The following is a 68,516-nucleotide window of genomic DNA, read 5'->3' as shown; positions in this document are numbered from 1 at the left end:
CAAAGAGCCTCTGGCAGAGTTTAGATGATTCCCTGGGAATGGTTGAACGGCTGGAACGAAGGCAGGGAACAGTGGCGTCACATGTTGCTGCCATCAACAGAACATTTCATGTTTTGAGCCTAAAGGGGGGTAATATTTGCATCATGTGATGCAGGTGCACATATCAACGACTTCTGGGTGGTCCGTTTGTTTTCCTGCTGAAAATAAATAAAATTGCAAAATGCTACTGTACAAGAGAAAAAACTGCTTCAACCCCTAAAACTACCTAACATCTACGAATTTGGAAAAAAAAAGACTTGAGAGTTTGACCAAGGCTTATTACAAAGTGGGTCTATGGCTGAAGAGCCCAGCTCTGCTCAAGCCTTCGATATGTTCTTCGATATGTTCCTCATTCTCAGGACATCTCGTGCAGCTACGCATGAACACAGGAAAGGGTGCAAGGAAATAAATGATTTAGACTTCCACTTCAAAGAGCTGGCAAGCCATTGGAGCCCGGATTTGGGGGGGCTGAAGAAATTCAAAGTTGGGGAAGTTTAGGGGAGGAGCTGCCAGTCACGAGGCAACGTCGGGGTCACCTGCCCCCACGTGCCTGAATCAGCCTTAGCTGTAAAATGTACATTAAAATATCCAACGCCAAACTATAGAACTGGGATAACAGAGAACTGGGATAACTGGTAGAACTATAGAACTGGGATAACAGAGAACTGGGATAACTGGTAGAACTATAGAACTGGGATAACAGAGAACTGGGATAACTGATAGAACTATAGAACTGGGATAACTGATAGAACTATAGAACTGGGATAACTGATAGAACTATAGAACTGGGATAACTGATAGAACTGGGATAACTGATAGAACTATAGAACTGGGATAACTGATAGAACTGGGATAACTGATAGAACTATAGAACTGGGATGACTGATAGAACTGGATAACTGATAGAACTATAGAACTGGGATAACTGATAGAACTGGGATAACTGATAGAACTATAGAACTGGGATAACTGATAGAACTGGGATAACTGATAGAACTATAGAACTGGGATAACTGATAGAACTGGGATAACTGATAGAACTATGGAACTGGGATAACTGATAGAACTGGGATAACTGATAGAACTATAGAACTGGGATAACTGATAGAACTGGGATAACTGATAGAACTATAGAACTGGGATAACTGATAGAACTATAGAACTGGGATAACTGATAGAACTATAGAACTGGGATAACTGATAGAACTATAGAACTGGGATAACTGATAGAACTGGGATAACTGATAGAACTATAGAACTGGGATAACTGATAGAACTATAGAACTGGGATAACTGATAGAACTATAGAACTGGGATAACTGATAGAACTATAGAACTGGGATAACTGATAGAACTACAGAACTGGGATAACTGATAGAACTGGGATAACTGATAGAACTATAGAACTGGGATAACTGATAGAACTATAGAACTGGGATAACTGATAGAACTGGGATAACTGATAGAACTATGGAACTGGGATAACTGATAGAACTGGGATAACTGATAGAACTATAGAACTGGGATAACTGATAGAACTGGGATAACTGATAGAACTGGGATAACTGAGAGAACTGGGATAACTGATAGAACTATGGAACTGGGATAACTGAGAGAACTGGGATAACTGATAGAACTATGGAACTGGGATAACTGATAGAACTATGGAACTGGGATAACTGATAGAACTATAGAACTGGGATAACTGACAACTGGGATAACTGACAGAACTATAGAACTGGGATAACTGATAGAACTATGGAACTGGGATAACTGATAGAACTATGGAACTGGGATAACTGATAGAACTATGGAACTGGGATAACTGACAACTGGGATAACTGACAGAACTATAGAACTGGGATAACTGATAGAACTATGGAACTGGGATAACTGATAGAACTATGGAACTGGGGATAACTGATAGAACTATGGAACTGGGATAACTGATAGAACTATGGAACTGGGATAACTGATAGAACTATGGAACTGGGATAACTGATAGAACTATAGAACTGGGATAACTGACAACTGGGATAACTGACAGAACTATAGAACTGGGATAACTGATAGAACTATGGAACTGGGATAACTGATAGAACTATGGAACTGGGATAACTGATAGAACTATGGAACTGGGATAACTGATAGAACTATAGAACTGGGATAACAGAGAACTGGGATAACTGGTAGAACTATAGAACTGGGATAACAGAGAACTGGGATAACTGGTAGAACTATAGAACTGGGATAACAGAGAACTGGGATAACTGATAGAACTATAGAACTGGGATAACTGATAGAACTGGGATAACTGATAGAACTATAGAACTGGGATAACTGATAGAACTGGGATAACTGATAGAACTATAGAACTGGGATAACTGATAGAACTGGGATAACTGATAGAACTATAGAACTGGGATAACTGATAGAACTGGGATAACTGATAGAACTATAGAACTGGGATAACTGATAGAACTGGGATAACTGATAGAACTGGGATAACTGATAGAACTGGGATAACTGATAGAACTATAGAACTGGGATAACTGATAGAACTGGGATAACTGATAGAACTATGGAACTGGGATAACTGATAGAACTGGGATAACTGATAGAACTATAGAACTGGGATAACTGATAGAACTGGGATAACTGATAGAACTATAGAACTGGGATAACTGATAGAACTATGGAACTGGGATAACTGATAGAACTATGGAACTGGGATAACTGATAGAACTATAGAACTGGGATAACTGACAACTGGGATAACTGACAGAACTATAGAACTGGGATAACTGATAGAACTATGGAACTGGGATAACTGATAGAACTATGGAACTGGGATAACTGATAGAACTATGGAACTGGGATAACTGATAGAACTACAGAACTGGGATAACTGATAGAACTGGGATAACTGATAGAACTATAGAACTGGGATAACTGATAGAACTATAGAACTGGGATAACTGATAGAACTGGGATAACTGATAGAACTATGGAACTGGGATAACTGATAGAACTGGGATAACTGATAGAACTATAGAACTGGGATAACTGATAGAACTGGGATAACTGAGAGAACTGGGATAACTGATAGAACTATGGAACTGGGATAACTGAGAGAACTGGGATAACTGATAGAACTATGGAACTGGGATAACTGATAGAACTATGGAACTGGGATAACTGATAGAACTATGGAACTGGGATAACTGATAGAACTATAGAACTGGGATAACTGACAACTGGGATAACTGACAGAACTATAGAACTGGGATAACTGATAGAACTATGGAACTGGGATAACTGATAGAACTATGGAACTGGGATAACTGATAGAACTATGGAACTGGGATAACTGACAACTGGGATAACTGACAGAACTATAGAACTGGGATAACTGATAGAACTATGGAACTGGGATAACTGATAGAACTATGGAACTGGGATAACTGATAGAACTATGGAACTGGGATAACTGATAGAACTATGGAACTGGGATAACTGATAGAACTATAGAACTGGGATAACTGACAACTGGGATAACTGACAGAACTATAGAACTGGGATAACTGATAGAACTATGGAACTGGGATAACTGATAGAACTATGGAACTGGGATAACTGATAGAACTATGGAACTGGGATAACTGATAGAACTATGGAACTGGGATAACTGATAGAACTATGGAACTGGGATAACTGATAGAACTATGGAACTGGGATAACTGATAGAACTATGGAACTGGGATAACTGATAGAACTATGGAACTGGGATAACTGATAGAACTATAGAACTGGGATAACTGATAGAACTATAGAACTGGGATAACTGAGAGAACTGGGATAACTGATAGAACTATGGAACTGGGATAACTGAGAGAACTGGGATAACTGATAGAACTATGGAACTGGGATAACTGATAGAACTATGGAACTGGGATAACTGATAGAACTATGGAACTGGGATAACTGATAGAACTATAGAACTGGGATAACTGACAACTGGGATAACTGACAGAACTATAGAACTGGGATAACTGATAGAACTATGGAACTGGGATAACTGATAGAACTATGGAACTGGGATAACTGATAGAACTATGGAACTGGGATAACTGACAACTGGGATAACTGACAGAACTATAGAACTGGGATAACTGATAGAACTATGGAACTGGGATAACTGATAGAACTATGGAACTGGGATAACTGATAGAACTATGGAACTGGGATAACTGATAGAACTATGGAACTGGGATAACTGATAGAACTATGGAACTGGGATAACTGATAGAACTATAGAACTGGGATAACTGACAACTGGGATAACTGACAGAACTATAGAACTGGGATAACTGATAGAACTATGGAACTGGGATAACTGATAGAACTATGGAACTGGGATAACTGATAGAACTATGGAACTGGGATAACTGATAGAACTATAGAACTGGGATAACTGATAGAACTGGGATAACTGATAGAACTATAGAACTGGGATAACTGATAGAACTGGGATAACTGATAGAACTATAGAACTGGGATAACAGAGAACTGGGATAACTGATAGAACTATAGAACTGGGATAACTGATAGAACTGGGATAACTGATAGAACTATAGAACTGGGATAACTGATAGAACTGGGATAACTGATAGAACTATAGAACTGGGATAACTGATAGAACTGGGATAACTGATAGAACTATGGAACTGGGATAACTGATAGAACTGGGATAACTGATAGAACTATAGAACTGGGATAACTGATAGAACTGGGATAACTGATAGAACTATGGAACTGGGATAACTGATAGAACTATAGAACTGGGATAACTGATAGAACTATAGAACTGGGATAACTGATAGAACTACAGAACTGGGATAACTGATAGAACTATAGAACTGGGATAACTGATAGAACTATAGAACTGGGATAACTGATAGAACTGGGATAACTGATAGAACTATGGAACTGGGATAACTGATAGAACTGGGATAACTGATAGAACTATAGAACTGGGATAACTGATAGAACTGGGATAACTGATAGAACTGGGATAACTGAGAGAACTGGGATAACTGATAGAACTATGGAACTGGGATAACTGAGAGAACTGGGATAACTGATAGAACTATGGAACTGGGATAACTGAGAGAACTGGGATAACTGATAGAACTATGGAACTGGGATAACTGATAGAACTATGGAACTGGGATAACTGATAGAACTATGGAACTGGGATAACTGATAGAACTATAGAACTGGGATAACTGACAACTGGGATAACTGACAGAACTATAGAACTGGGATAACTGATAGAACTATGGAACTGGGATAACTGATAGAACTATGGAACTGGGATAACTGATAGAACTATGGAACTGGGATAACTGATAGAACTATAGAACTGGGATAACTGACAACTGGGATAACTGATAGAACTATGGAACTGGGATAACTGATAGAACTGGGATAACTGATAGAACTATGGAACTGGGATAACTGAGAGAACTGGGATAACTGATAGAACTATGGAACTGGGATAACTGATAGAACTATGGAACTGGGATAACTGATAGAACTATAGAACTGGGATAACTGACAGAACTGGGATAACTGATAGAACTATAGAACTGGGATAACTGATAGAACTGGGATAACTGATAGAACTATAGAACTGGGATAACTGACAGAACTGGGATAACTGATAGAACTATAGAACTGGGATAACTGATAGAACTGGGATAACTGATAGAACTATAGAACTGGGATAACTGATAGAACTATAGAACTGGGATAACTGATAGAACTATAGAACTGGGATAACTGATAGAACTATAGAACTGGGAGAACTATAGAACTGGGATAACTGACTGGCTCCCTTTGTGGTATCCTGGCGCCCTGCTTGTTCTGGGCTTTATGTTCTGTAGAGTCGAGCCCATCTGACCCGGTTCTCCTCAGGCCCGGGAATGTGACCCCAGGGTTTGTGTCCCAACCTCCTTGATGAGTTTCCGTGGTCTTCAAATTGTTTCTCACCGTAAAAGAGATCCTGACATTTTTCTCCACCTCACAGCTTCTACCAGGACGGAACTGTTGGTTGGTGACGTCATGTTGAGAGTTCAGGAGAGGCTGAAGAAGAGAGCTCAGGGTGGAGCTGGAGAGGCTGAGGAAGAGAGCTTAGGGTGGAGCTGGAGAGGCTGAGGAAGAGAGCTCAGGGTGGAGCTGGAGAGGCTGAAGAAGAGAGCTCAGGGTGGAGCTGGAGAGGCTGAAGAAGAGAGCTCAGGGTGGAGCTGGAGAGGCTGAAGAAGAGAGCTCAGGGTGGAGCTGGAGAGGCTGAAGAAGAGAGCTCAGGGTGGAGCTGGAGAGGCTGAAGAAGAGAGCTCAGGGTGGAGCTGGAGAGGCTGAAGAAGAGAGCTCAGGGTGGAGCTGGAGAGGCTGAAGAAGAGAGCTCAGGGTGGAGCTGGAGAGGCTGAGGAAGAGAGTTCAGGGTGGAGCTGGAGAGGCTGAAGAAGAGAGCTCAGGGTGGAGCTGGAGAGGCTGAAGAAGAGAGCTCAGGGTGGAGCTGGAGAGGCTGAAGAAGAGAGCTCAGGGTGGAGCTGGAGAGGCTGAAGAAGAGAGCTCAGGGTGGAGCTGGAGAGGCTGAAGAAGAGAGCTCAGGGTGGAGCTGGAGAGGCTGAAGAAGAGAGCTCAGGGTGGAGCTGGAGAGGCTGAAGAAGAGAGCTCAGGGTGGAGCTGGAGAGGCTGAAGAAGAGAGTTCAGGGTGGAGCTGGAGAGGCTGAAGAAGAGAGCTCAGGGTGGAGCTGGAGAGGCTGAAGAAGAGAGCTCAGGGTGGAGCTGGAGAGGCTGAAGAAGAGAGCTCAGGGTGGAGCTGGAGAGGCTGAAGAAGAGAGCTCAGGGTGGAGCTGGAGAGGCTGAAGAAGAGAGCTCAGGGTGGAGCTGGAGAGGCTGAGGAAGAGAGCTCAGGGTGGAGCTGGAGAGGCTGAGGAAGAGAGCTCAGGGTGGAGCTGGAGAGGCTGAGGAAGAGAGCTCAGGGTGGAGCTGGAGAGGCTGAAGAAGAGAGCTCAGGGTGGAGCTGGAGAGGCTGAGGAAGAGAGCTCAGGGTGGAGCTGGAGAGGCTGAGGAAGAGAGCTCAGGGTGGAGCTGGAGAGGCTGAGGAAGAGAGCTCAGGGTGGAGCTGGAGAGGCTGAAGAAGAGAGCTCAGGGTGGAGCTGGAGAGGCTGAAGAAGAGAGCTCAGGGTGGAGCTGGAGAGGCTGAAGAAGAGAGCTCAGGGTGGAGCTGGAGAGGCTGAGGAAGAGAGTTCAGGGTGGAGCTGGAGAGGCTTCAGTCCGCCCGTCTGGCCTCTGTGGCAGGTCCGTACGAGGACAACGTTGCCCTTCACTGTTGGTAGCTCCTTAGCCATTAAAAACCTCTTCCTTTCATTTAGCCGGCAGAAGGTGCTTGCTGTGTGGCATGCAATTATGGGATGCATGCAGGACGGCGTCCTGACCCTGTGCTAGTTGCCAGATCAGCTCATCAGATTTGCAGCAACCATGCGAGCTGCAAACGTTAGCTAGCGTTAACGTTAGCTAGCGTTAGCTGTGCCAAACCGATGCTGTGAAGCCACGATAGCAGATGTTCGAGGCTGCCTTTTGGACTCAACGCTGGTCTTTAACCCATTTTACTGAAACCAGCCCAGTCAAGGTTGATTCCACCGTTGAGCAAAACACTGTTTCTGCTTTGGAATGACAACATTGTGCTCAACCCCCCCAAAATCACCACTCTCAACGATTCCTTTCTTGTTAATGTGACAAAGTAAATATGGTGATGCCCCTTCGGATGGGACCCCAATCAAGAGGTTTCACACCCTCGTGGCCCAAAACTGTGCCAGCGACTTTAGAGAATCACTGTTTTACCTCAGCGGGACGTTTTTGTTCACCTGCTGAAGCCCATTTCTCCAGCCGCCCACTGGAGAAACAGCAGCACCATCTTGTCCAGTGGAACTCGTTAAGGCCTTGATTAATGCGCACTTTAACGCTGCTCTCTCCTCCCGACCGCACGTCTAAACTCAAACGCTGGAGACCAACCAGTCTAAAGTATACTGCCTTTTTCCCCCCACATAGAATGTCACAAAGAAAATGTTGCATTTGTTTAAAGCAGGAGTTTTTGACTATATTCTTACAAGACATAAATATATGTTTTGATACATTTCTACAAAAGGCTTGAAAGAAACCAGGATTTTAACATCAAGCTGAGGTTAGCTTTAGCGCTTAGCAGGCGCCCCACCGCCCGGGGGAAGAACCGTACAATGAATAAAAAAAAAACAGGTCACACTTCTATCCAGGTCATCTTTATTGATCCTCCATACCCCTCCTCACAAAGAACCACCGCCCAAAAATTATCTACAAAAAAAGGCAGGGGACAATCTAAATAACCAATAAATAACAATCTGCGCGATTAAGGCGGTTCTGCACCTCTGATAGAACACAACAGCGCGGACACAACAGCTTCTTACAGTACAAGCAGGTCTGAGAACGTCACATTTAGGAAGAAAGCTCTTAAAAAAGTGACCTGAGGTTGAATGAAAACATGGGACAGGACAGAGAAAGAAAAGAGGCTCCTTTTGGTGACGTTCAGATTCAGTCTCGAAACCAAAAAAACAACAGTGAACTTTCATTTTCTGCCCCGACTCTTGGAAACAAATCAAATCTGATCGTAAATGGATCCAGTGATCTCCAGTTGATCTGACGTCCCAGGCAGGAATAAATAAACTGGTGGTTCTGGTGACTCCAGGCGACGCTGCTACAGTGTTGATGGTTGCAGATTCTCAGTGTTTCTTCATTACATTCATGTCCAGGTTGTTCCATCCAGCATCTGGCCACAAGTGCGTCCGTACCTCAAGCACCGTGTGACATCACCCTGGAGATATCCAGAGTTCTCCTCACTGTAGCAACTTGGCTTTCTTGTACAAGGACGTGCTCACAAATCTAAAAAAAAAAAAAAAAAAATGCACCGTCTTTCACCCTGGAAAATCTGGACTCCAAATCCTCACTTTGGCCTTTGGAAAACCAGGTCCCAGATCAGCAAGTAACAGTGCTGGGCTGCTGTTTGCTGACAAAGTCTGAGATAAAGTCAAACTCATTCTGTCCCAGAAAGAGTTCTGGCAGCTCTTGGACCCGGTCTAAGCCGAGCTCCATGACCAAAGAGGTCAAGACGTCCTCGTCAATCATGTCAGCGTCCATTCCATTCAGGGCCAGCGTTGGCCCAGCCATGTGCTGCATGCTAACCAAATGGGTCGGGTTCATGCGGTACTGGGCTGTGGCCCCCATGTGGTTGGCGGCCATAGGCCCCAGTGGGTGTCCGTGGTACTGCGTGTTCAGCTTCTGGAGCTGCATGCTGGCCATGAGCTGCTGAGACGTGAGTCCCCCGTTCATGAACTGTTGCTGCTGGTGCTGTTGCTGGTGCTGCTGTTGCTGGTGCTGCTGGTGCTGCTGTTGCTGGTGCTGCTGTGCGTGCACGTGATGCTGCTGCTGCTGCTGCTGCTGAGGATGATGATGATGATGATGATGCTGCTGCTGCTGCTGCTGCTGCTGCGGCTGCTGCTGCTGCTGCCCGGTGTAAATCATGTTACTGGATGTCATATGGTGGTGGCCCACCTGGGCCCCACTCATGGGTCCACCCACCAGGCCCTGCCGTTGCCTCATAGTGGTTTCAATGGTGGCCTGGGCACTGCCATAGTGCATCATCTGACCACCGGGCAATGTCCTCACGCCCTGCTGGGCGGCGTGCTGCTGGTGACCTGCCTGCATGCCACCGTTCATGCCCATCCTGTAACCGTGGAGACTGGCACCAGCCGAGTTGTGATTGATGGGCATCATCATATGGTCTGCCATCGCTCCTGAGCAGAGTAAACACGCGATTAGAAGTGGCGAACAGACAAACAGCACGAGCACGAGCACGAACAATCGCAGCTCCAGTTCACGCCTCAACTCACGTGATTAATCCACATCGAGCTGGAAATTTCAGATTAGCACCAAGGTCCCTAGCCTACACCTGGCTCTCGGCTCTCTCGAGCCACCGAACAAACGCCCCGGGTGGGTTTCCAGACTCGGAGACATTGTTTTGTGTGCGTGATTTACGCACGAAGCATCGCTGAAATTAAAAACGCACACGCGGCTCTTCCGTCTGTCATGCACGACAGTGCGAGTGGGATTTCAATGAAAGCAACATTTGACGCACGCCAGCGCGTAACAAAGAAGCCTGACATCATGCGACATCTCTCCAGCAGCTGAATCACCACATTTGGAACCAGGCTCGGACACGCGCGGCTTTCGCTCTTTTGTCTCTTTATTGGACCCTTTTCATCCCATAATCTCCAACTGTGGCATCATGTTGGACACCAGAGAGATTTTCAAGACAGGAGAGCGCGAACAATGGAGCAGGAGCAGCCGCTCGGAACACGAGCCCCAACCAGAAAAACGCCAAATTTCACAGTCAGAAATGGAGGATACAAATCACTCACCCTGCTCCTTTTTCACAAAGTTACGCGACTTTGCGTCTATCGACGCACTTCCGTGCACAGCGAAGCTCCTCTGGATCTGCTCGGGATACTCCTTAAAGCTTCATGCTCACGCGGGGACGGCGCACAAAGACTGCCGCATCAGACCTGCTCACGACTGCCTGGTTTCTGGGTCAACTCGGAGATTATGAACATCTAAAAGCTGCGAGGTGGAGCCTCGTCCTGCGCGTCTTTGTTCCGATTGGCCCCGTTTCACACAATTGTGCAGGGGCGTAGAGAGAAGGGCTGTGACGCACGAGCCAATTTAACCCCCCCCCCCCCCCTTTTATTTTGGCATCTTGTTCGTCTAAAATAGTCGCAGAAGTTTGAAAACAGCCATAATTTCACCATTCATCGAACCTGGTGTAATATTGAATCCAGATATTGTTCAGTGTTTCTATAGTCCGGATATCGACGCAGAGCCGGGTTTCATGTTCTGTTTGGTCCACTGGCCTGAGTGTGAGTATGTGGACTAGTCCTCCTGTGGTGGACTAGTCCTCCTGTGGTGGACTAGTCCTCCTGTGGGGGACGAGTCGTCCTGTGGTGGACGAGTCGTCCTGTGGTGGACTAGTCCTCCTGTGGGGGACGAGTCGTCCTGTGGTGGACGAGTCGTCCTGTGGTGGACTAGTCCTCCTGTGGGGGACGAGTCGTCCAGTGGTGTATCATTGAGTCAAGTCCGATTGTCCGTTCTGGGCTGCTGTAGAAACGTGGAGCACCACACACACACACACACACACACACAAATCTGTCTAGTTTTCAAACTTGATCTCAAAGAGTGAGTCATTCACTTAATGGATGATGGGGGATGGATGGATGGAGGGATGATGGGGGGATGGATGATGGATGGATGGATGGATGATGGATGGATGGGTGGATGATGGATGGATGGATGGATGATGGGTGGATGGATGGATGGATGATGGATGATGGGTGGATGGATGATGGGTGGATGGATGGATGGATGGATGGATGGATGATGGGTGGATGGATGATGGATGATGGGTGGATGGATGGATGATGGGTGGATGGATGGATGGATGGGTGGATGGGTGGATGGATGATGGATGATGGGTGGATGGATGATGGGTGGATGGATGGATGGATGGATGGATGATGGGTGGATGGATGGATGGATGATGGATGGATGATGGATGATGGATGATGGATGATGGATGGATGGATGGATGGATGATGGATGATGGATGATGGATGATGGATGATGATGATGGATGATGGATGATGGATGGATGATGGATGATGATGGATGGATGATGGATGATGGATGATGGATGGATGGATGGATGATGGATGATGGATGGATGGATGGATGATGGATGATGGATGATGGGGGGTTATGGGGGGGCAGAGGAACGGGGCTTTTTCTGTCCCTCTTGGCTGCAGCAGCACTATAACGACTGTGATGGACGCTTGACCACCTGCTTTTGTGAACACTGGATTGTTGCACGCGTCCCTGTCCATGCGTCCCTGCCCATGCGTCCCTGTCCATGCGTCCCTGCCCATGCGCCCATGTCCATGCGCCCCTGCCCATGCGTCCCTGCCCATGCGCCCATGTCCATGCGTCCCTGCCCATGCGCCTTTGTCCATGCGTCCCTGTCCATGCGCCCCTGTCCATGCGTCCCTGTCCGTGTGCCCATGGGTCCCCGCCCATGCGTCCCTGTCCATGCACCCCTGTCCATGCCTTCCTGCCCATGCGCCTTTGTCCATGCGTCCCTGTCCATGCGCCCCTGTCCATGCGTCCCTGTCCGTGTGCCCATGTCCATGCGCCCATGCGTCCCTGCCCATGCGCCCCTGCCCATGCGCCCCTGCCCATGCGCCCCTGCCCATGCGCCCCTGTCCATGCGCCCCTGTCCATGCGCCCCTGCCCATGCGCCCCTGCCCCCCTGTCCATGCGCCCCTGCCCATGCGCCCCTGCCCATGCGCCCCTGTCCATGCGCCCCTGTCCATGCGCCCCTGCCCATGCGGCCCTGTCCATGGGTCCCTGCCCATGCGGCCCTGTCCATGCGGCCCTGTCCATGCGGCCCTGTCCATGGGTCCCTGCCCATGCGGCCCTGTCCATGCGCCCCTGCCCATGCGGCCCTGTCCATGGGTCCCTGCCCATGCGGCCCTGTCCATGCGGCCCTGTCCATGCGCCCCTGCCCATGCGTCCCTGCCCATGCGTCCCTGTCCATGCGCCCCTGTCCATGCGTCCTTGCCCATGCGTCCCTGCCCATGCGTCCCTGCCCATGCGTCCCTGCCCATGGGTCCCTGCCCATGCGGCCCTGCCCATGCGCCCCTGCCCATGCGCCCCTGCCCATGCGCCCCTGCCCATGCGTCCCTGTCCATGCGCCCCTGCCCATGCGCCCCTGCCCATGCGTCCCTGTCCATGCGCCCCTGTCCATGCGCCCCTGTCCATGGTATGATGGACTATCTGAACAATATGTCTGCAGCCTGATACGACCAACGAGGATTTTAAATTGAAGTCAGGGACAGAAGCTCCTCATGGCAGCGTCTCTATTGGCGAGGACATCAATGTTCCCACTGATGTCCACACGTTTGGGATTTGGGGGGAAGATGTGCATTTAGGGGTTTTCTAAAGGGGACTAGACTTTAGGGTATACTTCAGTTGTGCACGTGTACTTTTATGTGCATTTAGCCCTTTATTGATTTGGACGCTGTGTTTAAGTGTACATGTGAATTTTATTGCACCAAGAAAGAGGGGACCCTCTTCACCGTTGTAAAACATCCCATAAACTGCTGAAATTGCAGGATGCGTTCATTTCAAACAGGAGCGTATCGGCCTTTGCAGTTTTTACTCCTTAAATTACCTTATCGAAATAAACTTTTCAAAATAATAAATGTAACATTTGAATGACATATCCTAGGTTCCATAAATGGAATATTGTGAATGAAAATGATTCCAGTGGAATTCATCCATTCTTTTTGGCATTTGTGGTGGCGGATGGGCTCGGACTTCTGTCCCGTTTCTCCAACACTTTTGGGGAGATCCTTCGATGCTCTTGGGCCCACTGCCACACAGATCCAGCATGTCCTTGCTCTTTCCAGAGGCCTTCTCTTGGTGGGATGTGCACAGAAAACCTGTCTAGGGAGACCTCCAGGAGACATTCTAACCAGATGATGGAACCTCCTGATGTGGCAGGGCCACATCTCAACGGTGAGCCCCCAGATGAGCAAGCTTCTCTCGAAGGGAGCAGAAGAAACAGACCTTGTTATGACCTTGTTCTTTCAGTCATTGCCCACAACTTGTGACTTTTGGTGGGTAAATCAAGCGGCTTGCCTTTCAGTTTGCCTTCTTTACCGTGACGGACCAGGGCAAAGGCCACATCACTGCTGATGCCTCACCCATCCACCTGGGGATCCTAGGGATCCAGGGGATCTAGGTGGATGGGTCAATCACTCGTGAACAAGACCAGAAGAATTCTTACTCTTGGGGCAGAAAACCCCGACTCTGCTCTTCTCTGACTGAGGACCCTGGTCTAGGATGTGGGGGCGTGGACCCCATCCCCTCTTCTCCACATTAGACAGCGAACTGCTCCTTTGGCCTGAAGAAGCAACACAAAAAAATGGCCCAAATGTTGTTATTAACAAAATAATGGAAGAGTGGTCCGTCCAGACCCTAACTAGTAACCCAGTGAGGCTTGAATTTGGAATGATACTGAAAATTGAATGAAATCACGCGCTGATTCAGCTTCAGGAGTGTGTTTGTCCTCCACATGCCAGCCAGCACTGCCTACAGTATCTAGCAATGCTCTCGGTGGGACTAACCCTAACCCTAACCTAACCCTAACCCTAACCTAACCCTAACCCTCTAACCCTAACCCTAACCCTAACCCTAACCTAACCCTAACCTAACCCTAACCCTAACCTAACCCTGACCCTAACCCTAACCTAACCCTGACCCTGACCCTAACCCTGACCCTAACCCTAACCCTAACCCTAACCTAACCCTGACCCTGACCCTAACCCTAACCTAACCCTAACCTAACCCTGACCCTGACCCTGACCCTAACCTAACCCTAACCTAACCCTGACCCTGACCCTAACCTAACCCTAACCCTAACCCAACCTAACCCTGACCCTGACCCTGACCCTAACCCTAACCTAACCCTGACCCTGACCCTGACCCTAACCTAACCCTAACCCTAACCCTAACCCTAACCTAACCTAACCCTGACCCTGACCCTGACCCTAACCCTCTAACCCTAACCCTAACCCTAACCTAACCCTGACCCTGACCCTAACCTAACCCTAACCCTAACCCTAACCTAACCTAACCCTGACCCTGACCCTGACCCTGACCCTAACCCTCTAACCCTGACCCTAACCCTAACCCTAACCCTAACCCTAACCCTAACCTAACGCTCCTGTGGATCCACTCCCAGTCCTCGATTGAAGCATCCAGGATGGACGAGTCAGTGAGAAAAGATGCCAGTGACCCACTACACACTCCAACCTGTGGCTCACCACGCCATGTCAGGAACATTAATTCCTCATGCTAGTGTCATGTAGCATGTATCTGCACACACCTGGCCTGCCAGAGGTCACGCTGAGGTGCGGCAGCAGCAGAAGCAGCCATTTTTACAGCATGAGTTCCTGGAGGAGCGGCACAATCTGAATGTGGATGGGCAGCAGATGTTGGCCCAGGCTTTGACTGGGGGCTCTGTTAGAAATCAAACACTAAGAAAAATCCAAAAAAGATGAGGGAGATAAATAGTGTGGACACTTTCTGCAAAGTTAATGCTGATGGGCCCCCCCTTAAACTTAACCTGCTGTTGAAATGTTTCCTTCCATCATCGATCTCTATTTGTTCTGTTCTTTCCTAATTATCACAATCGATCACGATAGAAGTTTTTAAATTAAAGTTCATCCAGTTTGACTGAATAACTGTCTGCACTATAATCAACACCCAAATGACTTCTAGTATTGATCCCAACCAGCTAACCCTAACCAGCTAACAGGTGCTAACACATCTCAGTCTGACCCAACACTGCCAGTAGTGACTGAGATGTGGGTTTATAGCACTAAAACAATATTACTGCACACTTAGCAAATGTTAAAATGTTTGTTGTCTTTCCTACTAGAATAAAGCAAAATAAAATTAACTGAAATTTTACCCATGCTAATGTAGTTAAGTGCTTGCTACTGTATGACTGCTACATTAGCAGTTTGGCTAAAGTTTGTTCCATTATGATTAGCCATGTTCAGCATTGTTCATCCTTTGATCATTCTACTTTCATGTTGATACTCTGCACACGCAAATTTGTAGATGCTTATAGGAACCCTTGCATGGAGATGTGAAACCAAAAGTCCGTTTGCTTGTGTCTGTTTCTCCATGTGGGGGAGGGTTGTTATTGTTCTGGTAAATGAGCGAGTCTCTATAAATACTCCCAAGGCTTCCGTCTCTGTCTCAACCTCCAATCAAACGTCAGCTGGGCAACGCAGAGAGCAATGAGCCCGAGTCAAGGCTAATGGGGGCCAGAGTGGGGGGGGGGGTAGAGTGGGGGAGGGTCACGAAGTGGGGGAGGCACTTTTGAAGGAAGGTAACTGAAGGAAAGTAACTGCCACTCGCAAACTTGTTGCCGTAAGTGATGCTTGACCGACGGTGGTGATTTAATGGATTAAGTAAGGTGGTTAAAATACACATTATGTATTCGGCCACTGTGATGATCAATGAACATTTCCCATTTGGAACAAAGAGTATCTTTACATCCTTGATAGAGCTGCATGCAAAAGAAAGAGCCACGTTAGCCTAACGCTAACCTTGTTATAATATCTAACAGCCAATAGGACAGTGTTGAATTTAAGCTTCAGAACGTACTGTTTTAGAGAAACCATGAGCAAAAACCACATGACTATAGTGAAAACTTTCATCTAACCCACGATAATGACAGATTTCTGCTATCATTGATCAAAAGAGACAAAATCTGTATTATGGCAACTAAAAAAAAATCTGTGGGTCAAACCAAATATTTATGATCAGTTGCTGCTTTTATCTTAGCAAGTGCTATAGTTAGCAGCACAAGGATTTGTGTTTAGCCATTCATTAGCTGTTAGTACTCACAGGTACATACATTTAAAACCCTTTATGGTCTGTCCTACATGGTGTCGGATCCTGTCTGCTGCATCTGCATTTAGTTTTGCACTGTAGCTTCAGTAGCTGCTACAATATTTGTTGTGTCATACAGTCACTTTTACTAATATGCTCGAACAATAGAAATGATTGCAGATTAGTGATTAGCTAGTATAACTCATCAATGCCACTGGTGGAATGCTTCAGTTCATCATGTTAAAACCACACTTCAAAATATGAATCATATATTACATATTTGGACATATTTGGATAGATTTTATGCTGTGTTTGCTCTCCTCCACCAACATGCTACCCCCTCACTGCTAGCTAACTTGTTTTATAGTAGGTGTTTATGTGACATCATTGGTTAACTGGTAGGAAGAAAGTAATGCTAACCGACAGACTACAGTCGCTCAGCACTGGCTAACCCTCCTGAGCATCTCCAGCTAGCTGCCCTCCGTATCCTCTACTGTTGTCAGGAATTTAAGCCACATTATTTGCTAAACTAAATTTGTTGTCAAAAAAAATCTTTAGATAAATTCCATGTTGTCCATTGTTTACATCACCTAAATAAATACAATGTAAATAAGCACTGATTTTATCATTCTAATTAAACTTTATACATTGCAAATGAAGCCAATTTGAGCAGCAATATGGAAGTCTGCAAAGCTAATTTATTATTTTTAACAGTGAATCATGGAGGAAGAAGCGATAAATTGATCATTTTATATGATTAACAGTGTTACAACACTGCCTGCAGAAATGTTCAACATTGATGTCACAGAACTAAAAGCTTTTCTCAGCTTTTGTCTTTAGTCCAGTCCAGCGAAATCATTTCCTTTCACTCTGAGCTGGAGCGTTGCTTCCTGCACTGCTGGGATGAGTGTCGACACACATTACTACTGTTCCCTCACAGCCTCTGAGGACGTTTCAGTTCACCTCCGGGTACGTGCACATATCACGAGCAGCACGGGAGAGACGAAGACTTAACAAACCAAACCTGCACAACAAGTCAAACAAGTCGCAAAATGATTAGAGAGTTGGACACCGAATTACCACGACAATGTGAAGAACAAAGTACTAATCATTCATTAACGGCGGCACTGTTAACGAGGCGATGACTCCTAAATAATTATCAGTGTGACTGAAGCCCACTTCCATAACCCTTGTCCAAGAACCGAGCCCACCGCGTCCTGATGGGGGCTCAGAGAGGCACGGACAGATCCACATCCAGAAGTGAGGGGAGATCAGGACGTGGTCCACAACAATGAGCCAGCGAACAAGTAAGACTTTAAAACTGTCTATGAGCCGTGGGCGTTGGAGATGTTGGCCTGCAGCCTCCATCATAGGTGTGTCTGGCCGGGGCCTTGGGCCTTTCAACACAAAAGTCAACAGGGAAGGAGAAGCCCAGCCTGCCGTCGGCCCATTCATCTCACACAAAACACACAAAAGAGCAGAGCATGAGCCACATTCTTGACATCCAACCTCATCACCCCCATCGTCCACCGACCCCCTCTCCCCGACTCACACCCCTCCCCCATTTCTGCCTTAAACCAGCCGTGGCAGGCGGGAGCTGCTCTCGCTACGTTACCTCACTGGCTCGCTGGTCGGGCGGAGGAAGGAATGTATGTCGGGGAAGGTGGGTGTGGAGGAGAGGGGGCAGGGATGTTTTCTCTTCACTCCACTAATTGACACACTGATGTCAGCAGTTGGGTTTGTTGTGGTGTTGAAGCTCTCAGGGTCACTTTCCCCTCCCAGAAACAACCAAAGAAACCAGCCAGCCTGCAGGAAGCTGTGGAATCGGCTGCTTTTCTCATCCATGCGTCTTCATTAAACATCCAATATGGTGTCAGGAGATTCAGTTGATCAGTTCTCCAGGGATAAAGTTGGGGTTAGGGTTAGATTGATTGTTGTAATTTTAGCTAAGTTATCTATTTGACAGGTGAGCAGCTGACAAGCTAAAGCAGCTTATTATGTTATTAAATGTTATAGGGTTAGTGTGTTATTAAAGCAGCTATTGTGCTTTAATAACAATTTTAAGGTTGTAATAAGCAAAACCAACCAAAGTTATCACAGATTTCAAAGTGAGGATCAACAACACGCCATGATTGCTCAATATCTCTGACACATTCTCTTAGAACTCCGATGTTGTCCCTCAATATCTCAACCATAGTGTGTGTGTGTGTGTGTGTGTGTGTGTGTGCGCGTGTGTGTGAGAGTGTGTGTGTGTGTGCGTGTGCGTGTGGCTGTGTGTGTGTGTGTGTGTGGCTGTGTGTGTGTGGCTGTGTGTGTGCGCGTGTGTGTGTGTGTGTGGCTGCTTGTGTGTGGCTGTGTGTGTGTGTGTGTGTGTGTGTGTGGCTGCTTGTGTGTGTGAGAGTGTGTGTGTGTGTGTGTGGCTGTGTGTGTGTGGCTGTGTGTGTGGCTGTGTGCGTGTGGCTGTGTGTGTGCGTGGCTGCGTGTGTGTGGCTGTGTGTGTGTGTGCGTGTGTGGCTGTGTGTGTGTGTGCGTGTATGTGCGTGTGGCTGTGTGTGTGCGTGTGTGTGTCAGAGAGATCATGTTCACTTGTCTGCATTCTATTTAGACTGCTGAACAGCTGAGTCCACATTAGAAGTCAGCAGTGCTCTTTGCTGTTTTTGGGTTAGGGTTGGTTAGGGTTAGTTATGGTTTGGGTTAGGGTTAGTTATGGTTCGGGTTAGGGTTAGTTAGGGTGCAGCAGAACTCTCAGTTGCATCATCGACAGGAGCAAAATAATCAGGAAAATATGACGATTGTCCAGGTTAGTAGGTTAGGGTTAGGGTTAGTAGCAGTGACTAAAGGATAGGGTTAGGGTTAGTAGCAGTGACTAAAGGATAGGGTTAGGGTTAGTAGCAGTGACTAAAGGATAAATATCTTTGAGCATGTTCAGTAACAACATTGTTCAGTAACAATTGATTGAGCTGCACATATTCTGAATATTTATGGATCAATAAAAATGTGATCTTCGGGGCCGTCTCATGGTGATGTCCGTTATTGCTTGAGCCGTCTCTTATGACAGTGACGCTTCCAGGAAACAGCTTCTTCTCTTTCCTGACCAGGGCGTCCGTGTGGAACCACCAGGAACATTCATTAATATCCCTGCAAGGACACATCTGAGCCGTTCAACACGTATGCTGCACACAACACAACTGCACACACACAACACACACGGCCCCCCTCCACTGGCTATAGTCCTGTCTCTGCCTGTCCTCTTCCTGTTTTTCCACTCACTCACATTTTTGTCACCCTGGCCAGGAAGCTGTGGGAGAGATACACATGACAAAGTCTCTTTATTAAATTGGCTGAGTCTCTGTCGTCTTTGCATGTGTGTGTTTAAAGGAGGAGAGACATAGACACTGGATAGATGGGGGTGGGGACCTAGCCCAAGGGCTGGCAGCGTAGCCACTCTGGGCTCATCGTTGGATATTGCTTAAACCCAAAAATCAACAACAGGGGATAGAGCAGAATAAGACAGCGTCATGTTTTCATAACGGCGTCAATCTCCTACGAAAATGTCAAAAAAAAATCACATGCTAGTGTAAAATGCATAAATCGCTCTCAAATGCAAATATCAATCTGTGAATGTAACAAACATGTTGCCGCTAAAAAGAGGGTTACTGTTTATCTAGAAAACATAATGGACAAAGTCTCTTTAGCTCCAGCAAATGCTTTGCTATCATCAATGCTTTTGCTTTCAGTGGCAAACTAAACTCAATACAAGGGACCTAATAAGACACCCTATCCCTACCCCCTAACCCCTAACCCTATCCCTACCCCCTAACCCCTAAACCTAACCCTATCCCTACCCCCTACCCCCTAAAACTAACCCTACCCCCTAAACCTAACCCTAACCCTATCCCTACCCCCTAACCCCTAAACCTAACCCTATCCCTACCCCCTACCCCCTAAAACTAACCCTACCCCCTAAACCTAACCCTAACCCTACCCCCTAAACCTAACCCTACCCCCTAACCCCTAACCCTAACCACTATTCCTAACCCTAAACCCTAACCCCTATTCCTAACCCTAAACCCTAACCCCTATTCCTAACCCTAAACCCTAACCCCTATTCCTAACCCTAAACCCTAACCCTTATTCCTAACCCTAAACCCTAACCTTAACCCCTAACCCCTATTCCTAACCCTAAACCCTAACCCTTATTCCTAACCCTAAACCCTAACCTTAACCCCTAACCCCTATTCCTAACCCTAAACCCTAATCCTAACCCTAAACCCTAACCCTAACCCTAAACCCTAACCCTAACCCCTATTCCTAACCCTAAACCCTAACCCTAAACCCTAACCCCTAACCCTAACCCCTATTCCTAACCCTAAACCCTAATCCAAACCCCTAACCACTATTCCTAACCCTAAACCCTAACCCTAAACCCTAACCCCTAACCCCTATTCCTAACCCTAAACCCTAACCCCTATTCCTAACCCTAAACCCTAACCCCTATTCCTAACCCTAACCCCTAACCCTAACCCCTAACCCTTTCACAGGCAAACTAAACTCAATACAAGGCACCTAATAAGACAGCAGCATTGGCCTTTAAAAGAATCCAAAGTAGAACAGGGAAAAGATTGGCCCAGTTTTCATTCTGGAGCATAAAATCCTCTGCCGGGTTGCCTATCACATATGGATGGAACTAAAATAGTTAATCAAATGCTAGGTCTTATTCCTGACACCCTAACTACAAAAGAACTACACGGTTTCATATTTAAAGAAGGACATGCTGGCTGGTTGGTTATGCTATCCAAACTTAGCTGTTACACAGATTGGGTAGAACTGCTATTGTCTTGACCTGCCAAATCTGTACAATTGTTGTAGTTCTCAAATGGACGGAAGGCCCATGTTACTGCTTCTTGAATGTCAATCTAATTTTCAAGGGTTCAACGAGTTAAAAGAAAAGAAAAGCAGAGTGTTTGTTGTTCGTGTTAGCATTGTGCAACACAACAGGAACAGAAAATAACTGATGAAAAATGAAAGAGGTCTGTGCCTGTTACTTTTTAATTTGCACATATTGTTTAAATATCGGAACATAATTTCAACAGCTGCCAGATGCAGAACTCATAACTTCATTTGCGAGGATGTTCATTTCTTCCAGACAAACAGAACTTATGCTCCATAAGTCAAAGGCACAATAGGTTATAGAAGACACGAGCAGTTGTGCACAGTCTGCACATCCACGTGCAGGAAGTGATCACAGAGAGCACAAGACGTTGTGCTTCGTGGCTAAGGAGCACATTCTCCTCTCCCTCCCTAGACCTCCCCCCCCCTCCCTCGATGTTGACCTTCACGCTATGGTGTGGTATTTAGAAAAGAGGAGTAAACAAGATTGGTTGGAATGTTTATGAGTTAAATCCAAAGCACCTGTCTTCCAAAAAAGAATTCACAATGATTTTAAATGATTTATGGACACAACTCCAGGGAATCAAGGTTATACGAGATGAACTTTATTGGGACACACAGGAAGACGTTTGAGATGCTAACAGCATGTTAACATATTAGGGTAAAGAATGGGTGGATTGGGTGGATTGTTCACCTTGAGTGATGCTTGGACTATGTTCAGCCCCCAAGGAGGACCTGGACACCATGCCTGCAGAGTTGGTTTTCAGGCAGCCCCTCAGGTTCTGGTGCCATTTTTGCCAAAAGGTTCTGGTTCCTTTTACTTTCCCGTTATGTCAAAATCTGCTTTTACTCCTCCTTCACTCCTAATTTGTGCTGGCAGCTCATGACAGCTTGTTTTGTTTTTGAGCAGCATGACCTGCACCATTCGCCTCTACAACCCGTGCGATGGCCCATTTAGTGTGTGGGAGACAGGCTCCAAGAGGTCCATGTTAGAAGTTGGGGATGTAACTTTGGATAGGCTTAAGCCGGCACATTTGGTAGCAGGCAATGTTCTGTTATCAGCCCACGTCCCCCTTCAGGGCCGTCCTGCTTACAAGGCTCCTACTGTGTCTTCTCGTGTCGTGTGTCCTGATTTGCACAGTTTTGTGACTTGTGTTTCTCCCGTTTGTCACCAGCCTGCAGTTTTGGACGAGGGGCGGCACAGTCGTTACGGCAGGCTGATCAAGGCTCCGGTGAGGGACTGACATTTGCCCCTGGTTATGAAGCTGGCCCCACTCAGCTGAACTAGGCAGCCTGGCAACAGCATGACATTGAGAATTGTTTAACTGCTTCTAAAAAACATCCCTTTGACCACCACAGAAGAATAAAACTAGTATAATCGGTATTAACCATGTTTAGACATTCAAAATATAAGTGCAAATGCAGTTACCAAAATACAGTCCTGACCGGGGAAATGGCACAATCGCAACTACCCCAATTTCACTATCCTTTCACATAGTCATAAAAGCATAAAATCGATTCAAGCTAAGGTTGAATGCATCAGATTCTAAGTGTGGGTCAATTTTCAGATGGCCCGAGTCATTTCAAAATACAAACATGTTTGGACGTGACCAAAATAAGCAGCTTAAAAAAAGCTTAATAGACATGTGAGTATTTCGTTTGTCACTCACACTTTCACTTTGGCTTCAGTGATTGTGTGATGGATGTAAACGGTTCGTGACACCAGTGACCAGCCATACAGAACATACAGAAGGGCCTTTTCCAGACCCCAGGAGCTTTGTGTGAGAATGCTCATAAATAACATTTTGATTTTGGCTTTCCCTTGTGTTGAGTCAAGAAGCTGATCAGCCCTTGTGCGAATCGTCCAAAATAGTGCACGTGTCGTGTATTATGGGCCAAATCATTCAGTATCCTCCAGCCAATGAGACCATCGGACCTGCCTCTCTCCCGAGCTTATCATGCCCAGACGTTCCTTCTTGTGAAGAGCAGCATTCAACAGAAAGACATCTGCTCCATGAGAGAATGTCCTAATTATTCATGATCATTTCACCATTCAGGATTTAGTCTGAGGCATATGTGGCCTTTCACATCGGTGTCAGACTATTATAATGCCTATTATAATGATTCTTTTAGCCATTAGTTGGTTATTATAGGCAAAGACAAAAATATGTAGTTTATATCATAAGGCACCACATAAATAAACCTTTTGTATTTTCATTGTCTTTTTCCTCATTTTTGGTTTCATTTCCTGAAAAAAGGGGGCTTTCAGAATTTATGCAGCCATTTTTATTTTTCCTTTGGCCGCTTCAACATCATAAGCAATTTTTCTTTTCATCCATTTTTCCTCCTCCCAGTAAAATCTCATCACCACAGAAGCCAGAGCTTCATGAATCAGCGCGGCCAGCTTCATCTGTTCCCAGATGTTTACCTCTAACCAGACAAAGGAGGCGGCCTTTTGGGGTCTCTGGGTGGAGCGTCGCAGCGGCTGAGGGCTGGTGTTCAACAGTGCACGCCACTATTCAACAGTGCACGCCACGATCAGCCCCCAACTCTGAAAAGGCCAATTCACCACAGGGAATCGATGGAATGGAGGAAAGGATGGAAGATGTCGACCTGTGGGTCGTTGGATAGTTGGAAATTACAATCAGCCTCTCTTTTGCAAAGAAACGGGGACAAACTGGGCACAAAGGAAGCAGAAATGAGCAGAAATAACTGACCATCTTCTGTCTTCGTCTCAGGTGGAGCTGGAAATCTGTTCTCCAGGGACAAGGAGTTTCAGTCTGCATTTTCAGAGAAAGCTTAAGGGAGCTTCAGTAGGAGCTCTGAGGCCTCGTTTGCATCTGCAAATGAGACAGAACCCGGCTGGTCCTCGTCACCTTGGCAACAGGCCACCAGCACCTCCCTCACTGCTATTTTAGCAGCCATGCTTGTCAGTCTGCACCCTGCCTCCCTTCATCTCCCTGCTGCTGGTCTCACCAGCTGCCAGACCCATAGGATGAAGCTTCTCCTACAGCAGACGACCCTGGAAGCTTCTGTGGGCGTCCAAGTGAGTCAGACTCAACAATTAGGAGCAGTAACAAGCTCTCGTCAGGAAATTTACTTGGCGAGTCGTTGCCGAGTGACGACAAGCTCGCAGTTCGCTTCAGTTTGTGTGAAATGGAAGCTGGTAATCAGATCACATGTTGCATGATCCCGTCCAGGGGCTTGAACCAACAGTGGAAACTGAGGAGCAGCAAAGCTTGAGATGACCCCTGCTGGTTGAACTCCTCCAAGGACACGAATGTTCCCGAGTCTCCCAAAACCTTTGGGACAGAAAGGCTTCATTTTCATGGCATTAAAACTCCAGACTGTATTGATTTATATTCCCATGTTGCCATAAAGGAACTAAGTGATCAGAGCATAAAGTCACAGCCCCCTAATTACTTCATCATCATGTTTGCTTCATTTCTCTTCGAGTTTACGCCCCCCCCACCTAGTCACACATATTTCCTCATCACTCCTTAAAGCAGGTGGAAGAGATCTGCAACACAAATGATATTATCAATAAGGGTTAGGGTTAGATTTAGGGGTTAGGGTTACCCTAGGGTTAACCCTAACCAACACAAATGATATTATCAATAAGGGTTAGGGTTAGATTTAGGGGTTAGGGTTACTCTAGGGTTACCCTAGGGTTAACCCTAACCAACACAAATGATATTATCAATAAGGGTTAGGGTTAGATTTAGGGGTTAGGGTTACCCTAGGGTTAACCCTAACCAACACAAATGATATTATCAATAAGGGTTTGGGTTAGATTTAGGGGTCAGGGTTAGGGTTACCCTAGGGTAACCCTAGGGTTAACCCTAACCAACACAAATGATATTATCAATAAGGGTTAGATTAAGGGGTTAGTTAACCTAGGGTTAACCCTAACCCTAGGAGGGTAACCCTAACCCCTAAATCTAACCCTAGGGTTACCCCTAACCAACACAAATGATATTATCAATAATCAAACTAACCCTAACCGTATAAATCTGTCTTGTTAGGGTTAGGTTATAACTAGTTAGGGTTAGGTTATAACTAGTTATAACTGCCAAATTGAAAAGATACTACTACTAGAGAGGCAGGTAATGGGGGGGGGGGGGGGGGGGGGGGTAATAGAGGGGGGGGGGGGGTAATAGAGAGGGCAGGTAATAGAGAGGGGGGGGGGGGGGTAATAGAGAGGGCAGGTAATAGACGGGGCGGGTAGAGGCCTGTTTTCACTGCGGTTGAACCCAACTATAAACCCCCTTCTGTCGGACTCGTATCAGAAATCTTTCCAGTTCCATCAATTCGTCACTGAACAAAAGGCTGAGCTGAGCTGAGCGGCACGGTGATGCTAAAACAAAGCTTCCTGTGCACGCTCAGAAACGCCACTTAAGGGGCAGCAGGAGCTCAGTGTGCATGTAAAGACGATGAGGAATGATCAAAAGCAGCCGACACTTTCTTTCAAAGAAAGGGTTCCTGTTTCATGAGGAAGTCAATGTGGCGAATCAGAGTTATTATGGGAAAAAACAGCCGTATCAATTGGTTTCTGGATAAATGGATACCTGAATTCTCCTTGAACGTTTGCGTTGAGCCAGGATGACAATGCTGAAGTAATCTGTGGAGCAGGAGCAGCCAAAGTGAAGATCTGAAGGTTCGTCCTGGTTGTGCTGGGAGCTCCCAGAGCACCGAGGATTCTGCTGACATCCACCATCTTTGTTCTACATAATTGGCTCAAAGACCAAGCAACTATGTTTCCCTGAAGAACCTTAATTACAGACCAAATGAAAGAAAGATGGATCATCACATTGCTGCTACCGTTTGCTCACTTGTTCGAGGGCAGACGATATTCCTGAAGCATTGAGACGACTCAGACTCCTCTGATCATCTCAATACATCAGAAATCAGACTGAAGTCTGGTTAAACTCCAGCTGATGACAAAAATCTAAATTTTACAAGTCAGAAGTACACATGATAATGAGATTAATAAGAAGATTTTAGGCTTCTATGTTCAGTGATGAAACAAAAAGGCAGCAGTTATAACCGTATGTTATAACCGTATATACATGTGGAAAAGTGTTGCTTTCACCGACAAACTTTTGTGAGTTCTTTTAATGAATTTGCTCAAACCTTTTTACCCTATTGGCTGCAGCAATTACACCGGGGTCTTTGCAAATATTGGCTGCTGTGAGAAGGTCAGGTTAAGTTATTTTTAAAAATTAGATAAGAAAAAAGGTTGGACATCAGTTTTAACAGTCATTAAATAAAGGATATTTTTCATAGGGCTGCAAAACTGCCTGCTAAAGCTGAATAACTGGGATAAAAACTAACAGCCCAATGGTTCTACTTTCACTTCCCGTGTCCTCCAGTGTGTCCACGTACCCCCCACGGTGGTCACGTGGCTCACATCTCCACTCCCGTCACAGAGGAATGCGTTGAGGTTTGCAACAGTGCTGCAACACAAATATGAGGAGCAAGAATCGATCAATGAATCAATATTGCATCCATGAGGTTCACTAATGAATGTATAAAACTTGTGTCTTTGGGTAGATTTTAAGATCTTCTTGAAGACTAATAACCATCATATATATGGTCAAATGTCTCAGTGAGGACACAGCTTTTCCTGTTGTCAACAGCTTATAACACGTTTGTGACAAAAACAACATTTTTTTACAGACGGCGTTGTAAGAACCTTCACGCAGTTACAACATGTTGTGGGGATATTTACGCTGAAGGGATGCCGGCTGGAGATCTTGTTCACCACTTCCTGTTATTGTCAGTCGCAGGAAGTGAACGGCCACGACATGGCAAAAGCTGATGGGAGAATTTTCATTTCTTCCTTTGTGTGTGTGTGTGTGTGTGTGCGCGCATCATCTGTTTTACTGAGCTATCCAGCTTCATCCTAATGAAACAGGACCTAAAGCTTTCCAACTGATCCAAGTCAGATCATTTCACTTTAGTATTTGCAGCAGTGCGACTTAAAGAGGGCGGTGCTTCTTTAAAGTTTTATAAGTCTAAATGAGCGCCGACTTTTCTCTCTGTTGCCCTGCTGTCATCCTGCTAATACACATTAGCAGGTAGAACTAAAAAGGTTGAAGCATGAATGATAACCTTTCCATATGTTTGAGCAATTGCATTATGCAAATGGACAATTTTAGTAGCAATTGAGCAATTTTACATTTCTTTCTTGACATTTAATAAGCTCCTCGGAGCTTAACAGTCATCTCCGATATGTATCCATACTGCATTTATTTCATATGATTCAGAGTAGTGCATGATGGGAAGGAGACAAAACCGCAGGATGAGTGAGTGAGGGAAGGAAATCAGTGGTGACGGAACAGTTTAGGCAGTTGGCTGATGTCGTTGGGTTAGCATGAAATGTAGCAGCACCAGGGTTAGAGTGTGTTCATATGTGTGCACGTCTGCTCTTGTATGACTTTGAACAGGTGTGTGTGTGTGTGTGTGTGAGAGACACATGTCTTGACATTTTCAGTGAATGACTTGGAATAAGCGCAGAGAAGCAGCACAAAGATCCCCAGAGGCAGCGTTTAAGAAAATGTTCCTCAGGAACAGTCAGTGTGGTATTTATAGATACAAGTGCCTCTTGAGTCAGCTCGGCATTTCTCCAGACTGAAACTGGGTTGTGAATCGTAAATGCCAAGTCAGCAATGCAACACAATCATTCAGAAGTGATGAATACATATGGATATATGTTTTATTTTAAGCTTGTTAGGGGGACACTATAGCTACCCCTTTAGCACCACTTACACATCGATAATGTAGGATCAATCTATGTCGAGGACGTGAAACTCTTACTGCTCTCAGCTGCCTGTGAGCGTGGTTGCTGTTGGCAACACAAGCCAAAACTTCTGCCAGCTAAACTTACAGGAACTTCATTTATTGCACCAGAGCAAATTATTATGAAACACATAAGAAAAAGAGGCCTAATCCCTGTGAAACCAATAGGAATCGAGCATATTCAACATCAAAAACTAACCCTAACCCAACACTTCACGAGGACCTATAGCATGACTGCTTTCAAGTCACAAGTTCACAAGACAGGACTGAGGAATAGCGGCAGTCGCTCACTAGGGACAGACTGTTTTAAGAAACCAGACAGACATTTTTATGGTATTTGGGGTGTGATTATGTGCAGTGGTGAAAACTAAATCATGTCCAGATAGATGCACATGGAGAAATAAACCTCTCCAAGCAAAAAATGGTTTGTCTGCCATTAGTAGAAACACTCCCTGGCTAGTGCACTTAAAAGCAACCTCAAGAGAGCTAGGGGACTGAATGAGTCCTTTGGAGACCTGGCCGATGAGGGGCAGGTCCATTGTTCGAGACAGCTGCTTCTCTTGTTTCTCTCTGAAAGCAATGGGTGCCCGATATGAGATGGGGTCTCTACACACTTCCTGCCCCCCCCCCAGCATCTGGAACAAGTTTTAGACAGTTTCTTGTCTCAAATGAAAAGATGAAAAGATGAATGTTGCTCTTGCACTTGTGTCAAGGCAGGAGAACCAAACACAGGTAGGAAATAAAAGCCCAAAGCTGTAGAGATGTATAAAATAGGAAAGTAAGACGGAGAGCATTAGATTTACAGTGGCATGACGAGTATGAGGAAAGTATGACCTCAGAGTTCCAGTCAGTAACCTGTCGACCTCCAAAACTGTGGCTTGGAAATGTATCGTGAGCATGGCGCATTAAGATGACCCAACGAGAACTAAACATTCGTGTGTGTGTGTGTGTGTGTGTGTGTGTGTGTGTGTGTGTGTGTGAGTGAGAGTGAGAGTGAACAGAGGCACTGTGGGTCAGTGGAGCAGCTGGTGACTGTGGGGAAGAACTTTACTGAGGCTCTTTTGTGGATCAGCTGTCTCTGGACATGCTTTGTCATTCCAAATTGGGTCCCTTACACCCAGAGCCTGGGGAGGGCTTTTTTGACATGTAAATGGGGCCGGAGAGGCCTGCCATTACTCACTAAAAGGCTATCAGGGCTACAAACGGGCCCAAAGATGGCACTGCTGAAGAGGGGAGGTGGGGGGGTGTAGACTGAAGTGTGCCTCATGGTCAGACAGAAGGCAGAGGGTCTGTCTGGAAACCAAATAGTCTTCATTGTGATGCGGGACAATAACTGGGCACTTCTGTGAAGAATGTGAACACCTCAACAAAAGAAATGGTGCAGACATTTTGAGTTTAAATAAATACGGCATTCCTTTGAAGTGGAGCCTCTCAATACGATGTGTTCATTTGTGTATTTTGGAGACACAGCTTGAATCGATAGAGAATGTGTTTCCATATATACCAGATTCATGTACATTTCATTCCACTCACATTTGTTTCTGACTTAAATACATAACCTTTGTCGCACCCCAGAAATGGCAACACAGCGGTGTTTTACGGCACATGAAATAGGTAAATATAAAAAGCGAGGTGAGCCAAAATGTGGGCTAAAATAGCCATCATTTCAGGCAAGATATAATAAAAACCTTGATGGGTGCAGCCCAGAACCAAACTCTTCCACTGGTCCAGAGACGGTAGGAAATTGAAGAAGGCATTTAGGTACACCTGCCCCACTGGTGAGCCCATCCATGGACCCGCTGCAGTTAGGGTTAGGGGTCGGGTTCCAGCCCGGTATCGGTGTGGAGGACGCCATCTTCTACTTCCTCCACTCGGTTCTGGCTCATCTGGAGCTGCCTCGGAGCACTGTGAGGATCATATTTTGACTTCTCCAGTGTCTTCAACACCATCAAGCCTCTCTTATGGGGGAATGCTGTAGTGAACAGAACCGGACCACCGCCTCACGTCATGGCTCGCAGACCCCCCGCCCCACAGACACGGTGTTGGGGGGCACAGAACTGCTGAAATCTGATTACAGCTATGTGGTTGTGAGGGACAGTGGCGTTTCTGCCACCGTCATTTCCTTCTCCTCTGGTAACCTTGGAAACCCCATTCAGCATATATCTGAAGCCAAACATCAGGTGATGACTTGGAAAACAGCAAACTCCTAAATAAACCAAACGTTGCTTGGGAAAACTAAAGCCAACCACATGCACTTGGTTCACACTGAGGACAGCTGAAAGAAAAAAAAAAGAGTAAAACCTCCATCCATCCATTCTCTACCGCTTATCCGGGGTCGGGTCGCGGGGGTAGCAGCCTAAGGAGAGAAGCCCAGACTTCCCTCTCCCCAGCCACCTCCTCCAGCTCATCCGGAGGGATCCCCAGGCGTTCCCAGGCCAGTCGAGAGACATAGTCTCTCCAACGTGTCCTGGGTCTCCCCGGGGGTCTCCTACCGGAGGGACATGCCCTGAACACCTCACCAGGGAGGCGTCCAGGGGGCATCCTGACTAGATGCCCAAGCCACCCCATCTGGCTCCTCTCAACGCGGAGGAGCAGCGACTCTACTCCGAGCTCCTCCCGGATGGCAGAGCTTCTCACCCTATCTCTAAGGGAGAGCCCAGCCACCCTACGGAGGAAGCTCATTTCAGCCGCTTGTACCCGTGATCTTGTTCTTTCGGTCATGACCCAAAGCTCATGACCATAGGTGAGGGTAGGAACGAAGATCGACCGGTAAATCGAGAGCTTCGCCTTTCGGCTCAGCTCTCTCTTCACCACAACGGACCGGTGCAGAGTCCGCATTAATGTGGACGCCACACCGATCCGCCTGTCGATCTCCCGCTCCATTCTTCCCTCACTCGTGAACAAGACCCCGAGGTACTTAAACTCCTCCACTTGGGGCAGGATCTCCTCCTTGACCCGGAGAAGGCACTCCACCTTTTTCCGGTCGAGAACCATGGCCTCGGATTTGGAGGTGCTGATTCTCATCCCAGCCGCTTCACATGCGGCGGCGAACCGATCCAGTGATCGTTGGAGGTCACGGGCCGATGACGCCAACAGGACCACATCATCTGCAAAAAGCAGAGACCCGATCCTATAGAATAAAACATGTAAAAGGCAAAGAGTTAGAAAGAAATAAAAATAAAGTCAGGGAAAATGTAAAGACCAAAAATCAGTGAGGGGAAAAAAAATTAACCCGTTATTGCTCATTTAGCCAAAGAAATGAAGGAGGCCCTCAAAACACACACACACACACACACACTTTAAACCTGCTTTTTGTCACCGGCTCCATTTTTTTCCTCAGTTCTAGCAAAGTTTCTATTCTGAAACAAAGGCTTTCATTTTTTCCTCCTGGGCTTCAGGTGACTCTCACCGTGTTCCTGTCCTTTTAGGTTAACAACTATATAGATCCTAGATTCAGTGTAGCATATGTATAGTACACAATACTGTATAGTGTCCACCATATGATCGCTGATATATCAGCATAGAGAGACTCTGATGGAAACCATCACTTCACTGATGGGTGAGCACCAAAAAGGTATCACTTCTTTTACCTCCTGAGAAGAGTAGCCTTAAGACGACACCTAATGGTGGGCTGTAATATAAAATGTCCTTTTGGAACCTCAAAGTCCAAAACTGCACTCGTTTAGGGAGTCTTTAATACTCACACTGTTAGCTAAACACAAGAGAACTCCCACACCTGTGCGGCCTCAAAGCTAAAACTGAAGCCAGGCATCGTCTGGCATCTCCTGCATGTTTGCAAGTGTGAAGTCCAAGAACAGGCAGCTGCATTATTAAATGTCCTATTTTAGTTCCTGTTCCGTTTTCCCCACGGAAAGGGTAACTTGGTGTCCAAACTATAAGGATATTACTCTAGTCAATTTTTTTTCCCACTTTTGTTATTTTTATTTCCAAAGTGCAGTGAGCAGGTAATAAACCTGAAAATCAAGGTTTCACTCATGCGCATTATAAGCACAACTTTCCAGCACTTACATACACATTGCAATATTAAACAGCATTACACCAGATGTTTTAAAATACGACTAATTCATTTTGTATCCTGATAGGGCGTAAAAGTTCAATAGCATGATGTCAGTGAACAAATGCATTTTAAATACTTCACACATCTTATGCATCATATTCAAATATCAAACATCAAAAATCAGCAGCAAATGAAATCTTGAACCACATTAATAACATTCAAAGTAGCAAATCCCAAGAATTTATGTATGTCTGAAAGGCAAATATGATATAGCCCAGCAGCCCCAATAGCCTCTGTCTCTCCAGAGGAAACACAGCTGGACTACAGCTCCCAGAAACCACTGGGCAAACCAGGAAGTGGACATCCTTGCTACAAGCTGGCCAAACAATCAAACATTCCAAAGCAAGGGAAAAAGCAACCTGAACAAACATTTAAAGCTTCAGAAAGACGGTCAAACACCAAATCCATCTCCATTAACAGCATCACAATATCAATATTTAAGTTTAGGAGCATGGAGACAATGACAGTTCCACAAGTATACCAAACAAACCCAAGACTTATCCAGAACTTATCATTAGCTTTACCAAGTAGACCCAACAGCACAGCAGGAGCCACCATGACAGCAGATGACAAAGCCAGCAGAAAGTTAGAAACCCAATAAACTCACCCAGCAGCCGACACCAGGTACGAATGTGGACAGGTAGCAACTGAAATCTCCCGCTTCCTTTAACCAGTCAGAAGGGTCACATGGGCACAAAGATGCTACTTAAAGAGACAGCGCTCATTAAACTAGCCTAGCTACCAGGTAGGTCTTGGCTTTTTAGTCAATGAAACCATTTTATCCCTTAGAGAGAAATAATTAGAGAGAAAAGAGAATAATTAAAGAAATAATTAAGGAAAATTAAAGATGAAATAGGAGAATTCCACAAAACACAACAGTTCCTTATCAACAGATGATTTGTTGGAGTCTTGGGTCTATGTGGGAGTGAGTCTTCATCATGGCTCAGACAACAAAGACATTTAGTCTGGATCACGCGAGTGCAGGAACATACGTAGTTTGTTGCTTGTGAGTTGGGGAAGCAACAATCCTCCACACGACGCCTTTCATGGGTCAGTGCACCCAAAGCAACTCGTTGTCCATAATGTGTTATTTCTCTGTCTGTCCTGTTTAGAGCACAACCGCTTCCCTTTAACCTCTCAGACACTGTTAAAATGTTAAAATAGCCACATTAGCAACAGTACACAATAGCCGGGTAACGTGCTCAGGATAATTTAGTGCTTGTGGAGTCGAGCTGACATCCAGTTGGTGTCTCGTGCTACTTTTGCCTGTATGGCATAATATAAAAAAGTCACACAATACTTGAATTAATTCAAAAATGATCAATAATTATACCTTTTGTTTTGCAGAGCAGAGGACTTCAAAATGGTTGTCTCTCGTTGTTCCTTTTGCTTCTTACTACAGTTGTTTCTTTAGGGTTCTGAGCAGTGGGACTGGACCCCAGTGTGGTGTCGGACCGCCTTCTATCATGTCTAAGAGTAGGACAAGCATTTTAGGGTTAGGGTTAGTGGAGTTAGGGTTAGGTTAGGTTAGGGTTAGTGGAGTTAGGGTTAGTGGAGTTAGGGTTAGGGTTAGTGGAGTTAGGGTTAGGGTTAGGGTTAGGGTTAGTGGAGTTAGGGTTAGGGTTAGTGGAGTTAGGGTTAGTGGAGTTAGGGTTAGGGTTAGTGGAGTTAGGGTTAGGTTAGGTTAGGGTTAGGGTTAGTGGAGTTAGGGTTAGGGTTAGTGGAGTTAGGGTTAGGGTTAGGGTTAGTGGAGTTAGGGTTAGGGTTAGTGGAGTTAGGGTTAGTGGAGTTAGGGTTAGGGTTAGTGGAGTTAGGGTTAGTGGAGTTAAGGTTAGGGTTAGGGTTAGGTTAGGGTTAGGTTAGGGTTAGTGGAGTTAGGGTTAGGGTTGGAGTTGGAGTTAGGGTTAGTGGAGTTAGGGTTAGGGTTAGGGTTAGTGGAGTTAGGGTTAGGGTTAGTGGAGTTAGGGTTAGTGGAGTTAGGGTTAGGGTTAGTGGAGTTAGGGTTAGTGGAGTTAAGGTTAGGGTTAGGGTTAGTGGAGTTAGGGTTAGTGGAGTTAGGGTTAGGTTGGAGTTAGGGTTAGTGGAGTTAGGGTTAGGTTAGGGTTAGGGTTAGTGGAGTTAGGGTTAGGGTTAGGGTTAGGGTTGGAGTTAGGGTTAGGGTTGGAGTTAGGGTTAGTGGAGTTAGGGTTAGTGGAGTTAGGGTTAGGGTTAGGTTAGGGTTAGGTTAGGGTTAGTGGAGTTAGGGTTAGGGTTGGAGTTGGAGTTAGGGTTAGTGGAGTTAGGGTTAGGGTTAGGGTTAGTGGAGTTAGGGTTAGGGTTAGGTTAGGGTTAGTGGAGTTAGGGTTAGTGGAGTTAGGTTAGGTTAGGGTTAGGGTTAGTGGAGTTAGGGTTAGGGTTAGTGGAGTTAGGGTTAGGTTAGGGTTAGTGGAGTTAGGGTTAGGGTTAGTGGAGTTAGGGTTAGGGTTAGGGTTAGTGGAGTTAGGGTTAGTGGAGTTAGGGTTAGGGTTAGGGTTAGGTTAGGGTTAGGGTTAGGGTTAGGGTTAGGGTTAGGGTTAGGTTAGGGTTAGGGTTAGTGGAGTTAGTGATGATTGTGGAGTCACTGAAGTGGGAGCAGCCGAGCTTTAAAAGGAGTTCTGATGCTGCTGTGGTGCCGTGCACTGCAGCTCCATCTGGATGTTGCTTAACTATTGTGTAAATCATTTTTTTGTATTTGGTGTTGAAATATTTTGATTCTCTTGATTTTGGACTTCAGAAGATCAGTAAAATACCTTTTCTGTCTCTATACAGACAGATTTAGGGTTAGGGTTCATTTTAATTTTCGTTCTGGGTTAGACTGTGACGCTAACTGAATAAAGACGTCCGTTAAATCTGCAAATAAACAATTATTCAGCTCCCAGCTGATGGCAGTCTGATGGAGCATTAAAGAGAATCATCATGAAAACATATTTTCCTTTGACAAAGGGGAGAAACACCAGCTGAATCGAGGTGAACGACCCTGCCAACGACTCTCAGGTGACCACCCAGATCATTAGCATGCTAATGCTCCACAGGGGCTGTATTTTCAAGCTCGGTCCCCAGCAAGTTCAGAACTGAAGAAGCCTTCAGGAGAGAAGGAGGAACGTCTTCAAAAGAGAACAAAACAGTCCAGTTGACAGAAGACTACCTCGGATAACGATGACCTGGATGATTGAGAACCTCCACGCACATTATTTTTCTCCCGCTTCTCTGTGTCAGTTTTCCGTAATCTTGTGTTGATTTTGGAATGTGCCCATAGCACCCACTGAGAGCACCACCCATGCAGGGTGATGTTGGCTCCCATAAGGGAGGCTGTTCCACACAACGAGAGCAGGGGAGGGACAGGGATGGGGGGGGGGGGTCATTTCACATTCATTGTTTGTGCGTGTGCACGCTTGAGCTCGTGCCCTCAGAAGGTGTCAGTGGAATTTCTAGGAGCTATGCTGACTTTACGAGTGTGTTTCTGTGTGTGTCTGTCTGCAGGAATTTGGATTTAAACTCCTCGTGCTTATTATAGAACGTAGTTTTGTACGTAAATGCATCCGTATTGGTGTGCATATTCCTTTGAAGGGTTATAAATGCTGTGTTGAGAAACTATTTTTATCACAACTTTATTTATTCGCCTTTAGTACCCAGTTGCAGCAAAGCTAGCGGCTAACTCTAATGTCCAAGTGTGCAAATGGTTATTACTATGTTGTTGCTACCAGACCACATATGCAACTGTATCAGGGGTTCAAAACCTCCCTGACATCGGCATTTTGTCTTTCTTTTGTACACCTGGTTACAAAATGACGCAGGCAAGTTTGTTGGGGTTCTTCTTGAACTGTTAATTGCAGTTTGCTCCTTATCACATGACGTGTTCCAAATGGAGAAAACCCTTCCAAATGGTAGCAGGGCCCCCAAGACTACAGTTCCTGTGGAAAAAGGGTCATTTTTGGACCTTTTTGACTCTCAACTCACTTTAATGGTTACTTCAGATCAGGGATCAGAAATGCCCCTCTTTGTGTTCTGTAAAACTCTGGCACATTGATCTTGAGATCAAAAAGGGACCAGCAACTTAAGGTCAAAGGTCAATCCAAATTCTCCTTGTTTGCTTGCACGTGACGGCGTTTCTAAACGCTGTGATCAGCTCTTGTTCTTGCTCAGCAGCCTCTTGACAGGAGCCTCAGCAGAAAAAAGGTGGACTGTCTGCATTTTATACGAATCAATGTTTATTTCTCTCCAGTAATCTGTGGGATGTCAGGAAGTGGGATTATTGTCAGGAGGAATAAAATCTAGAAAGAGTGCAGTGACAGAGAAATAAAAACCCTGTTCAGTTACGATTCTACTCACCAATGTCCCCATTACCTGCAGGCACAGCAGCACTCGATAATATCCAAAGATTGTTGGAATATACTGTAGGTGAAACATCATCGTGTAGATTTTAGACCGAGCAAACACACATTTGCTCTAAAGGTATCGGAAAAGAAAAGGGAAACACACACATTATTTGAGATTTATGTCAATCCAGTTTTATTAGGCTTGAAATATGGAGAAATAAGCTGATGTTGGTTCAAGGGTTGGGGTTAGGTTAGGGTTAGTCAGGGTTAGGGTTAGGGTTAGTCAGGGTTAGGGTGAGGGTTAGTCAGGGTTAGGGTTAGGTTAGGGTTAGAGGGTTTAGGGTTAGGGTTTAGGGTTGGGTTAGGGTTAGGGTTAGGGTTAGGGTTAGGGTTAGGGTTGGGTTAGGGTTGGGTTAGGGTTGGGTTAGGGTTAGGGTTAGGTTAAGGTTAAGGTTTAGGGTTAGGTTAAGGGTTAGGTTAAGGTTTAGGGTTAGATTAAGGTTTAGGGTTAGGTTAAGGTTTAGGGTCAGGTTTAGGGTTAGGTTAAGGTTCAGGGTTAGGTTAAGGTTCAGGGTTAGGTTAAGGTTTAGGGTCAGGTTTAGGGTTAGGTTAAGGTTCAGGGTTAGGTTAAGGTTCAGGGTTAGGTTAAGGTTCAGGGTTAGGTTAAGGTTTAGGGTTAGGGTTATGCCACAACTGTGCGACTGAAGAAAATGATTGGAGCCAACAATCTCAAAGGTCTGCCCAGTCCAGCATTACTGTTTACTTGAATTGACTGTTAGCATGGATTGGTGTCTGAGATCTTGTCACTGTTGTATAAATGTAAGTGTCCTTGAAATGGCTGCTCGCTGCTTTGGATACAACTCAACAATAGAGTAAGATCCTGCTAAATTCAGGACAATCATCCATTTATGAAAGAAAGTGACAGTCCCAGCAACAATAACATGATTTAGCTTTGGAATTTCTACTCCAGGCTGGTCCTGACAACTTGCTTAAAAATGGGATTGTTGCATAGCCCCAAAGACTTCAACACAACAAATATGATTTAACTGTTTAAAAAGAAAGAAAGACAGGTGAAATAAAGTAAAATGAAATATTAGTCATAATTGTGGCCTAAGAAGGTGTGAGGCTGTTGAGAAAAAACATGAATCAGAGACCATGTGATCCTCTGTTTTTTAAGATTATGTTGAAAGTTTTCACCAAATCTTTGCTGACAGAACACACAACCACATCATGAATGTAATAATCATAGATTCGTTTGAAATTTCACTGAAAATATGGATCAACGTCATGTATAAACTTAATAATACGGTAATAATCCTTCATTAACTTGTGAAGCCTTAGTAAGTTCTCTGGTCAAGTAAAACCTTCTTCCACTACAGCCACATTCCAACGAGCCCAGCAGGCACCAAGTGCAACCATAATCACAGTATTTGCACGAGTGCTGCTTCTCCCCTGAGTGGTTTGTGTTGCTACTCGGGGTCTGTGAGCCACCTGAAGGTTGGCTGCTGTCGGAAGATCTGCAGGCATTGGATTTTCTGGTAAAGACTTGATTCTCCAATAGCCATAATTTCAGTTTCAATATTGCAAATATGTATTACCGTATCTTCACGACCATAAGGCGCTCTGTATCAAAAGGCGCAGTCTCAGTTATGGTGCTATTTCTGTATTTAAAACATACATAAGGCGCACCGTATTATTAGGTGCATGCTGAAACATACAGTAAAAAATGACAACAAAAGTAAAACAGTGAGTTTCGACACATTTATTGAAGAAAATATTCATTCTTCTGCCACAAAACCATCAAAGTTTTCATCTTCTGTATCTGAATTAAACAGCTGCACTATTTCAATGTCCAACATCCCGAATTCCTCTTCTTAATCAACTGAATCGGACTCACCGACCGGTTCCGGTTCAGAGTTGATTTTTTGAAAGCTCTTCCAATACATGAAGACGGTATCACAGCCCCTGCGTCTACAATCCACCCGCATATGGTGGCATAACTTGCCCGCCACTGCCTCATAGTCTTTGTGAAGGAATGTTCGCCTTCCGTCATCCAGCGCTCTGTCCGTTTCCGTGGCAGCCGAGAACCACGGTGAACGACGACTTCTCGTGCCCCGTTGTGCATATTGCCACCGTGCTGGTCCCTTTTTCTCCACTTTGTGGGTCAAAGGGATGTTAGAAGTCAGAGGGATCTCATCCATGTTGGTAATGTGGCTGGGCGCGGTTATCTTGTCACGGTAGTAGGTGCGGAAGATGGCCACCCTCTCCTGGTTAGGGTTAGGGTTAGGGAAGATGGCCGCCCTCTCCTGGTTAGGGTTAGGGTTAGGGAAGATGGCCGCCCTCTCCTGGTTAGGGTTAGGGTTAGGGTTAGAGTGCACAACAGTTGTCCTTGCGCGTATGGAGAGATGCCGCCTCCTCATAAAGCGAAAACACTAAGATTGCTTAATTGCCATTTTCAGCCGCATATTCGATGGCCTGCAGTTTAAAGTAAGCCTCATTCATACACGTCTCGCTTGACCGGCGCCATTTTAAGGGATCCTTACGCGTAGGTGTGCCGCTAATCGATTGGCGGAGCGTTTACCGTAGTGCACCCACCAAAGGCGCACAGCAGATTTTGGAACGCAGTCCACACACAAGGCGCACCATATTATAAGGCGCACCGTCGATTTTTAAGAAAATCTCAGTGGTTTAGGCGCTTTATAGTCGTGAAAATACGGTAGTATGGTATTGTAGTGCTGGGGAGCTCGTACTGAAAAAGGGTGACTGGACAAAGGAGCTACCTTTTGCTCGGTGGAACAAGCAAGCCACTATTTGAGACAGATCTGATCAATCTAATACTGAATGATCAAGCCAGGAAGCAGTGGTGGTGCGAAGCCACAGATCATTTTAAATACCAGGTTTATGTAGTGGAATTTAATGACACTTTAGAGGTAATGCTGGCCCAGGATGCTACAGTGGTGATGGTGGAGGGGTTACTTATCCATATTCTTCACAATGTGTTTCTAAACAGACTGAATAGGTTTTAATGTTGTCTTACAGCTTTGAGACCAGCTGGTGAGACAGTATGTGGGGTGGACTGTTATCACTGCATGTCTCAATTATTTTCCCCATTTTGACACTTTGCTATGATTAAATAAATAAATAATAAATTTATTTGACTCTCGTGACCTTGAAAATGCAGCGATTGCACGTCCCCTAGCGTTAGCATTGCAAACTCCGAGAGCTCGTTGGTTGACTGTGGAAGGCGGAGGAGCAGCGTGTGCCTGACAGTCCGTGCTGAGGGCACCGAGTTCCCAGCACCCTGGATACAGGAAGGAAACTGCAAAGGGTTTTGACTTGATCCGAAAGGCAGTTTTACGCACATGCCCGGGAAAAGTGGAGTATTTGGTTGGTTGGAAGCAGTAGTCTGCGTAAAGTTTTACTGATTAACTATCAGTGCTTATCGGCGCCGACAGTGAACTAACAACAGTTTCTCTTCAAGCCTTCAGGTATGTCTGTGACGTATTTTTAGACATGTGCCACATACTTCAGAGTAACTTTAGAACTCACTCTTTCTTCAACGCTCTTGCTGTTTCTGCAATGTTACGAGAAAATTGACTTTTGGAACTACGAAGTTTTATCTTATTAATTCGCATTTAGAGCTTTTTAGTAAAGGTTTTTATTTGCCACGTGATTGGCGCGTTTATTGCGTCATTGGGACTTGCCGCCATCTGTTCATGATCATGAACTTTTTAATATGAGCATTAATTTTGCATTTTTTGTAATATTATATATAAGTATATAAGTATTTTAAGTCGTATCTGAGTTGGGTTTTTTGAGTAAATGATTCCAGGCGTATTATGTCTTAAAGTGTTTAATCTGTACACAAAAAACACGCTGATTCGCCTCGAGGAGGGTTAGCCTTGATAGCCTTTTATTACTCCCGCCTTATGCTTTATATTGTCGTGCTGGCAATACCTCAAGCTTAATATTATAGAGTTTGGAACAAATACCTTTAAAACATATTGGATCCTTTGTTAATCTGTTCAGAATGGCATCCCAGATCCTGTTATCTGACAAATCAGTGCATTTTGGTCCCTAATTCAGAGATGGTTCTTCAAACATTTGAATCCGTCCCCGTCATGCACTCATAGTGTTTCAGTTTTAGTAAAGCCCAGCTCAGTTGCAAAGTACTACTGAACTCTTCAGCAATTAAGTTAAACATCTGGCAACAAATGCCTTAAACAGGGGCCACAAAGTGATGTTCTGTAAAAATCCCTTTTAGTAAGTTCTGTTCTCCCTCGGGGGAGTTCTCCGTTACTGCCGCTTGGAGCGTTGGGGAATTTCTCAAACATCTTGTGCAGTCGTGAGCTACAGAAAGTGAAGAAATGACGACACCTTGACCATTTTGGAAACAGAATTTTCAGGCCTGTCTGAGTCAATTTTGCAAAAAATGTTTAACTCCAAGCTAGCCTTAGCTTTGTTAAGCCCCTTTTACAGTGCACAAAAATAGTGCGTTGCCCCAGCAGTGATGTATCTTCTCTGGGTCAGGCTGAACAGACCGTCTCCAACAGCTCAGGCCCATGTGGAAATGATATTTAGGCTTTCCCTCACCCAGATCTTTAGGGCAGATCACCATCATGGCAGAAAGCTCTCCAGTCCTAACCCTAACCCTCTAACCCTAACCCCCTGACCCCCTAACCCCTAATCCTAACCCCTAACCCTAACCCTCTAACCCTAACCCTCTAATCCTAACCCTAACCCCCAACCCTAACCCCTAACCCCTAACCCTAAGGCGGCTACGCTCCCGATATCACACCGCACCTGCAGAAGCACCCTGCCACACTAATCTGCCCCTTCCAGTCAGGTTGGGGCTTAATTTTGCAGCAGCCACATTTTTTACCTTAAATGTGGTTAAACTGGTTCAGTTAGATGTTTTCACAAGTGTTTTTGTGGCAGTTAATTAATTAAATGTGTTTTACATTCACATGCAGCTATGAAGTACATCCTGGTTACTGGTGGAGTCATATCTGGGATTGGGAAGGGAATAATTGCCAGCAGCGTGGGAACCATCCTTAAATCCTGCGGCCTTCATGTCACAGCTATAAAAATCGATCCCTACATAAATATTGATGCCGGCACCTTTTCACCCTACGAGCACGGTGAGTTAATGAGTTCCAGGAGCCTTTCATGGATCTTCTGCCGTCAAATTCGATAGCAACATGAGCGTGCCACATGGAGGAGTGACACCTTGTCAGATGAGTGGCCCTGAGAAAAGGTTGAACTTTGATTCACCTGTGTCGTCCTTGTCATGCTTTCAGGGGAAGTCTTTGTTCTTGATGATGGCGGGGAAGTGGATTTGGACCTGGGGAACTATGAGCGCTTCTTGGACATCCGTCTTACCAGAGACAACAACCTCACCACTGGAAAGATCTACCAGTCAGTCATCAGCAAGGAGAGGAAGGGAGACTACCTGGGCAAAACGGTGCAGGGTGAGCCAAGAGGCCGGGTCACATGTTCATGGGAGGGGCTTTGAGATTCGCCATGCTTGTGATTTCCTTCCCAAATCATTTTTGATGATTTGTTATCACTTGAAAAATCTGTGGTCAGTGGTGCCCCACATTACGGATGCCATCCAGGAGTGGGTGATGAAGCAGGCCAGGGTGTCGGTGGACGACGACGGCATAGAACCCGAAGTTTGCATCATTGAGGTAAAATGGAGCTGTTGGCGTCAGAAGTAGAACCAACACCGCAGGTTGTTCCTTTTAAAATGCTTCCAGTTGTTGTGGGCCAGTTTTGGCTCCGGAAGGTCATCAAAAGGTGGTGGTGTCCTGGATGTTTGGGAGGAATGAGCAGCAGACTATTGATCTGCATTTGAACGTCAGCTGTACAGCACTTTCATGAGAGGCTTTGCCCGTCGTCAGCACTCCTTCTCTAGACGTAGGGTCTCGATCACAAAGATCTAGGTCACAGAGCAAACAAAGACATCACTTTTTTCCTACAGTTGCTTTTCTATCCAGTTGTTCTTGTGATCTGAATAAAACCAATTTTTGCGCCGCTAACGTTAGCTCAGCTGCTGAGACATGATGCTAGCGGTTCCTGCTCTCTAACGCGGCGCTGTGTGCCACCAGCTGGGCGGAACGGTCGGAGACATTGAGAGTATGCCCTTTATTGAGGCCTTCAGGCAGTTCCAGTTCAAGGTGAAGAGGGAGAACTTCTGCAACATCCATGTCAGCTTGATCCCACAGGTATGGCCCAGTGATGTTGACACCACTCTGTCATCACTTCTTCTTCTGTTCTGATTTGCATTTGTGTCCTCAGCCACAAACTACTGGGGAGCAGAAAACCAAACCAACCCAGAGCAGCGTTCGAGAGCTGAGAGGTCTCGGCTTGTCTCCAGACCTGGTGAGTCACATGGGCTCCCCCCCCCCCCCCCAGGGTGGCGTGTCCTCCTAGCTGGAACCCCACTGTGAAGCCTTTTGTCCAGCACAGTTGTTGGTGTCATAAAAGCAGCTCTCCCCTTAATTTGCTTCGCCACAGTAACTCCTTTGGGGATTAAAAGATTCTGAGGATATTTGATAGTATCATTTGTAGGATAACTTGCTAGCCCCCCTCCCTGGCTAACCTCATTGTACGGATTGTAACCAGATTATGTGTCGCTGTTCGACGCCCCTGGAAACGGCAGTAAAGGAGAAGATCTCTATGTTTTGCCATGTGGAGCCTTCACAGGTGAAGTATCTCATTGCACTGTAACATAGAATATTCCAGCACATCTTTCTTTGAGCAACTCAAGGAATCTGTTTTGCGTTTGTTTGTAGGTGATCTGTGTCCAGGACGTCTCCTCCATTTACAAAGTACCGCTCTTGTTAGAAGAGCAGGGGGTTGTCAACTACTTCTGCCAGCGTCTGAACATGTCGGTGGAGACGAGTCCCAGGAAAATGCTCTCAAAGTGGAAAGAGATGGCTGACAGGTAGGAAAATGTTCCAGGGTTAGCAGTTAGCTAGCAGGGTCAGGGTTAGCAGCTAGCAGGGTTAGCAGTTAGCAGCTAACCCTAACCCTGCAGCCGAATCCCACATTCTGAAAAGTTCCTCTTTAAGCACAAGACAACATTTTGTCATATTTCAGGTCTGATCGTCTTTTGGAACATGTGACCATCGCCCTCGTTGGAAAATACACCAAACTGGCTGACTCCTACACGTCTGTCATCAAGGCGCTGGAGCACTCGGCTCTGGCCATTAACCATAAATTGGAGGTCAAGGTAAGGATCATTTTTCCAAATAATGTGAAGGTCATGTTGTGGTGTTTATTTATTTATTTATTTATTTATCCTGTTTTCTTCCAGTATGTAGACTCTGAAGATTTGGAGGGCACCACTCTCGAAGAGGAGCCAGTAAAATACCACGAGGCCTGGCAAAAGCTGTGCAGCTCTCAGTGAGTGGGGTTAGGGTGAGGGTGGGGGTGAGGGTGAGGGTGACGGTGGGGGTGAGGGTGACGGTGGGGGACGGGATGGATGGGTGGAAGGGTGCACGAGGCGAGGAGGGCCCCCCTACATGAGCCGGGTCCTGCTCCAGGTTTCTGCCTGTTAAAGGGGAGGTGTTCCTGCCACTGTTCCTGGTTGGGGGTCAGGTCCTGGGGTTCTGGAGAGGGTCTAGAGACAGTTCTGATTGCAACAGATGCTGATAAATAAAGATTGATGGATTTATCTTATGTCTCAAAAAGAGAAGACTAAAGCAGTTTAGTAGCCACTGGGGTCACAGCTGGATCAGCTGCAGCAAATCAGAAGATCCACAGAGATTTTGAGTGTATATGACCAGCTTTCTAAAGTAAAAGGCACGGTGGCTTTGCTCTCCTCAGGTTCTCCTCAGGTTCTTCCCAGGTTCTCCCCATGCTCTCTCCAGGTTCTCCTCAGGTTCACCTCAGGTTCTCCCCAGGTTCTCCCCATGCTCTCTCCAGGTTCTCCTCAGGTTCACCTCAGGTTCTCCCCAGGTTCTCCCCATGCTCTCTCCAGGTTCTCCTCAGGTTCTCCCCAGGTTCTCCCCATGCCTGCGTGGGTTCATGCACTCTCCTAAGCCTTTAAAAGGAAAAGTGCTGTGAGCTTCATGGATGATTGGAATTTTTAAGATGTCTCCCTTTTGCTTTTTCCACAGAGGAGTGTTGGTACCAGGAGGGTTCGGCGTTAGAGGGACGGAGGGAAAGATGCTCGCCATCAACTGGGCCAGGAAACAGAATAAGCCGTATCTGGGTAAGAGAGAAACGATCTTCAGTCCCAGATGTTTCTGTGGAATCCAACCAATCAAATGTTGACATGAAAGAGCTCTGAGAGGGCAGAAGATGAAGTGGTGAAGTGGGTTCAGGAAACCAGAACCTTTTGATGAAACGAGAGCTTTTTCACCTGAAGTTGCAAGACCACTTAAAGAGTTTTCCAGTTCCAGACGTCCATGACACCACGTTCAGGGTTAAAGCAACGTTCTGAAGCAACGTAGAGCTCAAATAAAGACGGGAATGAGAAGGTCAGGAGGTCGTTGCTCACTTTATTACATTTGTTCTGTAATTTGGAGCCAAAGCTGCAGAAGCACCAGATGAGCCGAGGCTGGAAGCTCTGGTAGATCCGGGTTAGGGTTCCGGACACCACGTCTGTTGTCCCAGTTTGCTCTGAAATGGGGCTCATGTGGGAATCCTGTCCATCTTGTCTTCTCCAGGAGTGTGTTTGGGAATGCAGCTGGCAGTGTGCGAGTTCGCCCGGAATGTTCTCGGGTGGGAAGGTGGGTGACTCCGCCGGCGTTTGGGCTTTGGTTCCTGCTGCGTCTGATTCCAGCCATGAAGGAACATCAGAGCCTCCGCTGACCTTTTTCTCTGCTGTCGTTCGCAGACGCCAACTCCACCGAATTCGACCCTCAGTCCGAGCACCCTGTGGTGAGTTCCCCTGTCCTGCTCCGCCGGGTCACTGAGCTGGAATAACCGGAAGGTTGTTGGTTTGCAGGTGATTGAGATGCCGGAGCACAACCCCGGGCAGATGGGCGGAACCATGCGTCTGGGCAAAAGGCGGACTCTCTTCAAGTCCGACACCAGCGTGATGAGTACGTGAGCTCTGGCGCGGACGGTCGCTGCGCTCGTGCACTAACAAGCGTCTTTTACAGGGAAACTTTATGCGAGTGTGGATTTCATCGAGGAAAGACACAGACACAGATTTGAGGTTGGGAATTCTTCTTCACTTTTGCTCCACTCTTCCGGCAGCAGTGGAAGTGAGGACTTGAGAACTCCGTCTTGTCTTCACAGGTCAACCCTGCTCTGAAGGAGCACTTCGTGAAGCACGGCCTTCAGTTTGTGGGTCAGGATGTGCAGGGAGAACGGATGGAGATCATTGAGTTGGAAGGTGGGTCGGCGCTTCCGTGGCGTCCCAGGAAGGCGCCGCCTGGCCTCACGCTCTCCGTCATCCTTCCAGATCACTGTTACTTCGTTGGCGTGCAGTACCACCCCGAGTTCACCTCCAGGCCCATCAAACCTTCTCCGCCATACTTTGGCCTCCTGCTGGCGGCTGCAGGGAAGCTGCAGAGTTACCTGTCCAAAGGCTGCCAGCTGTCCCCTCGGTGAGCCGCCGGCTGCTCGCCACGTCCTGGCAATCGCAGGAAAAAGCTTCTTTTGGAGCGCTGCCGAGCAGCTGTGGTTTGAGCGTCTCTTCCTCTGTTACAGGGACACGTACTGCTACAGCAGCGGCGGCAGCTCCCCCGAACCCGAGATCAGTGAACTGAAGTTTCCTGCTTCCCTCTGAAAACAGCTGTTGCCCTGCTTGTACCCCTTGTTCAGGTAAAAAGGTCTAATTAAAGGTTCAGTAATTAAAGGTTGGGTAATTAAAGGTGCAGTCTGCCCCAGCTGACACCAGAAACTCCCATTTTAGTGCTCAGCAAGCCTGTTCTCTTATCTTCGTAAAGGGATTTCTTACTCATTATCACGGCAATTAAAAACAAGACAAACTTCTACTGAACAGTTTCACATGAGCCAGATTGGAGGATGTTTTATTACAGAAATCATATCAAAAGCTAGAATGTGCACGTGGATATTGCTTTGAATTCGGCACTATGAGCCGCTACTCCCCCCCCCCCCGCTGTGACAGCTGCGGCTCCCAGAACCGTGTCCCATATTTATGGATTCTTTTGGCTTCCTCAATCGCCCCACTGGGATAAATAAAGTTTTCTGAATTTGAATGGATATTTACGAACGAGCGGCCACCAGAGGGCGCAAGAGTAAGACAGGTTTAAGAGGTGTGTGTGTGTGTGTGTGTGTGTGTGTGTGTGTGTGTGTGAGAGAGTGAGTGAGAGAGAGAGAGAGTCATGCGTAACACCCGCAGAAATGCTGACGATGCAGCTTTTAAGTTAAAGGATAACCACCCACCCCTGTTGGCTCGTTAGTTTTGGAGCCTCAGGTCTTTTTACTGCCGTGTTTCCCTAATGAGCCTAATGAAACCTTTAGAAGAACCTTTCTGTGGACCACAAAGCTCTCGTGTCCCAAAGTGGCCTCTATAGGGCAGAAATTACGCTGATTGCATGATGAAAAGTGCTTTAGTGAGTATTTTATTTACGTTCGAGTTACCATTCCACTGAAACTCTTCTGGAATTCTTTGTTTTGTTTGAATAAATGTTGCCATTTGGAAGCAGGTAAATGTAGATATTTCACATCCTGAAACCAGGCGGTAAACATAAGAATCAAGCTTTTAGTTTTATTTGGAGCCGTGTTGGAATCGTTGTTTCCACTGCTTTGTTTTCTACGTTTCTATTGTTCAAATGCATCTATGCAAAGTGGGTTTATTCTGAATAAACGTCTTCACTCCTGGTGTCAGTCTCTTCTGTTCCACTCCAAAGACGAGTTTTCCTTCCTTCTGCCGCCAGCGAGCAGATTTGTTCACTATTCAAAACAAGCGAAAGCTTTAGCGGCTCCGCACGTCTGTCAAAATGCTGCTGGAGCTTTTGTGTTTAAAGAATCAAGACACGTTTAATGAGGAGGAACATTCCCAGAGTCACTCTACGTCCCGGTCCAAATGCACGTTTCAGCACCACGTGTTCCGGACGTCGCCACCTCCGCAGTCCCAGAGAACGCTGTGAGTCCTACTTCCTTGAGTGCGCCGCCACCTCCGGCGCTCCCTCGCTCTCCTGGAGCGTCTCCGCCTTCTGTCAAGTATCAACAGTTTTTTCCTGTCCGGGCGCCTCCCAGCAGCTGCTGCCGACCAGGAAGTTGCAGGAAAACTGCACTGACACTCGCATGTATTTTGTGAGATTGACCACCAAACTCGTGGAATGAGTCTGCCAGCTCCTCTCCTCGCTCCTCTCCACGCTCCTCGCCTCGCTCCTCTCCTCGCTCCTCTCCACGCTCCTCTCCACGCTCCTCGCCTCGCTCCTCTCCTCGCTCCTCTCCTCGCTCCTCGCCTCGCTCCTCTCCACGCTCCTCGCCTCGCTCCTCGCCTCGCTCCTCTCCACGCTCCTCTCCACGCTCCTCTCCTCGCTCCTCGCCTCGCTCCTCTCCTCGCTCCTCTCCTCGCTCCTCTCCACGCTCCTCTCCACGCTCCTCTCCACGCTCCTCTCTCCTCGCCTCGCTCCTCGCCTCGCTCCTCTCCTCGCTCCTCTCCACGCTCCTCTCCTCGCTCCTCGCCTCGCTCCTCTCCTCGCCTCGCTCCTCTCCTCGCTCCTCTCCACGCTCCTCGCCTCGCTCCTCTCCTCGCTCCTCGCTCCTCTCCTCGCTCCTCTCCTCGCTCCTCGCCTCGCTCCTCTCCACACTCCTCTCCTCGCTCCTCTCCACGCTCCTCTCCTCGCTCCTCTCCACGCTCCTCGCCTCGCTCCTCGCCTCGCTCCTCTCCTCGCTCCTCTCCTCGCTCCTCGCCGGGAGTAGTCCAAGATGGCTTTGAATAGCGAAGGAGCTTCAGACCGTGACGCGTGTGAGGGGCGGCTGCTGTGCTTGTCTACGTTTGTTCTTGGAGTTGTTGTGAAGGACTCATCTCTTCATCTCTGTCACCTTCTCAGCAGCACATCTGCAGACTCTGTGGCGGTACCAGTTCAGGATCATCATGCTGGGAGACTCTACGGTCGGCAAATCCTCCTTGGTGAAGCGTTACGCTGAAGGCTTGTTCCAGGACTCCATCAACCAGACAGTGGGTGTAGACTTCTACGTCCACTTTCTGGAGGTGGAGCAGGGAGTCCATGTGAAGCTTCAGTTCTGGGACACGGCCGGCCAGGAGAGGTTTAGGTGAGGAAGTCTTGGGAACATCATTCACGCTGGCTTGGTGCTGAGATCTTTGCATGAGACCGTTAAACAAAGCAGCATCTTCAGCTGGACGGAGGACATGCAAATCTTTTGTGTTGCGTGTTCGTGCCCTTCAGCTGTGACCATCCTGGTCCCAGGATCAGCGCAGGAGGCATTGAGCTTTGAACATGGATCCTTTCTTCTATAGTGAGAGAAGGTTCCATCTCTAAAATTCATCATTTCTATTCTCCGGTTAAATGAACCTGCAACAGCACGTCCTCGTGTCTCCTCGTGTTCTCCTCGCGTTCTCCATGTGTTCTCCTCATGCTCTCCTCGTGTCTCCTCGTGTCTCCTCGTGTCTCCTCATGTTCTCGTGTCTCCTCGTGTCTCCTCATGTTCTCGTGTCTCCTCATGTTCTCCTCGCGTTCTCCTCGTGTTCTCCTCTCCTCGCGTTCTCCTCATGTTCTCCTCGTGCTCTCCTCGTGTTCTCCTCGTGCTCTCCTCGTTTCTCCTCATGTTCTCCTCGTGTCTCCTCGTGTTCTCCTCGTGTCTCCTCGTGTTCTCCTCGTGTCTCCTCGTGTTCTCCTCGTGTTCTCCTCGTTCTCCTCGTGTCTCCTCATGTTCTCCTCGTGTCTCCTCGCGTTCTCCTCGTGTTCTCCTCTCCTCGCGTTCTCCTCGTGTCTCCTCGCGTTCTCATGTTCTCCTCGTGTCTCCTCGTGTTCTCCTCTCCTCGCGTTCTCCTCATGTTCTCCTCGTGTCTCCTCGCGTTCTCCTCGTGTCTCCTCGCGTTCTCCTCGTGTCTCCTCGCGTTCTCCTCTCATCACGCGTTCTCCTCATGTTCTCCTCGTGTCTCCTCGCGTTCTCCTCGTGTCTCCTCGCGTTCTCCTCGTGTCTCCTCGCGTTCTCCTCGTGTCTCCTCGCGTTCTCCTCTCCTTACGTTCTCATGTTCTCCTCGTGCTCTCCTCGTGTTCTCCTCTCCTCGCGTTCTCCTCGTGTCTCATGTTCTCCTCGTGTCTCCTCTCCTCGCGTTCTCCTCATGTTCTCCTCGTGTCTCCTCGCGTTCTCCTCGTGTCTCCTCACGTTCTCCTCGTGTCTCCTCGCGTTCTCCTCGTGTCTCCTTGCGTTCTCCTCGTGTCTCCTCGCGTTCTCCTCATGTTCTCCTCGTGTCTCCTCGTGTCTCCTCATGTTCTCCTCGTGTCTCCTCGCGTTCTCCTCTCCTCGCGTTCTCCTCATGTTCTCCTCATGTCTCCTCATGTTCTCCTCGCGTTCTCCTCGTGTTCTCCTCTCCTCGCGTTCTCCTCATGTTCTCCTCGTGTCTCCTCATGTTCTCCTCATGTTCTCCTCGTGTCTCCTCGTGTTCTCCTCTCCTCGCGTTCTCCTCATGTTCTCCTCGTGTCTCCTCGCGTTCTCCTCGTGTTCTCCTCTCCTTACGTTCTCCTCATGTTCTCCTCGTGTCTCCTCATGTTCTCCTCATGTTCTCCTCGTGTCTCCTCGCGTTCTCCTCGTGTCTCCTCACGTTCTCCTCATGTTCTCCTCGTGCTCTCCTCGTGTTCTCCTCGCGTTCTCCTCGTGTCTCCTCGCGTTCTCCTCGTGTCTCCTCGCGTTCTCCTCGTGTCTCCTCGCGTTCTCCTCATGTTCTCCTCGTGCTCTCCTCGTGTTCTCCTCGCGTTCTCCTCGTGTCTCCTCGCGTTCTCCTCATGTTCTCCTCGTGTCTCCTCATGTTCTCCTCGTGTCTCCTCGTGTTCTCCTCTCCTCGCGTTCTCCTCATGTTCTCCTCATGTTCTCCTCGTGTCTCCTCGTGTTCTCCTCATGTTCTCCTCGTGTCTCCTCGTGTTCTCCTCGCGTTCTCCTCGCGTTCTCCTCCCCAGCTGCAGGCAGGTGGTCCCACGAGCATCAGCTCAGAGCTCAGACGAGGGAGGTTTTTCCTTTTTTGGAGACATAATTATGTAGAGAAAGAACGATTTCTTTTACACAGATGGTCGGACGCTGGGGCCATTTATGCTGCTTTTTTCATACATTTGAGAAGTCCAACTCTTCCATCTCTTCCTAAAGATGATTATCGCCATCTTTCGCTTATCTAAAAAAACACAACGCACCTCAAACGGTGCAGAAAATCAGCTGATTATTTGTATGACGAGAAGAGAAAGAATTGGGTCTGAACGCTGCTCCTCACACGAGTGTTGAAACCCCTGTTGTCCTCAGGTCAGTGACCCGTTCCTACTATCGCAACTCTGCCGGCGGCCTGCTGATGTTTGACATGACCAACCGGGTCTCCTTTGAACACATCAAAGAGTGGCACCGTGAGGTGTGTGATCACGTGCACCCTTACAAGGTTCTGTTCATCCTGGTGGGCAACAAGAGCGACAAAGCTGAAGGACGGCTGGTCGGCCGGGAGGAGGCTGAGGCGCTGGCCCGGGAGCTGGGGATGCCCTACGTGGAGGTGTCCGCCAGGACCGGGCAGAATGTCAGCAATGCCTTTGAGCTCCTCGCCAGATGCATCTATGAGGGTCTGCGGAGCGGAGAGGTGGAGCTGCAGGAAGGCTGGGACGGAGTCAAGAGCCTGGCACCACGGGGGCCGAAGGCCGAGAGCCTGGGCCCGGTCCGCTCCGCTCCAAAGAGCAAGTGCTGCAGTTAAAACCAGGAAGGACATCAAAGCAGCCCTGGAGGCCGGTTGGGACCAGTAACCATCATGCAGAAGGACTGAAGTGCAGACATTCCGTTTTCATAAAAATAAACAAATATCCGGTCACTGCGCAGAGTTGGTGGTGAGATGTTGTCAGACATTATTTTTACACTAAGGACAAACTCCCCATTTCACGAGGAGTTTGTCCTCCGTGTTCTAATGATAATATATTCTATTATCATTACACATATAAAGTGCCCAAATGTAAGTTCCCAATTCATGGAACCTCAGGGCCGCAGAGACTGTTGAGGTTTTTAAAAGAGGCTCAAGACACACCTTTTTAATCAGGCCTTTAATTGATTTTCTGATTATTTTCAATTTATTTTATGTCTTATCCTTATTTTACTTGACACTTTTACTGTTTTACTCCCTCAGTTCTTATTCTCAGTTTTTAGTCTTTACACCTTTTATCCCATTTACTGTTTTAGTCTGTTTTAGTCTTAGTACTGTTTTACTACTTCAGTTCTTAGTTCCTCAGCTTTTAGCTTTTATACCTTTTATCCCATTTACTGTTTCAGTCCTTCAGTTTTTAGCTCCAGTGTCTCCTCATGGTGTTTCCTCATGGGGGCCGGGCTGGGAGATGTTTCCGGTCTACCGCTGGAGGTGCTGTCCCATTGTCGACCCTGGCCTGGGGGGTTAGGGGGCTCTGTGCTTTGGTGTGGAGCCTCCGGTCTGTCCGGGTCGGGCTGGTCTTTGTGGCGGTACCACCTGTGGTCACGGACCGTGACCTCCCTCGGCCTGGTGGGCCTCCAAAGGTGGCGTCTCCTTCGCCTCAGGTCTCGGTGCCCAGCCATGTCTCAGCTTGTCTAAGCTTGTTTATGTGTGTGGGTGTGTGTGTAAGTGTGTTGTATGCATGTGTGTGTGGGTGTGTGTGTAAGTGTGTTGTATGCATGTGTGTGTGGGTGTGTGTGTAAGTGTGTTGTATGCATGTGTGTGTGTCTGTCCTTTTCTTGATTCTCTTGTTCTCTTTACTGTTTTTATCCTTTGTGAGGCACTTTGTGCTACCTAGCGTATGAAAAGTGCCATATAAATAAAGATTGATATTGATATTGATATTGACTTTTTAAATCTTTGCAAATACAACACGGCTTTTAGAGACGCAGATTCCTTTTTTTTGCTTCTGCTTTCCAATGTGTTACTTTTTGTGTTCCCTTGCAATAGTTTTGTGCAGGAATGTAGGGAGCCACACTTCGTACGTCTGCTACGTTTTCAGCTTCAGATTAGTAGAAATTATTTAGCAACGTGACCCTTCCCGGGCTCCGTACTTCTCGCTTTTAGGGATCGTGTTTGGCGGCATCTAGTGGCCACGATGGGTGCTGCTGGACCAAAATTCCACTTTCTCCAATTGGGAAATCCAACCTCGGGATGGAATTCAGACATCAGTGGTGTTAGGGAATTTGTTGTTGTTCTCCAGGAAACATGATCCATGAATACCAAGCTGGACATCCAAGCACCCGTGGGCGCCCGTCTCTCCACAGCTTTGAAATGACCCTGTTGGAGAACAAAGCGGGTGGGATCCGCTTCTGTCATCCACTGCCAGACGCAGCTCTGCAGGACATTTTTGACTCTGAACTGTCTCCAGCCACATCTTCTGCTGCTAGTTTAGCTGGATTAGCACCTCGTCAACTGTGTAAACACCTTTTTCATCGCTTGCTTGCTCTCGCCCTTTAAACAAATAAGGTGTTGCTCTCCAGCCCACTGGTGAACAACAGGCGAACACCCGGCGAACACCCGGTGAACAACAGGCGAACACCTGGCGAACAACAGGCGAACAAACAGGCGAACACCTGGCGAACAACAGGCGAACACCTGGCGAACACCCGGTGAACAACAGGCGAACACCTGGCGAACACCCGGGGAACAACAGGCGAACACCTGGCGAACAACAGGCGAACACCTGGCGAACAACAGGCGAACAACAGGCGAACACCTGGCGAACACCCGGTGAACAACAGGCGAACACCCGGTGAACAACAGGCGAACACCCGGTGAACAACAGGCGAACACCTGGCGAACAACAGGCGAACACCTGGCGAACACCCGGTGAACAACAGGCGAACACCTGGCGAACACCCGGTGAACAACAGGCGAACACCCGGTGAACAACAGGCGAACACCTGGCGAACACCTGGCGAACACCTGGTGAACAATAGCCACAAACTGTCTGGAATCCCGAGCGATGGACACGTGCACGTGTTTTCTGAAGTATCTGGCCTCCGTTGACCTTCTCAAACCTTCAACAGTTGGGATTTGAGTGATAAGAGTGAAGGAAGAACACGACTGCAGGTGAGGCGAGGAGGAACTCGGAACGTTCCTCAGAACGATGCTGAGCAGCCTCGCACGACATCGAGCACAGTGAACCATCCGGATGGATTCACGTGCACGTCGTCCACCCGAGCTCCACGTCTGATAACCCGAGGGGCAACGACAGCAGACGTGTGGGAGACTGAAGCCGAAGCAATGATCAGACACTTGAGGAGTGACAGCGTAACACTATTTATCCACCAACTCCATTAATACACACAAAAGTACACAAAGTGGACGCAGCTTCATCCTCTGCAGTCTTGCTACTTTTTGGTCGTCTTGCGGATCAGCGCCATTCTCTGAAAACAGACCCCCCCCAAAGGTTAGAGCTGCTTGAGGAGGACCTGGAGCTGGACTCTCTGGACTGGCTCTGACCTGTTTGTGGGCCTCTGTGGTACAGGCCTTTTTGAATGGCCGGATTTCATCCGAGCCAAAACCAGGAATCCACATGTTCCACTGGCGCTCTGAGAAAAGCCAAAGACAAGACGGGATTGGATTAGAGAGAAGGGACGCCAGCTGGACCACGCCCCCCCGATGGACGTCGACCTCCAGAAGGACCCCCTGCTCTGCCACAACAGGGGGGGCCATCGAAGCCGGGCCGAGCCACAGCAGCCACCTACCCAGATGTAACTGAACATCTTTCACTTCTAAGGTGTTGGACTTCCGATGGCGCGCCAGCTGACAGGCCGCCGTCACCACACTCTCAATAAAGTCGTCGGCGATCTGAAGAAGCATCTGAGGGGAGACATGAGGACATCAAAGCATCCATTCTGAGCAGTGAACATCAAAGGAAAGGGGCGAAACTCTGACGCCAGTTTTAATGCAGCCAGAGCAAATTCCTGGTTGTGACCACGTTTGGGCTTCAGAGCTACAAGACACAGGAGGCACCTGCCACACAGATTTACAGCAGAACCTGGCGTGAACGGCACAAACGGACCTCCTCTACGTCCTCGTCCAGCTGCTCGTTGGGGTCGATCTCCCTCACCAGGTCTTGCAGTTTCTTCTTGGTGAGAACCTTAAAGAAAAGATGTTTGTGTGTGAAGCTTGAAGAGCAAAGGACCTCCGACTCATTCTGACCTTGCTCAAGGTCGCGGCCTTGATTCTGGCGTCGCTGAACCTATCTAAACACATCTCAGGTAAATTACAAAGGTAACACTTTGGATCGTGTTTCTAAATGGGACAGGATGACCTCATCCTTGATAATTAAACCCATGAAAAATAGCGTGGCGTCACGGCCGCTACGAGCACGTGATCACGACCGATAAGGCGTTTATCAACGCTGAAATCATTAAGATGATTCTCTGCATAACAACACGTGTAACAACACGTGTGTAATAACAAGCGTGTAACAACACGTGTGTAACAACAAGCGTGTAACAACAAGCGTGTAACAACAAGCGTGTAACAACACGCGTGTAACAACACGCGTGTAACAACATGTGTGTAATAACAAGCGTGCGTGTAATAACAAGCGTGTAACAACACGCGTGTAATAACAAGCGTGTAACAACATGCGTGTAACAACATGTGTGTAATAACAAGCGTGTAACAACACGCGTGTAATAACAAGCGTGCAACAACACGCGTGTAATAACAAGCGTGCAACAACACGCGTGTAATAACAAGCGTGCAACAACACGCGTGTAACAACAAGCGTGTAACAACACGCGTGTAACAACAAGCGTGTAACAACAAGCGTGTAACAACATGCGTGTAACAACATGTGTGTAATAACAAGCGTGTAACAACACGTGTGTAATAACAAGCGTGCAACAACACGCGTGTAACAACAAGCGTGTAACAACATGCGTGTAACAACACGTGTGTAATAACAAGCGTGTAACAACACGTGTGTAATAACAAGCGTGTAACAACACGCGTGTAATAACAAGCGTGCAACAACACATGTGTAACACAAAGGAACGGCACAGTGCTACGATCTCGGGAAATATTTGGGAGATTTGGTGTTCTGGATCTCGCCAGAGTCCAGAACAGGAGCCAAACTTTCCCATCTGTTCCTCGGCCTGGGGGGGGGGGGGGGGGGGGGGTGTCCATAGTATAGCGGCAAAAGTGTTCTGGTTGATTTCCTTTATGATCAAAGCCCCTTTGGTCTAATATTTGGAAGACCACAGGTCGGAATCCTTGGCCCATTCTCATACTTTAATTCTATTATATATTTTGTATTTTGCAAAAGCCTCATAAACCGGGCCGAGGCCAAAATGGGCCCGATCTTTGCCACAAAGCCAGAGGTTTGGATTTGTCGACCTCACCTGGGACCCTTCTGGGCTGCTCCTGCCAGCGGCTCCGGGGGTGATCACCTTCATCACGGTGGCGGTGCTGTTAGCCATGCTCAGCGGGGCGAGTTTCACCGAAGCCCGGACGGATGTTCGCCTGTGTCGCTCGACCAAAGGGACGCGTCAGATGAACACAGATGCGATGGGTGAACATTTACAGGGTGCGTGAATCTGGGGAGGACGCAACACGACGCAACACGACACAACACAACACAACACAACTGGTTTTTAAAGTCCCACTAATTCGAATGTATTTAGCGACCCTTTGATTGCACTGTTCTGACCAATACGGCATTAGCTCAAAAACAAAGGGTACAATTCAATACTTAAGGGAAAACGACAGCAATATAAAAAGAAAGGTCAAACTTAAACCAATGTTTATCTTAGAAATGCAGCGAATCTCTAAAACACCGGTCGAACAACGCAACGTGCTAAAAACATTAGCAGCGAACGCGCTTCAAATTAGCAAGAGTAGGCTAACATTAGCCACTAGCCTGGTGGCGAGGCTTTATTCAGACCGAGTCTTATATTTAGGAGCGAAAGCGTAAACTTACCCTCGTTCATAAACACTATCTGTCCATGTTTTGCATTTCCGTGTCGATGATGCAGAAATTAAATTCAGAAAGACTGAAACGTATTCGATGGAAACTGGGGCAAAAAACGACGCGACCAGACCTCCTCACTTCCGCTTTGTTGCGTCGACTTCCGCTGGTAAAATGTTGCTTCCGCCGACAGCCGGGGGACTTTGGAACTACAGCATAATTGTAAAGCATCAATTAATCATGTGTAAATCATTGTGGACGAAATAAGAGCTGTTAAGGACTCTATTGACTTTCTCTTGGTTGAGGTCACTGCAGGCAGTCGAGTGAATAAATGAGTTTATACGTGTGTGTGTGTGTGTGTGTTTGTGTGTGTTTGTGTGTGTGTGTTTGTCCCTCCTGCGGTCAAGTTTCGCTGCGTCATAAAGCTGTTTAGCTGGCGTTATTAAGCACATTTAATCATCTCTGAAAAGCATAAACAAAGTCATTCGACACAGGAAAACGAAGCGTTGTTAGTTGTACATTTCAAGTCAAGTCAGAATATTCCAGAGTCGTTTCTTTCGATTTCGATTCATTGGAAAACGACTTCATCCTCATTCGAACATGTCTTCTGTTCCCCGGAGACAGATGACGCTCACGATGTCAATTTCATCGACTGAGATATTTATTTACACCCCACGCAGATAGTTTTAAATTCAAGCCCGCACAAAAAGAAAGTAAGCACATTTACAGAGACTATTCATTTATTTTCGGTTTTATATGGACATTGATACATCGCCTCTATCAAATGTTGAGTCCATTTCCTTAAACAGAGTAAACCACGCCCACACGCGAACGCTTAAATAGTCCGAGCTAACGTTTTAATTTCACATTCGTACCTTTGCTTCAGTTGCTTCAAATTGTTTTAATTTGGGTAGAACTTGAAATTTTCTACGAAGTTATGAAGCCCGTTTTCGCTGTTGTTGGAGTGCTCCTACTTCATGGCAGTTTGGGTAATATGCTTTGTTTTAGTTTTACCTGTTTTACCTGCCCGCTGAAGCAGGTGTGCGTCTAATTAATATTAATTCATCAAATAATAAATAATATAAGAGTAGTCGGTTAGCAGCTTTCTGTTCGCCTCGTAGACACAGTCATGCTTGTGGGTTACAGTTTGTGTGTGTTATCTGTGTGTATGTGTGTGTTACCTTTGTGTGTTACCTGTGTGTGTGTGTGTGTGTGTGTGTGTGTCCTTCCTCCAGCGTAAACACTGCTTTCTCTACGAGCGTACCGATGTTTTCACCGTAGTGATCTTTGAGGATCATTTTTCACCGGGCTTGGCGTTCCCCCAGGGACCATCCTGAGGACCTCCATCCTTTTCTTCATTAGTGTACTTTTGTGTCGTTATTGCTGGCAGATGAACAAATGGGCTGTGCTGTTCCTGCCTACGTGGTTGATCAGTAAAACCGTCTGTAATTCGTGTCCACATGCAGCCACTTTGCTGATCAAAGGGCCGACCGGGCCGATCCTGGAGGGGGAGCAGATCACACTGGAATGTCTGTACTCGGACGCTGAGTTCAACATCAGCCAGGTCCACATTGAGATGTTCTCCAAGGTGAGAGACAAAGGACGAATGCAATGACTTTTATTGTTGGAACGAGCTTGATAAGTTCCTGTATACTGCTGTGATTGGGGTGAGTGCAGAGGAGTTGATGGCTGCTCCTTTCATGGAGCTGCATTCCCATCTTTAACATTTTCCCCAGTTTTGATGTAAACACGACCTCCGTCATCAGTCCTGCTTGTTCCCTTCAGTACACCAGGCAATGGCGTCCCTTCTCTCAGCGGTTCTGGTGCCGGGGCTACGGGACAGAAGTGCGCATGACTCCAGACCGCTTGCTCATGTCCGTCCCTTATGCGAGCACCTTGTACGACGGCTCCTATCGGTGCGTGTCCGACGGGAAAAACGCAACCACCCCAGACAGCTGCTCCCAGGTGCTGACAATCAAAGTCCACTGTGAGTATCTAAAGATGGACGTTGCCATGGAAACCTTCACTTCTTCCTGTTGGATTGAGAAATGTGGATTTATCTTGCAGAGGTGAATTACACAGAATTCTGAGAGTGAGCAAACGTTTGAGAAGGAACTAATGAACAATTTCCAATGGTGATGTGATTAAAAAAGAAATGCACCATTAGAAATGAGCCAGCGCTGCACAAAGGATGTAACCCACTGCAAAAAATCTGCACTGTAAAAATCTGTCAGTTGGTTCTCTAACAGCTTTTGGTCCATTATCTTTGAAGCTGTCAGGCATTTAGGGTGCACAGTTGCATCAGCTGGCATCGTGTCCATTCAGATTAGGGTGTCCTCCATCTGCTCAGTGGTGATCACATCCACCAGGAAGATCTTTGATAGGTTCCTCAGTCTGGCAGCACTCATTATGAGCAAAGATCAGAATGGACCAGAGGGAACATCAAGGAGAGGCGCTAGCAGCTGAAATGAGCCATTATTCACAGCCCCACTTCCTAACGACTGTTACCCGTTATCATGGTTGTCGATTGTTTGCTGCAGGTTTTGCCACCGTTCACTTGAGTCCGTGCGCTCAGAGACACTCTGCTAGCACACACTCTTTAGAAAGGCTTCAGCCCACGACCTTTCATGCTCAAACCTTCTTTTTTAAGATATGGGGCAGCTGTCAATGACCAGGGAAGGCTACAGCAGATACCTGGGACTATCAGAGGAGCTGAAGGTGCGATCTGGGGATGATGTGGTGCTGAAGTGTTCAACCAGTGCGTCCGAGACGTCCATCTACACCTGGAGCAAGAACGTGAGCGTTTGCACATCTGTCAACATGCACTCCTGCTTGGGCTCGAGCTCTTGTTTTCACCGTAGTCATCTTTCCAGGTTTCTCTCCCTGTTTCTCTCCCCTTCATTTCCTCCAGCCTAACGTCTCCTCTGGCTCATCTCCTGTCCAGAGCCGCTCTGACCAAGTCTTCCATGCTTCCAGGACCGCTTGGCTAACTCTAACCACTCACTGGGTTAGGGTTAGGGTTAGGGTTAGGGTTAGGGTTCCTCATGGTTTTTCCCCTTTGGTTGCCTAGTATTGAAATATTGACCAGCACTTTTAATGACCGAGGAACTCTCCCAGTAGAGACATCCACACAGTGAAATGGTCAGACCCAGTATTTTAGGGGTCTGACCCCCCACGGGTCACTTTGACCTGGATGACGGCCCAGTAGTTGGTTGAACATCTGTAGCTTTAAGGTGCGACAGCATCACTGGAAAGAGCTCTATTTTGTGTGTCTTATTTCCTTTTTTCAGTCTTCTCAGACTGGCTGCTCAAGATGAACTAACCACTAACTCAGTGGGTTTTGTGTTTCACTGTTGGTGTTTGCACGAGTATATGTGTGTATATATGTGTGTATATATGTGTTTATATATGTGTGTATATATGTGTGTATATGTGTATATATGTGTGTATATATGTGTGTATATATGTATATGAGCTCCAGCTCTCAGGAGCCAAACCATCTGCATGCTAATGTGTGTTTCTGTTGGGTTTCCACCTCGTGGAGGCTCGTCTCAGAATATCGCTGCTATTGTGTCATTTATCAGCTCCTGAACCACCTCATTATTCCTGTGTGTGTCACCACTGTTAGTGTGTGTCACCACTGTTGGTGTGTGTTACCACTGTTAGTGTGTGTCACCACTGTTGGTGTGTGTCACCACTGTTGGTGTGTGTCACCACTGTTGGTGTGTGTCACCACTGTTAGTGTGTGTCACCACTGTTGGTGTGTGTCACCACTGTTGGTGTGTGTCACCACTGTTGGTGTGTGTCACCACTGTTAGTGTGTGTCACCACTGTTAGTGTGTGTCACCACTGTTGGTGTGTGTCACCACTGTTGGTGTGTGTCACCACTGTTGGTGTGTGTTCACCACTGTTGGTGTGTGTCACCACTGTTGGTGTGTGTTCACCACTGTTGGTGTGTGTCACCACTGTTGGTGTGTGTCACCACTGTTGGTGTGTGTTCACCACTGTTGGTGTGTGTTCACCACTGTTGGTGTGTGTCACCACTGTTGGTGTGTGTCACCACTGTTACCAGCTTCCTATTAATATGCATATTTGAGAATATGAACATTTATTTGCAGCATGGAAATGATTCTTCAGTGAAAAGGGATTTTAAAGAAATGTTTTCCAGACATTCCAGACTCCTCATAGTCCATGATTAATTCCATGATTAATTCCATGATTAATTCCATGATTATTTCTATGATTATTTCCATGATTATTTCCATGATTAATTCTCTCAGCCTTTATATTTGCCTCACTCTGCTCTGGTTGGGGGTTTCTTTCTTTCAGGGCAGTGATTGGATCCTGCCTTCCTCCCAGCTGGCGCTGATGAAGGTGAGCTCAGCCGATGGAGGCCGGTACACCTGCACGGCCCAACACCCGTCAGTGGAGGCGCTGAGGAAGAGCCGCAGCATCAGCATCAGCGTGCTGCCTGGTGAGACAGCTCTTCTCCAGGTTCTCTTCTCCAGGTTCTGTTCTGCAGGTTCTCTTCTGCAGGTTCTCTTCTGCAGGTTCTCTTCTCCAGGTTCTGTTCTCCAGGTTCTGTTCTGCAGGTTCTCTTCTCCAGGTTCTGTTCTCCAGGTTCTCTTCTCCAGGTTCTCTTCTCCAGGTTCTCTTCTCCAGGTTCTCTTCTCCAGGTTCTCTTCTCCAGGTTCTGTTCTGCAGGTTCTCTTCTCCAGGTTCTCTTCTGCAGGTTCTCTTCTGCAGGTTCTCTTCTGCAGGTTCTCTTCTCCAGGTTCTCTTCTTCAGGTTCTCTTCTCCAGGTTCTGTTCTGCAGGTTCTCTTCTCCAGGTTCTGTTCTGCAGGTTCTGTTCTGCAGGTTCTGTTCTGCAGGTTCTCTTCTCCAGGTTCTGTTCTGCAGGTTCTCTTCTCCAGGTTCTCTTCTCCAGGTTCTGTTCTGCAGGTTCTGTTCTGCAGGTTCTCTTCTCCAGGTTCTGTTCTGCAGGTTCTCTTCTCCAGGTTCTGTTCTGCAGGTTCTGTTCTGCAGGTTCTGTTCTGCAGGTTCTCTTCTCCAGGTTCTGTTCTGCAGGTTCTCTTCTCCAGGTTCTCTTCTTCAGGTTCTGTTCTCCAGGTTCTGTTCTGCAGGTTCTCTTCATCATCATCTTCATCAGTAACCTGTGAGGCGATTGGAGATGGTTAATTGCCCCCCACCAATGCTCTTATATATATATGTATATATATATATATATATATATATATATATATATATATATATATAATTATAGCTATATATTATTAACTGTTGAATATTAGACCGCCGTTAACGATGCAATGAATGGGATAAATCTTGATAAAAGTGGTTTTTCCTGACCATTGGTCACGTTCAGCTGCTTAATGGTTGCTCACGCACGCAGGCTCGTGGTCCAGGTGTTGCAGAGCCCATGTGACGCGTGTCTCCTGATGTGGTCCACAGGAGATGCTCCGTGGTACCACACCAGTAATGGCCAGGTCCTCCTGGTGACCTCTGTGGCCGCGGCCTTCCTCCTGGTCTTCGTGGTCTCGGTCAGCGTGTTCCTGTGCAGCCGGGCCAAAGGCATCAAGACGGCCAAGGGCCCCATGTAAGAACGGACACGCATGAGCCTCGAATATCGAGATCGCGTTATACTTTGATCCTCTTTCTTCTTTCATCTGCACTTTATCCAATTATTATTTTATTTTACATGTGGGCTGAAAAGAATGCCATTTTCAGAATAAAAGTGAAAAAAACTGAAGCAAACTGGATTTGAATGTCCTGGGTCCCAGCATGTCCTGGGTCCCAGCATGTCCTGGGTCTCAGCATGTCCTGGGTCTCAGTATGTCCTGGGTCTCAGCATGTCCTGGGTCCCTGCATGTCCTGGGTCCCAGCATGTCCTGGGTCCCTGCATGTCCTGGGTCTCAGTATGTCCTGGGTCCCTGCATGTCCTGGGTCTCAGTATGTCCTGGGTCTCAGCATGTCCTGGGTCCCAGCATGTCCTGGGTCCCTGCATGTCCTGGGTCCCAGCATGTCCTGGGTCCCATCATGTCCTGGGTCTCAGGATGTCCTGGGTCTCAGCATGTCCGGGGTCCCAGCATGTCCTGGATCCCAGCATGTCCTGGGTCCCTGCATGTCCTGGGTCCCAGCATGTCCTGGGTCTCAGCATGTCCTGGGTCCCTGCATGTCCTGGGTCTCAGCATGTCCTGGGTCCCTGCATGTCCTGGGTCCCAGCATGTCCTGGGTCTCAGCATGTCCTGGGTCCCAGCATGTCCTGGGTCCCAGCATGTCCTGGGTCTCAGCATGTCCGGGGTCTCAGCATGTCCGGGGTCCCAGCATGTCCTGGGTCCCTGCATGTCCTGGGTCTCAGTATGTCCTGGGTCCCAGCATGTCCTGGGTCCCTGCATGTCCTGGGTCTCAGCATGTCCTGGGTCCCTGCATGTCCTGGGTCCCTGCATGTTCTGGGTCCCTGCATGTCCTGGGTCCCAGCATGTCCTGGGTCCCTGCATGTCCTGGGTCCCAGCATGTCCTGGGTCCCTGCATGTCCTGGGTCCCAGCATGTCCTGGGTCCCTGCATGTCCTGGGTCTCAGTATGTCCTGGGTCCCTGCATGTCCTGGGTCCCAGCATGTCCTGGGTCCCATCATGTCCTGGGTCCCAGCATGTCCTGGGTCCCAGCATGTCCTGGGTCTCAGCATGTCCTGGGTCTCAGCATGTCCTGGGTCCCAGCATGTCCTGGGTCCCAGCATGTCCTGGGTCCCTGCATGTCCTGGGTCTCAGTATGTCCTGGGTCCCTGCATGTCCTGGGTCTCAGTATGTCCTGGGTCTCAGCATGTCCTGGGTCCCAGCATGTCCTGGGTCCCTGCATGTCCTGGGTCCCAGCATGTCCTGGGTCCCATCATGTCCTGGGTCTCAGGATGTCCTGGGTCTCAGCATGTCCGGGGTCCCAGCATGTCCGGGGTCCCAGCATGTCCTGGATCCCAGCATGTCCTGGGTCCCTGCATGTCCTGGGTCCCAGCATGTCCTGGGTCTCAGCATGTCCTGGGTCCCTGCATGTCCTGGGTCTCAGCATGTCCTGGGTCCCTGCATGTCCTGGGTCCCAGCATGTCCTGGGTCTCAGCATGTCCTGGGTCCCAGCATGTCCTGGGTCCCAGCATGTCCTGGGTCTCAGCATGTCCGGGGTCTCAGCATGTCCGGGGTCCCAGCATGTCCTGGGTCCCTGCATGTCCTGGGTCTCAGTATGTCCTGGGTCCCAGCATGTCCTGGGTCCCTGCATGTCCTGGGTCTCAGCATGTCCTGGGTCCCAGCATGTCCTGGGTCCCTGCATGTTCTGGGTCCCTGCATGTCCTGGGTCCCAGCATGTCCTGGGTCCCTGCATGTCCTGGGTCCCAGCATGTCCTGGGTCCCTGCATGTCCTGGGTCCCAGCATGTCCTGGGTCCCTGCATGTCCTGGGTCTCAGTATGTCCTGGGTCCCTGCATGTCCTGGGTCCCATCATGTCCTGGGTCCCTGCATGTCCTGGGTCTCAGCATGTCCTGGGTCTCAGCATGTCCTGGGTCCCTGCATGTCCTGGGTCCCAGCATGTCCTGGGTCCCAGCATGTCCTGGGTCCCAGCATGTCCTGGGTCCCTGCATGTCCTGGGTCCCTGCATGTCCTGGGTCCCAGCATGTCCTGGGTCTCAGTATGTCCTGGGTCCCAGCATGTCCTGGGTCCCTGCATGTCCTGGGTCCCTGCATGTCCTGGGTCCCTTTTGAGACACTATTAGAGTCACACCACAGACCAAGACGGCACAGGTGGGTTTATTTTCTTGTTTTATGTTCGAATCATCATGTTCGGGGTCCGAACAGGTCGGCTGTAACATCAGAGCTGCCATCAAAGCTCAGGAACAGTTCAGCTGCTTTGAAGTCACCTTTGGTCTCAAAAATCAAGCGTTTAACCAGTGAAGTGAGGGTGAGACGGGAGGACCAGGGTGTTCCAACACCAGAAATCAGGCAACTGCTGACCAAATTAGGAATTTATACCAAAGATGATGTTTTAAAGGACCCAGCTGGAAACACAAGGAGCTGCCACAGGGGCCTTAAATCAGTGAGGGCCCCTGAGTCAGGACGTGGTCACGTTGTTGCCTCTAATAATCACAGCGTCAGATGAAAAGCTTTTGGATGCTCTCACACAGAAACGATCAAATCTTTAGCAGCGCTAACGGGGACGTCGTTATACGGACAATGATTGTCTCTCTTTCTCTCTGTGCTTCTCCAGTGACGACCATTCCCAGAAGAAACCCATCTACAGAACCAGCGCAGAGTCACTGCTCTCCACTAGTGCAGATAAACAGCCTCTGGTGTGACCCCGGGGGGGGGGGGGGGGGCTGACGCTGACATAAGTGATGCTGAAGGGGGGAGGAGCTCGTCTGGGTTCCGCTTGGCTGTGGACCTGGAAGAGAAGAACATCCGATCAGTCCTGAGGCCGTGTCGTCCCTCAGGTGTCCACACGTTTAGCCTTAAAGGCAACTGGAGCTCGTTTTCCCTCTCTGTTGTGTGTTGTTTAATCATGATAATCATGCTAGTTTGGGTTTGGGTCATCTTTGTTGTTAATTGTCTTCTAGCTAACCAGTCAATGAACTGTACCACCTTATTCTGTATTAAATGGCTTTCTGTGGCCTTTTGATCCTGTGGCCTTTCATGCTAGCATCCTTTCATGCTAGCATCAGTGTGTTTACAATGAAAAGGACTGAGAGGGGGAGGGGGGGGGGGGGTTACATGAGAACAGATGTGATCATTCAAGGTTGAGTAATGCATTTTTCTAACATATTTCTCTTTGATGTTTGGGACATATTAAAGATTAAATGATCGTTCACCTTTTTCCTGGAACTTTAAGATGTTCAATGACTTGAAAAGGGCACCAAGTGTCACCCTGCTGGGTCAGGGCTGCCTCCTCTCTCCTCTCCCCTCCTCTCCTCTCCTCTCCTCTCTCTCCCTCTCCTCTCCTCTCCCTCTCCTCTCCTCTCCTCTCCTCTCCTCTCCTCTCCTCTCCCTCTCCCTCTCCTCTCCTCTCCTCTCCCCTCCTCTCCTCTCTCCTCTCCCTCTCCTCTCCTCTCCCCTCTCCTCCCCCCTCTCCTCTCCTCTCCTCTCCTCTCCCTCTCCCTCTCCTCTCCCCTCTCCTCCCCCCTCTCCCCTCCTCTCCTCTCCCCTCCTCTCCTCTCCCTCTCCTCTCCTCTCCTCTCCTCTCCTCTCCCCTCCTCTCCTCTCCCCTCCTCTCCTCTCTCCCTCTCCTCCCCCCTCTCCCCTCCTCTCCTCTCCTCTCTCCTCTCCCTCTCCCCTTCCCCCCCAGCAGGAGGGTCCCCCTACATGAGCCTGGTCCTGCTCCAGGTTTCTTCCTGTTAAAGGTTGGGGGTCAGGCCCTGCTGGGGTTCTGGAGAGGGTCTAGAAACAACTCTGATTGTAAAAGATGCTGTATAAATAAAGCTTGATTTGATTAGAAAATGGGGGCTCAGTGAAGCCAGTCCAACCAGGGGCCTTTGGTCTCGGAGGTCAGGTTCAGAGACCGTCATTGGTTGCCATGGCACACGTGCGCACTCGTGACACACATTTTTCTGTATGGTCACAATTCCTAACGTGGCGTCCATCTTCTATTTAGAAGATTGATGCTATTTTCTGGAGCCAATTGTTGAATTTGAAGCCCCTTCTAAAATGAGCTCCTCCATACAGAACTTCACTGGCCGTCTCTGGAAGGTGTGGGGGCTAGGGTTAGGGTTAGTTAGGCTTAGGGTTAGTTAGGGGTAGGGTTAGTTAGGGTTAGGGTTAGTTGGGGGTAGGGTTAGTTAGGGCTAGGGTTAGTTAGGGTTAGGGTTAGTTAGGGGTAGGGTTAGTTAGGGCTAGGGTTAGTTAGGGTTGGGTTAGGGTTAGTTAGGGTTAGGGTCAGGGGTAGGTTAGGGTCAGGGTTAGTTAGGGTTAGTTAGGGTTAGGGTTAGTTAGAGTTAGGGTTAGTTAGGGTTAGGGTTAGTTAGGGTTAGGGTTAGTTAGAGTTAAGGGTTAGGTTAGGGTCAGGGGTAGGTTAGGGTTAGTTAGGGTCAGGGTTAGTTAGGGTTAGTTAGGGGTAGGGTTAGTTAGGGTTAGGGTTAGTTAGAGTTAGGGGTAGGGTTAGGTTAGGGTTAGGTTAGGGTCAGGGGTAGGTTAGGGTTAGGTTATCGGTGGTTGATCAGTTGCACCACGGAGCGCTGCCTGGAGACGGTTCTTAAAGCAATTCTTCAGGCCGCCCCCCATCGGCTGCAGCCCCCCGCTGTGGCGCAGCCTCAATAACGAGGGGGTGATGTCGGAACCATGGGTCACAATGCTGAAGGTCAAGCTCTGCACAATGCCTTTCAATTATGTTTGTTTGTTTGTTTGTTTGTGCGAAATGCCTTGCAGAGTTTGACAGGTCGATCATGAGTGAAAAGCTGTGTGCACGAGGGCCCAGGGGCATGAAAGAATCAATGTTTAACCATTAATGAGTAACCACTGGATGATGGTTGGTTAGGGTCAGGGTTAGTTAGGGTTAAGGTTGGTTAGGGTTGGTTAGGGTCAGGGTTAGTTAGGGTTAAGGTTGGTTAGGGTTAGTTAGTGTCAGGGTTGTTAGGGTTCGTTAGGGTTAGGGTTAGTTAGTGTCAGGGTTAGTTAGGGTCAGAATTGGTTAGGGTTAATTAGGGTCAGGGTTGGTTAGGGTTAGTTAGTGTCAGGGTTGTTAGGGTTAGTTAGGGTCAGGGTTAGTTAGGGTTAGTTAGTGCCAGGGTTGGTTAGGGTTAGTTAGTGTCAGGGTTGTTAGGGTTGGTTAGGGTTAGTTAGGGTCAGGGTTAGTTAGGGTTAGTGTCAGGGTTGGTTAGGGTTAGTTAGGGTCAGGGTTGGTTAGGGTTAGTTAGTGTCAGGGTTGTTAGGGTTGGTTAGGGTTAGGGTTAGTTAGGGTTGGTTAGGGTTAGTTAGGGTCAGGGTTAGTTAGGGTTAGTTAGTGTCAGGGTTGGTTAGGGTTAGTTAGTGTCAGGGTTGTTAGGGTTGGTTAGGGTTAGTTAGGGTCAGGGTTAGTGTCAGGGTTGGTTAGGGTTAGTTAGGGTCAGGGTTAGTTAGGGTTAGGTAGTGTCAGGGTTGGTTAGGGTTAGTTAGTGTTAGGGTTGGTTAGGGTTAGTTAGGGTCAGGGTTAGTTAGGGTTAGTGTCAGGGTTGGTTAGGGTTAGTTAGGGTCAGGGTTAGTTAGGGTTAGGGCGCTCCACAGACACACCAAACTACCACCTCCCTGCTCTGTTTTTGTTCCGCTCCCTTAGTTGTTTGTGGAACATGTTGCATCAAAAAGCTGGAATAAGAGTGAAACTCGGTGGAATTCCAGGTGTGTTGTGCTCATTCTTTCCCGGTCTTGTCCCACCTGGTATGGCAGACACTGGGATCACTGACTCCCTGCCAACCTGGGAACACACACTTGCACAGAGGGAAGCTTCCCTGGGATGAGGATCAGGGAACGAGTGGGGCAGATGAGATCCCGAGACACATTCCCAGCCTGCTGTTGTGACCTTTAAGATGTCACTCAACTGGAGAACTGTGGGAGTTCAGTCTCTTTTCTGACGTCACCGTGTTGTTATTTTCTGGCTGCTTGAGATGAAGTGAGTGGAGGACGGATGCTGTTCCCTGTGTCGCCTGAAGGTGTCGCCAAAGACGCAGCGCCTCGAGGGAAGGAAAGAGGAAGTGCAACCGAATACCGGGCGAACCGTTGCCCGGTGAGGGC

At 47.6% G+C, this 68,516-nt stretch overlaps 5 protein-coding genes and 2 long non-coding RNA genes across 11 annotated transcripts; 3 read left to right on the top strand and 4 right to left on the bottom strand.

The window, feature by feature from the left end:
* Positions 1-8,364: 8,364 nt before the first annotated feature.
* On the bottom strand, positions 8,365-10,772 carry LOC101068787 (cbp/p300-interacting transactivator 3-like). Its single transcript, XM_003976871.3, has 2 exons — positions 10,557-10,772; positions 8,365-9,932 (listed from the first exon to the last, which is right to left on the bottom strand). Exon 2 carries the CDS (start codon positions 9,925-9,927, stop codon positions 9,115-9,117), a length of 813 nt encoding a protein of 270 aa, XP_003976920.2. The 5' UTR covers positions 9,928-9,932; positions 10,557-10,772; the 3' UTR covers positions 8,365-9,114.
* Positions 10,773-17,343: 6,571 nt separating this feature from the next.
* Positions 17,344-18,498, bottom strand: LOC115250561 (uncharacterized). Its single transcript, XR_003889132.1, has 2 exons — positions 18,272-18,498; positions 17,344-17,680 (listed from the first exon to the last, which is right to left on the bottom strand). It is a non-coding gene; the product is annotated as an uncharacterized lncRNA (long non-coding RNA).
* Positions 18,499-24,110: 5,612 nt separating this feature from the next.
* LOC115250558 (uncharacterized) lies at positions 24,111-33,060 on the bottom strand. 3 transcript variants are annotated; one of them, XR_003889125.1, is made up of 4 exons: positions 33,033-33,060; positions 26,932-27,002; positions 26,115-26,317; positions 24,111-25,066 (listed from the first exon to the last, which is right to left on the bottom strand). It is a non-coding gene; the product is annotated as an uncharacterized lncRNA (long non-coding RNA). The 3 variants fall into 3 exon arrangements; XR_003889126.1 differs by lacking the exon at positions 33,033-33,060 and adding an exon at positions 30,036-30,303; XR_003889124.1 differs by lacking the exon at positions 33,033-33,060 and having other exon boundaries at positions 24,111-24,848; positions 24,970-25,066; positions 26,115-27,407.
* Positions 33,061-40,039: 6,979 nt separating this feature from the next.
* On the top strand, positions 40,040-47,566 carry LOC115250551 (CTP synthase 1-like). The gene is made up of 18 exons (XM_029839473.1): positions 40,040-40,247; positions 41,733-41,900; positions 42,060-42,230; positions 42,349-42,449; positions 42,870-42,986; positions 43,060-43,143; positions 43,387-43,467; positions 43,557-43,708; positions 43,864-43,996; positions 44,081-44,169; positions 44,886-44,980; positions 45,438-45,500; positions 45,608-45,651; positions 45,719-45,815; positions 45,876-45,931; positions 46,015-46,111; positions 46,181-46,325; positions 46,429-47,566. Exons 2-18 carry the CDS (start codon positions 41,735-41,737, stop codon positions 46,505-46,507), a joined length of 1,770 nt encoding a protein of 589 aa, XP_029695333.1. The 5' UTR covers positions 40,040-40,247; positions 41,733-41,734; the 3' UTR covers positions 46,508-47,566.
* A 965-nt stretch (positions 47,567-48,531) lies between these two features.
* On the top strand, positions 48,532-51,992 carry LOC115250554 (ras-related protein Rab-39B-like). Of its 2 annotated transcripts, none has more exons than XM_029839487.1 (3): positions 48,532-48,661; positions 48,747-48,969; positions 51,169-51,992. In XM_029839487.1, exons 1-3 carry the CDS (start codon positions 48,622-48,624, stop codon positions 51,599-51,601), a joined length of 696 nt encoding a protein of 231 aa, XP_029695347.1. In that variant the 5' UTR covers positions 48,532-48,621; the 3' UTR covers positions 51,602-51,992. The 2 variants fall into 2 exon arrangements, with proteins under 2 accessions (XP_029695347.1, XP_029695348.1); XM_029839488.1 differs by having other exon boundaries at positions 48,538-48,661; positions 48,750-48,969.
* Positions 51,993-54,129: 2,137 nt separating this feature from the next.
* LOC105418433 (transcription initiation factor TFIID subunit 12) lies at positions 54,130-56,972 on the bottom strand. Of its 2 annotated transcripts, none has more exons than XM_029839493.1 (6): positions 56,802-56,972; positions 56,224-56,344; positions 54,891-54,968; positions 54,574-54,688; positions 54,329-54,417; positions 54,130-54,252 (listed from the first exon to the last, which is right to left on the bottom strand). In XM_029839493.1, the coding sequence occupies exons 2-6, from the start codon at positions 56,299-56,301 to the stop codon at positions 54,217-54,219; spliced, it is 396 nt and encodes a 131-aa protein (XP_029695353.1). In that variant the 5' UTR covers positions 56,302-56,344; positions 56,802-56,972; the 3' UTR covers positions 54,130-54,216. The 2 variants fall into 2 exon arrangements, with proteins under 2 accessions (XP_029695353.1, XP_029695352.1); XM_029839492.1 differs by having other exon boundaries at positions 56,224-56,418; positions 56,802-56,971.
* A 648-nt stretch (positions 56,973-57,620) lies between these two features.
* Positions 57,621-65,628, top strand: LOC115250552 (uncharacterized). The gene is made up of 7 exons (XM_029839484.1): positions 57,621-57,778; positions 58,256-58,377; positions 58,575-58,776; positions 59,440-59,585; positions 61,119-61,263; positions 62,242-62,386; positions 65,032-65,628. Exons 1-7 carry the CDS (start codon positions 57,727-57,729, stop codon positions 65,117-65,119), a joined length of 900 nt encoding a protein of 299 aa, XP_029695344.1. The 5' UTR covers positions 57,621-57,726; the 3' UTR covers positions 65,120-65,628.
* Positions 65,629-68,516: the final 2,888 nt, after the last annotated feature.

The sequence above is a fragment of the Takifugu rubripes genome, chromosome 7, assembly GCF_901000725.2.
Source record: "Takifugu rubripes chromosome 7, fTakRub1.2, whole genome shotgun sequence".
Taxonomy (NCBI): domain Eukaryota; kingdom Metazoa; phylum Chordata; class Actinopteri; order Tetraodontiformes; family Tetraodontidae; genus Takifugu; species Takifugu rubripes.
Note: the sequence above shows the minus strand (reverse complement) of the source record. Positions and strands in the feature narration are given on the sequence as shown.

Excerpts from the sequence above, each read along its gene's own strand:
- LOC115250554 (XM_029839487.1), top strand. The coding sequence starts at position 48,622 with ATGGCTTTGAATAGCGAAGGAGCTTCAGACCGTGACGCGT. Across the intron at positions 48,662-48,746 it reads AGCTTCAGACCGTGACGCGT|CAGCACATCTGCAGACTCTG; the intron begins GTGAGGGGCGGC and ends TCACCTTCTCAG. Across the intron at positions 48,970-51,168 it reads GCCGGCCAGGAGAGGTTTAG|GTCAGTGACCCGTTCCTACT; the intron begins GTGAGGAAGTCT and ends TGTTGTCCTCAG.
- LOC105418433 (XM_029839493.1), bottom strand. The coding sequence starts at position 56,301 with ATGGCTAACAGCACCGCCACCGTGATGAAGGTGATCACCCCCGGAGCC. Across the intron at positions 54,689-54,890 it reads TGGACGAGGACGTAGAGGAG|ATGCTTCTTCAGATCGCCGA; the intron begins GTCCGTTTGTGC and ends GTCTCCCCTCAG. Across the intron at positions 54,253-54,328 it reads CCACAGAGGCCCACAAACAG|AGAATGGCGCTGATCCGCAA; the intron begins GTCAGAGCCAGT and ends GTCTGTTTTCAG.
- LOC101068787 (XM_003976871.3), bottom strand. The coding sequence starts at position 9,927 with ATGGCAGACCATATGATGATGCCCATCAATCACAACTCGGCTGGTGCC.
- LOC115250551 (XM_029839473.1), top strand. The coding sequence starts at position 41,735 with ATGAAGTACATCCTGGTTACTGGTGGAGTCATATCTGGGATTGGGAAG. Across the intron at positions 42,987-43,059 it reads ATGTCAGCTTGATCCCACAG|CCACAAACTACTGGGGAGCA; the intron begins GTATGGCCCAGT and ends TTGTGTCCTCAG. Across the intron at positions 45,932-46,014 it reads GACACAGACACAGATTTGAG|GTCAACCCTGCTCTGAAGGA; the intron begins GTTGGGAATTCT and ends TTGTCTTCACAG.
- LOC115250552 (XM_029839484.1), top strand. The coding sequence starts at position 57,727 with ATGAAGCCCGTTTTCGCTGTTGTTGGAGTGCTCCTACTTCATGGCAGT. Across the intron at positions 57,779-58,255 it reads CCTACTTCATGGCAGTTTGG|CCACTTTGCTGATCAAAGGG; the intron begins GTAATATGCTTT and ends GTCCACATGCAG. Across the intron at positions 59,586-61,118 it reads TCTACACCTGGAGCAAGAAC|GGCAGTGATTGGATCCTGCC; the intron begins GTGAGCGTTTGC and ends TCTTTCTTTCAG.